The sequence below is a fragment of the Pseudopipra pipra genome, chromosome 3 (assembly GCF_036250125.1).
Source record: "Pseudopipra pipra isolate bDixPip1 chromosome 3, bDixPip1.hap1, whole genome shotgun sequence".
NCBI lineage: Eukaryota > Metazoa > Chordata > Aves > Passeriformes > Pipridae > Pseudopipra > Pseudopipra pipra.
The window spans coordinates 113,842,618-113,903,803 of NC_087551.1; the positions used below are offsets into that span (position 1 = coordinate 113,842,618).

Consider the following 61,186-nt stretch of genomic DNA (forward strand, 5'->3'; position numbering starts at 1 on the left):
GCTGGGCTCTGCCCCGTGGCCTTCACCTTGCTGCATTGCTGGGGGAAAACGAGAGGGGGGACTGGGCTGCAGAGCTCTTTGATTTCTCCTGCCTTCATATTTTGCTTTCTTCCCAGGTGGAAGGACTCTCTGGTCCCACAGGCAGGCAGAGCAGCATGGGTTGGATCCGTTCTTTCAAGCTCTCTTCACCTTCAGAAAAATATGGCCAGACTCAAAATGTCTGTTGGGACTTTGAGAGTAGTCCCTGGCTCATGATAACCCCCAAACTACGCCTGGGACTCACCTGGGTCAGTGCTGGCCAGGCCAAGCCAGACCTGTGCCAGACTAAGCAGGATGGACAGTTTGGAGATGGAACTTTAAAGAGGTTTTTCCATGTTTCAGTGACATACAGAGCAATGTAGCCATCCCCTTTCCCTCCGTCCATCTTTTTGAGCTCCTCCTGCTTCAGAGGGGACATTGGCTGGGCATTTCCCCTGCAATGAATTATCCCAGGATCCCTTCCTTTTGCATCCAAGGGGACAAAGCTGTGAGAAACCCCCTGAGTAAAATACAGCCCATGGCCAGGGCACAGACCTTCCTTAATTGTGTACAAGGAACTGAAGGATGAGAAACTGGAGAGAGACTGGACAAGGGCATGGAGTGACAGGACAAAGGGGAATGGCTTCAAACATGGAGTAGATTAGATATTGGGAAGAAATTCTTCCCTCTGAGGGTGGTGAGGCCCTGGCACAGGTTGCCCAGATAAGCTGTGGCTGCCCCATCCCTGGAAGTGTCCAAGGCCAGGTTGGACGGGGCTTGGAGCAACCTGGGACAGTGGAAGGTGTCCTTTCCCATGGCAGGGGTGTTGGAAGAAGATGATCCTTAAAGTCCCTTCCAACCCAAACCATTCTGTGATTCTATAGAACTGGAGACATGTTCAGCCTGGTGCGTGTTGCTTTTATTCCACCAAACAACTTTACATTTTCAGGTCACACCTTGGGGCTCTGATGTTACAGGTACATGCCAAAGGCTTCACAGTCTCACACTGTCCCACTTTTCTTAGACCAAATACATGAGACAAACCAAGGCAATGATTTAGAAGCACCTATAAGTGCTTCTCTAGCACCACACACACAAAGGTGTGTGGAGCACACACACACACATCAGTGCTCCCACTCCTTCAGTCTTTTCCTACTCCCCAACCCACTGTAGCTGACACTCAGCCACAAGCTGAACCTCTCTCAGCAATTTTTGGCTCTGAGCACACCTCTCCTTCTCAGTCCCAAAGCTCTCACTCCCACTTTGGGAGAAGAGGGCAGGGGGATGCGGGGGAAGGGTGTAAATTGCTCACCGAGGATGCTATCACGTCAAACCCACTGTTTACAAGCTGCTGCCAGGTTATTGAAGATCAGAGAGTCTCTGGGTCTAAACACAGCTACTCCTGGAGTGCAGCATGTCGAGGCTGCTTGATACATGTCCACCCACTGCCCTTGGGGTGACCTTTGGGACCTCGGAGTTATCAGAGGGAAGCGACCATGCGGTGGGGCTGAGGGACCACCTACGGTGCAACGTGAGCTGGGTGGGATCCTGCACAGCTCAAGGGGAGGAGATCTAGAGATACAGCCTACACAGGGGGCTCCTGGCCTGTATAGAACCTGCATGAGCATCTAAACACCTGGAATAAATAATTCCCAGCCCACTGATGTCAGAGGTGATTTTTCCCAGTCTAACATGGTTGACTTCCTCTGTGGTGTTGGCCTGTGGAGTGAGGTGGTTCTGTCCATCAGATGGGAAAACCTGGTGATTTCAGGCAAAATTTGGTTTGTCGGATGTACAAACACAGCCAGGAACATGATCATCTGCTCTGCTAAACTGTTGATCTGCTCCCAGCACCAGCTCAAGCCAGCTCAATTATCATAGACCCAAACAATCCCTGGGCATCAGACTGAAGAGAGCACACACTACGGACAATCCCCAAACATGTTTTGGATCTATCCACCCTCTTCTGGAGGCTGTGAGAGTTTAATAGCGTGGATGTGGCCAGAGCAGACCAACTGGCCTAAGGATTAGGGGAAAGAAGAGGCATTTTTTTTGTTAACCTGTACAGCTTTAACGAGTAGGTGCAAAAGTTTAAGGTACTTGGGAGTCAGCACCAACCAGAACAGCCCTAGCAGTGTTTGTTCTGCCAAAGGAAAGCTTTCAAGGTCCTTGTTTGAAGATGGCAAAGTCTAGTGGAAGGTGTCCCTGTCCATGGCAGGGAGATAGGAATGAGATGATCTTTAAGGTCTCTTCGAACCCAAACCATTCTGTGATTCTGTGATTTAATGAAAGGTGCTTAGATGAAGATGGGAGAGGCAAGGTGTGATAATAATTTCTGATCTCCTGGATGGGACAGGCCAGTTGTTCTGAAGGTTTGGTCTGGATTAGAAAGCAGGAGGAAAGGGTCTCACATTTACCTGTTTAGAGCAGCTGAACAATCCTCTGCTTGCAAGAGCACACGCCCCAGTCAAGGATTACAGCTTTGGGTTGGAGGCTCTTTGTGTTTACAGAATCATTAAGGTTGGAAAAGCCCTCTAAGATCATCAAGTCCAACTGTTAACCCAGCACTGCCGAGGCCACCACCTGTGTCCCCACGTGCCACATCCACACAGCTTTTAAATCCCTCCAGGGATGGGGACCCCACCACTGCCCTGGGCAGCCTGTTCCCTGGATGTCCTCATTCTCAGACACCAATATGGTGATGGCTCCCATTTCAGGTCAAGTGGGTCCACGTGAACAGCCCCACACCCACGTGCACTGAGCATTCCTCAGACTGTGATCTTCCTTATCACATTTATTTTTTTAACATCATAGAATCATACAATAGTTTAGAATGGTTAGAATGGAAGGGGACCTAGAAGATCATCCAGTTCCAACCCCTCTGCCATGGGCAGGGACACCTTCAACTAGACCAGGTTGCTCAGAGCCCCATCCAACCTGGCCTTGAACACATCCAGGGATGGGATAGCCACATTTATATTTTATCCTTCAAAGATTTCGCTGTGAGCTGGTAATTGCACCCAACTTTCCTGTTACTGCCTGTTACCCTTGATGGAGAAGTGATGACCACTACAATGTCTAAATCCAGCTGGAATAATGTTTCATGCACTCATGAAGCCAAAAAAAAGGGCATACTGCTAATACCAGAATGAAAGCTGCAAGACAGGATGAAAGATTGAAATAAAACTGGTGCTCTTCAAAGCTTTGTAAGGGATCTTGTTGTCCTGATTGGTACCCCAGGAAAAGAAAGACATTCTTTCTCCTTGAGACTGAATTTTGGTGCATTTATTACAAAGGGACAAGCTATGTGAGTGTTACACTGGGAATGCTTTCCTGGTCTGTGCACCAAGCTGGGATTGAGGTCCTGATTCCCTTTATCATTTCTGCCCTTCCCCGATGGACCAGACATCACCACCCCTACCCTGAGCAACCTTAACCCAGGGCAGGGGACTGACCAGAGCAGAACTCCCACCACACTGCCATAGCTGCCTTTCTGCTGTCTCCACCCTGTGGCTTCAGCCTGCCCTGGAAAAAAAGGAAGGAAAGATAAGGAGGCCAGAAAGAAGGTTCAGGTGAGGATGAGTTAAATATAGATTTGAAAGGCTGAGGGAAATCTCTTGCTATCGCAGAGACAATTGTGGCCAGTAAAATGTTTGGCTGTGGTACAATTAGGGTGATATCTGGCATTCAGAGGATGGTGGTGGGAATTGGAGGCTCCAGGGAAATGATCCTTCCTTCCTGCTGTGCTGACAGACCTGGAGCTCAGACTTAAGGCAGAGAGGGTGAACTGGCTGCAAATCCTTTGCTTATGACCACGAAGATGGCAAGCCCAGGCTCGCTCACCTCCAAGGGGAGTCAGAGCTGGATCCCCTGACACCACCTCCCAGGATTGTGAGGGCCAAAGCAATTGGTCACCCCTTCCCTCCAGTGCTGCATAAGTTGCTAATTTTAACTGGGAGTGACCTTGAACAGACTGGGGGTGGAGGGGGAAGGGGGAAGAGGGAAGGAAACTCTGGAGAAAGGAGGTCTGGAAGCAGCCTAGGAAAGGACAACTCATGGTAGGTGACAGTCTGTCTCAGGGGTTGGCAAGTATAGATGGCATGGGGAAGGGTGCGGGAAGAGCCCTGGGAGATCAGAACAAGGAAATCAGGGATTTAGAGACTTTCAAAGCCAGGGATGGTGTTGTAACACCTGACTCAAATCACTGAGGGATGGGCAATCATCCAGAAACAGCTCCAGCCCTTCTGCCTGCAGCCCAGCAGGACCGAAAGGAGTGTCTGACACATCCCACAGACCTCTCTGGAGCAGCCACGGGCCCTGAGTGTTTAAGGAAAATGGTCTTCTTAAGCCCTGTTATCCATGGAGGGTTTTTCTGGCTTCTGGCAGAGATGGAATGTTGCACTGAGCAACCTGTGGGGGTGGAGAGGATTTTGTTTGGGCAGATTTGTTGTGGACTCTGTCTCTGCTTCCCAGCAATAACACATCTTCGCCCTCTGCCAGCCTGGCTGTGACACATGATCCCAACCTCTCCTTTGGTTGGGGTGCTCAGGGATGGCCACCCACGCTTTTCAGACCCACCTGGAGCTCCATCAGCCTTAGGAATGCTCTGAGCCAAGACTCCTTGGGGAAGCAGTGCAGGTGGAGTCTCCCTTGGCTGTCAGCACTGGGCTGACCAGCTGCCTGGCCAGGGAGTGAGCCCTTTGGCAAAAAGTGGTCATTGTTCCCTTTGGTGGAGCAGCTCGGAGGCCAGAGCTCAGCCTGGCAGGACACTGATGCCCTTGTTTGCTCTGCAGTATTTGCCAGGGGATATTTGCTCTGCTGTGTGTGGGTGGAGGGAAAACAGAGTAAGGTGAGAGCTCCTCACCACCTCCCTCCCCTGGCAGCCAGGCCTTGATTTTCAGGGGCAGCGTGGCAAGCTCCAGGCACACTGTCCTGCACAGAAGGTGGAGACACTTGGATCCTCAATTTATCACCCTGGGAGAGGTCCTGAGCTCCTGGCACATGGCAGAGGGCATATTGGTGAGCTGTGCCTGCCAGTGCTGATCTGCTCAGGACCAAACAAGAGGCCAGCATGGGATGGCATTGAAAAAACCCAAATCCCAGGATATGAGGCAATGGCTTTAAGATGAAGTGGGATAGATTTAGATTAGATATTAGGAAGAAATTCTTGGCTGTGAAGAAATTTTGGCTGCCTCATCCCTGGAAGTGTTCAAGGGCAGGTTGGACGGGGCTTGGAGCAACCTGGGATAGTGGAAGGTGTCCTTGCTCATTGCAGGGGACTGGAATAAGATGAGCTTTAAGTTCCCTTCTAAACCAAACCATTCCAGGAATCTCTGATTCTGTGACATAACTTTGATACATCCCTGCTTTGCTTTTGCTTTACACCAGCTGACCAAGCCCATCTCGCAGCTCCAGGGCTTAACTGCAGCCTGGTAAAGTAGTTGCAGATCTCTCACAGCTGAGAAACCTCCTTTCCAAAAAAGGTACCAGCTCCCCCATTATCCAGAGATCTGGAAATGTAACCAAGCCCTGAGTCTTGCACACACAGGGCTGCAGTTTGAGCCAGTCAGACAGATCAGGGTGTTGATATAGCACAGGGAGAAAGAAGAGGGTAGAGGAGCCTCACTTGAGAAGCCCAAGGTCTTTATCCCATGGGTAGGGCCATGTGGTCCTTCCTTCTCCCCTCTCTGCTCTTCCATGTCAGCTAATCATAGAATCATAGAATGGTTTGTGTTGGAAGGGACCTTAAGGATCATCTCTCCTTGTCCTGCTCCGACTTCAACTCAGCTTCCTAAAGACATTCAGGAAAGCCTACAGTGTCTGCTATGCTTAACCTTTTATCAGGTACTTCTTTTAATCCTTGTCTGGGCCATTCAGGGGGTTCATACTCTGTCTGAGGCAGGAATTGCTTCACATCTTGTAAAATACCTTTGCAGAGCCCGACATGTTCTTCTTGGTTAGATGCAGGAAGTGAATTTGAGAGCCTGGATCACTTTTATCATGTTTGTCCTGCTCTGACACTCACCTGGGAGCCTCTGGCTGGAGCTCACCCCGGTGAAGAGACACCTCTTAGGCTGCCAGGTTGGTATGGGGCTGAAGGGGCTCTTCCAGAGCTTCCTGGTGGCATTGGAGACATCCTGGTCCCCCAGAGCTTCCTGGGCTGGAGGTCACAGTGAACACCATCCCACTTCACACCTGTTTCTTTTTTTTACTGAAATCCCTGATTCCATGTCCAGAGTGCAGGCTGGAGTGCACCTCCTTTTCTCTCCAACTGCTCTATCCCTGCTGTGGTGGAGCTGTGAAACCCATTTCACAGTGGTTTTGGTGGATACTGTGTAAAACCATGGCTGCTCATGGATCTCTCGTCTCCCTCCATCCCCTGGAGAGGCTCATCTTGGTGGCACAGCCCCAGCCCACTCCTCTAAGCAGGGAGATTTTCCAGTGGCTTCTTCCAGGGCTGGAAGAGCCAGGTGAGTGTCTGCCCCAGGGAACAAGTTGAACACATGTTTGTGCAGCATGAACAAAAAAGGCTGTGGTGTCTGGTGTAGAGGAAGCAGAGCTTACAGTCTCTTGTTATGTTCACCCTGGGCTTGCTCACGTGCTGCCACTGGCCATAAAAATATCCATTTCCTTTCTAAATTGAGCTACAATACTTGACACTTTGGCCTTGGGTGATAACGCAATGTACAAGTGCTCAGCAGACACCCTGCAACTCTTCTTCCTGGTTTGTTCCAGCACAAATAGTCCACAGTTTTCACTTCCATAAAATATTAACAGCCAAGGAGTCAAATAACTTTCATCTGTATTTATTTTCTGCCTATCACCTCATTAACAGAAATCTGCTAGTCCTGCACAGAGTTCCTGGTAGCTGGGAAAGACCAAGCTGGAGTTCAAGACTGTTCCTTCAGGTCCAGTGAAATTATTGAATAAATGGCTTTATTTTTGTGGTTTAAAATGGGTTTTGTATAATTATAGCACATGTAATTTGTCTCTTGGGCACCATGAAGGAACTGGACCAAGCCTGATTAAATTAGTTTTAGGACTCACTAGCACTTTGTTCATGGGGTGCAAGCTGTGAAGATGGAGATCTTTTCCACAGCCTAGTGTTTCCCATCCAGCTCTAGTTTAGTCCTAGAGGGATGCAGGTCTCTCACAGACCCCTAGGCACCAGCCCTATGGAAAAATCCTGGACACCTTAAGGTTTCTCCGCTAGATCTAGGATTTCTGAGGCTGAATTATCTCACTTAGTTCCCTTCTGAGTCTAGGAGTCTTCTTTTCTGTGGGTCTGCAAAGAGGAGAAATAAATAGCATTTAAAGGCAGGCAAAATGCTGTTCATGCCAACACAAGCACCTTATCCCATGGGAATACACTTGGGAAGTGATGTTGGCATCAGGGAGAGGAATTTTGTCTCATTACAGGTGACAGACGGGGACATTCTGGTGCTGAAGATCAAGGCCTTGGACTGATATTTGCTGCCCAGCTGTCCTTACAATTTGTGGGTAATTTTCCTACTCCTTTTCCTCCCAGGTTCTTTTGCAGCAGTGGCATGAACAAGTAATTCTGTGTCCTGTGTTGGGGATGGTCTGGTATTTTTTGCTGGCAGATGGGTCATAGAATCATGGAATGGAAGGAACCTTAAAGATCATCCAGTTCCAACCCCCTGCCATGGGCAGGGACACCTCCCACTATCCCAGGTTGCTCCAAGCCCCTCCCAACCTGGCCTTGAACACCTTCAGGAATGGGGCAGCCCCAGCTTCTCTGGGCAACCTGTGCCAGTGTTTTACCGGACTCATTGTAAAAAATTTCATCCTTTTAACTGTCCTAAATCCACCCTCTTTTAATTTAAAACCATCACACCTTGTCCTATTCCACAGGTCCTGCCAAAAAGTCTGTCCCTACCTTTCTTATAAGTGCCCTTTGATGTTTGTAAGGTCTCCGTGGAGATTTCTCATTTCATCTCTGCTGTTTCTTTTTCGTTGCATCCCTGTTACACTGTTACATCCTCTGCAGCTGGACTCAAAATCTACTTCATGGGGTAGAAAACAGCAGATGAAACAACCTGGGGAGATATTTCTCAACATTGTAACCTGAAGGAGAGTCCACCTGTGTCCCAACTTGGTGCTCACTCCTGTGGTCTTCACACCCCTTCCATGTGCTATATGTGCCTTATTTCTTCATTCTCCACTCCCTAGCCCGGTAAAACTGACTGGAGTCCACCCTGCAGCCTGTTGTGGTAATTCCCTCTGGAGCTGTGGGTCAGAGATGTACCAGAAAGCAGGGAAATGGCATTTGAACCCTCCTGGTGCTGGGTACAGAGAGGGACTGGGGGCTGACGTGATGCTGCACCAGGAGCTTGTGCAGTGAAGGCTCAGACAAGAAGGAGGGGGTTTATTTCTGAGTTTTTTTATTATATATATTTTTGATTCCCAGGAGCCGCTCGGATTTGCTGGGAAGGAGGGACATCTCGTGGCCACACTACGAACGTCTCTCCTGCCTCCGATGGGCTGCACCTCGGGAATCCCTCCCTTCCCACCCCGACTACCACCCCAGCACCACCCCGTGCTTCCAGGGAAGCCCTGCAGCCTCTCCCTTCTGCATGGGATGGAGGCGGGCGCGGGAAGCACAGGTGCTTACTCTCACCTTGATGTCCGCATGAAGAAATGTGAAATGGTGGTATCCACCTTTTTATTAATGACTTGGGAAAGAGTGGGGGCATCACCTGGAGACATTTCTCCAGAGCTCGGAAGCCTGGTGTGGCCCAAGGAGGTGCAGACAGGACACGCTCCCACCCCTGCCCGTGGCACGGAGGGGGTTGTAGTATTGCCAGCAGTGGAATCAGAAATGTGGGGGAGATTCTGCACCTCCCACCCCCACCCCCACCCCGGCCATGGTCCCTTCTTCCCAGGGCTGCAGCTGCAGGGCTGAGGCGCTTTTCTGTATCCAACTGGGCCACGAAGAAATCAGCTGTCCTTCCTGGCAGAGGACATATCTGCAAAGTGGGTACAGACCTCCAGGGCGGATGAGGAAGGAGTTGTGACATCTCTCAGCCTCCTCTTTAGTCTCTGTGACAACCACAGAGCCGGCAGCATCGTGTCCCTCCTCATTCCCTGTCTCCCAGCGCATCGTGGGCGGCACACGGGAGAAAAGGAAAGTACCACAGGGTGGTGTCTTCCCTCCAGCCCCGTTGCCAGGTGCTGGTGGGCGGTGGCTTCACTGCTGAGGCTCTGGCTCGTACTGCTTCTCCGTGGCCGTGTAGAAGTCCTCGAGCACCGACTGCAGGTACTCGAAGGTCGGGCGCTCCTCGGGTTTGCTGCGCCAGCACTTCAGGATGACGCTGTAGAGCTCCGCGGGGCACAGCTCCGGGCAGGGCATGCGGTAGCCGCGCTCCAGGTTGCGGATCACCTCGGGGTTGGTCATCCCTGGAGGGAAACACAGCCCAGCAGGAGTTATTCAGCGTCCTGGGGGTGAAGGTCCGTGCTCCCAGCAGCTCCCAGCCAGGCAGAGCTGGTGGGGCACAAGAGGCTGCAGAACAATCCCTTCTTCAGGGTTGTGATCCCTCCTCCATCCCTCTGTCCCCTCCCTGACTCCCCTCTGTAAGTTTAGCTTAGCACAGGTATAACCGAGGCTTGTGGGACCCTCAGAAAAGGAAACCCAGCACGAAGAGCTCCTCATCATAAGGAAGACATTGAGGGGCTGGAGCATGTCCAGAGAAGGGCAATATTGCTGGGGAAGGGGCTGGAGCACCAGGAGTAGCTGAGGGAGCTGGGGGGGCTCGGCCTGGAGAAAAGGAGGCTCGAGGGGGACCTTCTTGTTCTCTACAACTCCCTGACAGGAAGGTGGAGGCAAGTGGAGTTCGGTCTTCTCTCTCATGTAATAAACAACAGGACAAGATGAAGGAGTCTCAAGTTGCACCAGCTGAGGTTTAAATTGGATATTAGGAAGAATTTCTTCCCTGAAAGGGTTGTCCAGCCCTGGTACAGGCTGCCCAGGGAACTGGCTGAATCGCCATCCCTGGAGGGATTTAAAAGATGCGAGGATGTGGCACTTGGGGACATGGGTTAGTGTTGGGCTGGGCAGTGCTGGGTTAATGGTTAGGCTCAGTTTAGAGTTCTTTTCCCATTTAAACAGTTCTGTGATTCTAAGAGACACTTGTGTGTGTCTGGGCACATTCCAATAAGTACCTCCAAGCCTAAAGCATCACCAGATGCTTGGAAGTCCATGGACACATCCTGTATTCCCTGTGCACTGTACCTGGATAAGGGATCCTGCCATAGGTTATGATCTCTGTCAGGAGGATCCCAAAGGACCACACGTCAGATTTGATGGTGAAAACTCCATAGTTAATGGCCTCTGGTGCCGTCCATTTGATTGGGAATTTTGCACCTGTCCGGAGGAAACAAAGGAAAATAGCACCTGGAGTTTGAGCATCTCCCTCATGTGCCACAGGCACAGCAATCAGCTCCCCAAAACTGATCCCTGGTTTCTGTTGGTTATGATTCTGTGATTCTTCATAGAAGAGGGGCTCCAGCCCTTGAATCATTGGCATGGCCTCCTCTGGACCTGTTCCAACAGCTCCATGTTCTTCTAATGTTGGAAATCCCAGAGCTGGATGGGGTACTCACAGACAATGTCTCTGTCAGCCTTACTAGAGGACAACAACTGTAGGATTTTATTCTGTACAGATTTTCTTTGGCTTTTGCCAAGAAAAGTTGGATCAGATGATCCGTGAGGTTCCTTTCCAACCTGGTATCCTACGATTTTATGAGATCACTCACTGCAAGGGAGCTGTTTTTATCAAAAGTGCATAAATGATACAGCAAATACAAACTCTCCAGTTCTTAAAGCAGCATAGTCCACTGTGGACAGCAATGACCATAAGATTGCTGTTTCAGTTTAGCTAAGATCAAAAAAAAAAAAAAAAAAAAAAAAAAAATCAAACCAGCTTGATAAGTGGGAACTGATGTTGTTAGACTGTAGAGGAAACCACATTTTTATTTATATACATCCTTTCAGGACTGAAAATCCAACTGCAGGGTGTGAAAGAAGTGCTTTGGCTGCTGTACCTCACGCTCTGACTGATGAGGCTCAGAAATGCAATCTATGAAGTGAAAATTGCTCAAAGCAGACAGAGGGGCAGCTGTTATTTCAGAGTAATATTAGCTGGGAAAATGCTAATAGAAGCTGTTTTCCACTGGAAAAGTACCTCCTTTGGTTATTAACATAATTATACTGATTTCATCAAAGCTTCTCTTAAGGATAAAAACTGCCTTAAAAAATTGCAGCAAAGTCACAGTTCCCTTTCATGACATTTTGCAAATTATATTTGGGAGCTTTTACTACTTTGAAATAGTTTTGCACGTTGAAATGGGCATAATTGTTATCATTAAGTGTTTTGGGACAGGAAATTGAAAGAAAAGTTTCCTATCTCACAAAAAAAAAAAAAAATCTATTCAATTTTCTTTCCCCAGAATATTTTCTGGGGAATTTTCACTTCATCCCAACTCTGGAGGAGGAATCTTCCAGCAAGTCCCACTTATGCCAGACTTAATTGCTTTATTTCAATCCCTTCTGCTTGTTTCCCTGATCTCTTTGCAATATGAATAATTTAATCTCATATCTGACCTCAGAGCTCATTGATCTTAGAGGTCTTTTCCAGCTTTAACGATTCCATAATTCTGTCTTTTCTAAGCTGTCTCTCTCTTATAGAAGGGACCTGATCTGGTCTGGGCTTGCTTTGCCTGGGACACCTGGAAACTGCTGCTGGGTCCAGTTTCATGGCTCCAGCTCCCCTCTGCAGGGCAATGACAAAGTTCTCCTCCTATTTCCTTCCCTTTGGACTTGACTCCATCTGAGCATGTGGTCACGTTTCTCCAGGAAGCCAACCTGAGATTCTGCAGGATTCCTCCAAACAGTGCCAAAAGATTTCTTCCCATTTCCCTCTGCAAGCCTCATTTGTTCTTTATTCTCCCCAAGTGCCACTGCCTTGCCGAGGAGCCAATTTTTTACTCTTTCTTTCTCTGTGCCCTGCCTGGGTGCTGACAGCAGCAGCAATGTGGGCTCAGGTCTCACACCATCAGTGCCCAGTGCCTGATCCCAGCCCAGGATCTTGGAATGTCTGCATGGCACGGGGATGGGAGATAAGGGCAATGTGCTGGTGGGGCAATTCTGGGAACAACACCCACCTTCCTGTGCCAGGTATTCGTTCTCAATGATCCTGGCCAGCCCGAAATCAGCGATTTTGCAGCAGAGGGTCTCTGAGACGAGGATGTTGGCGGCTCTCAGGTCGCGGTGGATGAAGTTCATGCGCTCGATGTAGGCCATCCCCTCTGCCACCTGGAGAGGAGGAAGAGTCCATCTTCATCATCACCTCCCCACGAAACTCTTAGCTGCCTTTTACCCACCTTTACAAAGCACAGGGTTGCTCATGTGCTTCCATGTGCATGGACATGAATAAGTGCTCCATGGATGGATGGACGGGCAGGTGGATCAGCAGACAGACAGATACATTAATAAATAGATATTTCCCATGTACATGTGCTTTGTACGTTCCAGCTGTACATTCTCACGTACATTCAGCTTTGCCAGCACAGGCAGGGCCTGAAAGCTTTGAGCAGACAAGTCAAGCAGAACAAAAGCACTACTCTCTGTTTTGCTCCGGAGTTACAGCCGTGGGCTGTGTCTTGTCTGCAGCAAGAGGCAGAAAGCTGAAGTGAAGCTGAAACCACATCACTGGATTCCCAGTTTCTGCCACAAGTCTCTCCTCTCTGGTGGGGATTTTAATCATAAACACTCCAGAATAAATATGTGAATTAAGAAAAGAAAAAGCCTAATAATAGAATCAAAGATTAGTTTGGCTTGGAAGGGACTTTTAAAGATCATCTACTTACAAACCCCTGCCTTGGGCAGGGGTACCTTCCACTACCCCAGGTTGTTCCAAGTCCTGTTCAACCTGGCCTTGAACACTTCCAGGGATCCAGGGGCAGCCACAACTTCTCTGGGCAACCTGTGCCAGGGCCTCACCACCCTCACAGCCAACAATTCCTTCTCAATATCCCATCTAACCCTGTCCTCTCTCAGTGGGAAGCCATTACCTCTTGTCCTGTCTCTCCAGACCCTTGTTCAAAGTCCCTCTCCAGCTCTCCTGGAGCCCCTTTAGACACTGGGGGGGGGCTTTGGGGTCTCCTTGGAGCCTTCTCCAGGTGAACACCCCCAGCTCCCTGCAGCACATTTTTCCCCTCTGATACCTACAGGATGTGTAAGATCAGAAGACACAGATATCCATAGAAATATGACCTGAACAAAGAGTATATGTCCAGAAAAATCCTTTGTCCTGGGCATGTGCTACCCTCTTCAACCATCTCCAAATTATACTTTGGGAGGTTCTTGCTCCCAAGACCATCTTGCAATATTTATCTCCTTGTAGCAGGGTGGTCATCAAGGAATCATAGAATCACAAGGTGGTTTGGATTGGAAGGGACCTTAAAGGTCATCTAGTTCCAACCTCTCTGATGTAGGCAGAGGGACACCTTCCACTAGCCCAGGTTGCTCTAGGTTGCCAGAAGTGTCCAGGTTGCTGGCCTTGGACACTTCCAGGGATGAGGCAGCCACAGCTTCTCTGTGCCAGGGCCTCCCCACCCTCACAGGGAAGAATTTCTTCCTAATATCCAGTCGAGGTGCCTGGTGTGTGATGAGCCTCTATAAATGACAGCAGCAATCTTTGATTGATGAGTGCTGGGAGCTTGAAAAGAGAGATTGATAAGAAAAGAGATTGCAAGTTTGAGTCTGAGTTTTGGGTTGGGCATTTATTGGGGAGTTGGATTCATGCAGTCCCTGCTAGCAATGGTTAGCACATATTAGAGCTTTGATGTGCCTGTGGGTGAGGGCAGAGCAATTTTCCACTCCATTCAGATTCACATCATCATCTCAGCTTACATGTGGTTTCAAACAGGATACTCACATGTACTTTCCAATGCTGCATTTCTAACCTGTGTCAACACCCCTCCAGTGTGAGTGCTGCTTGCTGCAGTGGAAAATGGAAGAATTGATGTAATTTCCTGTCCTGATGTTAATGAGATAGTACCTGGTGATAGGCCTGCTCCAGCCCAGTGTTTTCAAGCTTTTACCCTCAAGACTGACCACAGGATCAAGTTCCTCAGCTCAGAGATTTCTAATGTTAGCTCTGATGGACGTCACTGGGTCAAATATTGCTCCTGAGAGGGTTTGGTGCCTGTTGGGCTGTGATGCCAGTCCAGCACCACAGATAAACACATTGCACAATAGCTCAGAACACTGCCTTTTCCTCCTCCTCCTCCTGAAGATACCCTGTGAATGTTTGAATCCATGCCCTGGGGAGGTAGTGCTGGGGTGGGAGGGGGAAGGAGGAAAGCTGTCCTTCCAATTGATGCCCATTCCTCAGGGATGGGCAAAATCCTTCCTACCCCCGTGCTGGGGGTGACTTCTGTGGGTTATTACATCTTTGGGGTGGGGGGGGGGTTGGTCTGTGTTCAATTCTCCTGGTCCTGGTGTGTGGTGCAGTTTGCCCAGAGAGACAGTGGATGTCCCATCCCTGGAAGTGTCCAAGAACAGGTTGGATGGGGCTTGGAGTAACCTGGGATAGTGGGAGGTGGCCCTGTCCATGGCAGGGGATTGGAATGAGATGAGCTTTCAGCTCCCTTCCAACCCAAACCATTCTGTGATTCTGTGATTCTATAACACTGCTCTGGGTCACCCCTGTACAGACTGTTCTGGCCCCACTGCACTTTCTTCTGACGTAGAAAAGCATCAAACCAATTTCTAGGGAATGCTCCCACTAATCTCAAGGGCTCTGTAATATGAATTTGTGTCATTTTCCTTATCATCAGGAACTTAAAACACACCTCAGGGTGCAATTTTCAAGAGAGGGAATGAAAGAATGAAAAAAGGAGGGAGGGAAGTGAGGAGGTAAAGAGAGAAGGAGGGGAGAAATTAAGAGAAATTAAGACATTAATTTCTTAATTAATTTAAGGGAAGGTGTAGTTGGCCCCATAACCTCCCCCAATCAACAATGATAAAGATGCAGATATGGAAGATTTATCAGTAGTGAAGAAGGAAGGAACAGAAACGTGTTCCTCTCCACCACTTTGAATGGTGCAAAGCAAAAATGATAGAAAGTGGCACTGCTTAAGAGTATTTAAATTTTTGCTGTCATAAAACATTTGCTCAAATATTAAGATCCTCCAGTTTTTAATTAATTAAAAAAAATAACTCTGTATAATGGCTGGAAGCAATCAACCAGCCTTTACACATTGTTTCCTCAGGCTCACTCTGACCCACAGAGTTTCATGATTTTATGGGTAAATCCCAGTCCTTTATTCAGTTGTACTCACCCTGATGCTTCATGTTTTTTTCCCAATACTTCCTAATTAGCCTAACTTTGCTCTGGGTGAGCCAAACTCTGTCAGCTTCTGGCTAGGATCAAAGTGGAGTGATTTTACCATTCTCATCCTTCATATGGTTTCCCTAACTTTGACCTATTTGTGTTTAGAGTCCCTTCTGGACTAAAATGTTACTGTGCAGCTGCAACTATTAAGATTTGCAGCCTGGGGATGTTTTACCCTACGAAGGTAAAGGTTTGTTCTTATAAGGAACAATATTCCCAGATTTGAGGGTCAGAACATCCTTTATGCTTCATCATCAGAAGGGAAAAACTGCTGAAAGCCAGTATGTGTCTACATTAAAAATCTGTTTGTTGCGCTTTCTCTCCTTTTTGTTAAAAGAAAAACAAACTTGTTCCCTGGTCAGCAAGCCAGGAAAGCAAAACAAATAAAAACAGACCAAAACAAACCCAACTCTCCTAAAATCCCCCAAACTCTAGATCTCTAGCACTGCACAAAGCTCCCCGGGGCTGTCCTGAGGACAGCTGAGCTTTGCTGAGCTCACATGCACATCCATACGAGAGGGCTGGAGAGAAATCCTAAGAGGACACACCAGGAGGAGCTGTTTTCCTCCATGAAATCCACACTCTGACAGACTTCAGACTTGGAAGAATTTCACTGAGGCCATAACAAACCTTGAGCCGGTTTCCCAGTGGCTGCTCACTAACCTGAGCAGCTATGTCGATGAGCTTGGGGAGACTCAGCTGGCTTCCTTCTTCCGTCTTCAAGTAATCCAGCAAACACCCTGCAAAAGAGGAAACACTGCTGAAACTCTTCTATAAATCTAATGAATCATGAATAATAAATCTAATTAATAAATCTTAACATTTGTTTTCCCTGGTCCTTCTCAGAATATAGGCAACACATCTGCCTGCATCCTAGAGAAAGTCTGAGGAACCAGAAGGAGTGCCTGCTGGAGCATCTGCCCATTAAAAAAGTCCCCAAACTCAGCTCCATTTCTCCTCTATTTTGCACAGACCTGTTGCAAACTGCTGGGCATTCATCACTCAAATCCTTATAGACAAGAGGGGAAAAAGAAAAGACAATTTCACCACGAGGGGAGTAAAAATCTGACACAAACTTGCAGTAGGAACAGTGGAGATGAGAACTTCAAATGCTTTTCAAATAGAGCATCACCATGACGTGTAGCAGTTTTTTTTCATCACCCAGAAAGTCCCTTTGTGTAGTAGAAACAAACTTTTGGGTTTCTTAGTCCTTCTGCTTACAGGTTTGGTACAAAACCCTCCTCCACAGACCTCAGTGAGGGTTTTTACCATTGGCCATGTACTCTGTCACGATGTAGATGGGCTGCTTGGTGACCACTGCATATAACCGGACCAGCTTGTTGTGCTGCAGCTTCTTCATCAAGTTTGCCTCTGCCAAGAAGGCATCAGGATCCATGCTGCCCTCCTTCATGGTCTTCACAGCCACCTTGATGTTGCTCTTGTAATAGCCTGCAGAAAGAGAATGATGCTTTGAGGAATTCTGGGTTCTCTGTGGGCTCTATCAGGCTAGGCAATAAGGAGAAAAGCTCATGGATCAAGGAGCAGAAAACCACAGCAACAGCTTGGATCTCTCATAAAGAAACACTTGGTAAATCCCAGTGCCAGCAGCTGTGAGAGGAGAAGGGAGACACAACTGTCAATCCATGCAGCTGCATCAGGGATCATCCCTGCCCATGGAATGAGCCCATCCTCACACAGTCCTCCCAGCCCTGCAAGACTCTGGGTGAAACCCCTGGGGCCTCCCACCAGCTGGGTTCTCAAATGATCCAAATGCCATGAAAAAAGCCAGGACTCTGCACTCAGGACATGAACTCACCCTGGTCCTGTCTGCAAATCTCAATTGCCGAGGCAACCAGTAACCACAGAGAGGACAGCAAAGGAAGCTGAGCTCACTCCACTTCCTCTCCCACTGATTAGCAGTGGGCAGGAAGGCATCAGGGATTCAGATCTGGGTTAAAAAGTGGAACAGGGAAGCAGAAAAAGTGGGAAAATATCACCCATCTACTCTGCTGTGTGTAACCTACAGCCGTGCCCAGGGTTCATAGGAAGAATAAGAGCATTTCTCAGGAGATGAGTATGCAGTCACTTCAACACCCATCACGTCTCCAGCTTGTGAAACCCTTGCTCAGCCACTGATCTGTGCAAACACAAGCTGTCCAGTCCTTCCCAGGAATATGGCATCTCCTACTCTGTGTGTCCCCATAAATAAGTGTCCATACTTAAGAATTCCCACTCCCAGAATAGCCTTAGGGAAAGAGAGCTTTCCATCTCCTCTCTTTATATATTTCTTCCCTGAAATTGGAGGAATTATACTCACCCATCCACACTTCTCCAAACTGCCCACTGCCGAGCTTCTTCACAAGCTTCAGAGACTCCCGTGGGATCTCCCACTCGTCCTGTGCCCAGGGTCTCTGGGGAACCAGGGATATGCAGGGAGCTGTGAGGCGCTGGCACAGGCCATCCCCTCTCTCTGTGTGAGGATGAAGCACAGAACAGTTCAATGGGATGGCAGACCTAAACTCCTCCTCCTCCATTTACACATACCAGGAATAATGAGCCCATAGGAAAACCTCCACAGCCACACAGGGCAGTGGTGGAATCACTGTTCCTGAAAGATTTAAAAGCTGTGTAGTTGTGGCACTTGATCTTAGAGGGTTTTTCCAACCTTAATAATTTGATGATTCCATGAAATGTTTCAGCCACAGGGATCAAGGTACCGAAAACGGATCCAATGAAAGGAAAAAGCTCAAAGGGAGCCACAGAGGAGCAAATTGTCCTGCCCAGTTAGGCCAAACCCTGCTTCCCAAGCATCCCTCCTGCATGTCCCAACATCATTCATGTCTTTCCTTTCCTTATGGGAGACACTCCCTGATTTTAGGGCTATGGACAGAGCTCACCCTTACAGTTTCTCGGAATGAAAACCAGGACATGGGTGTCCAAGCTCTGCTTGTAGGAGCACACCTGGTCCATGACAGTGGGTGGAGCAGAAGTGATGTCTCACAAGCTTCCCCTCCTCCCTCTGTCCCCAGTTTCTTCTGGGACACAAATCCATCAGGGAAGGCAGACAACTTACGGCAGTAATGCTGGATGAGCTCTGGCAGGCTGGAGAACGTCATCCTGGGGGAGATGTAATATCCCCCCCCATCATCCAAGGAGCGGATCCGGTAGTGTTTGATGATGTCCCCCTGGGCAGAGTTGCTGTCTCTCACAGACAGGGAATAGGCACCTGGAGAATGAGCAGAAGGAATTGTGAGGACAATCAGCACCTTCATCAGGGACCAGCTCTCTCCTCTTTCCTCAGCTGCAGACACCCCTCCCAGCCCTTGCTGATGCCTTGTCAGGGCTGCAAAGACTTCCCTCTCTCCAAGGCAAGTGGAGAGGATAAAGGTTCATCAGAGCTTGGCTGGTTCTGTCAAGGCTTTGTTTAGTAAGACCTGCCTATACCATAGCCAGCAACCCCATGGAAGCACTGTTGGAATCAATAACGCATCTCCAGACAGAGCAATAAAGATGCTCCCTAGCTCATGATGGTCTTTCCACATCTCCCATCTGAGCTCTGTCAACTCCAGCACCTCACAGAATCATGAAATCACAGAATGCGTTGGGTTGGAAGGGACCTTAAAGACCATCTCATTCCAAGCCCCTGCCAGGGGCAGGGACACCTTCCACTATCCCAGGTTGCTCCAAGCCTCATCCAACCTGGCCTTGGACAATTCTAGGGATGGGGTAGCCACAGCTTCTCTGGGCAACCTGTGCCAGGGTCTCACCACCCTCACAGGCAAAAATTCTTTCCCAATATCCCATCTCACCCTGCCCTCTTTCAGTTTAAAGCCATATAAAGCCATTTTCATCTGCATGAAACAGGTAACTGCAGTCTCACAGGTCTGTAGAAACACAGGACTGACAAGGGGCTGAACCACCCCACCAGCACAACCAGAATTTTGGTGGGAGAAATAAGGCCAAGAAATATGTGTCCCTTCTCAGCCTTATCCAAGGTCCCTGTGTCCCTGTTATCCCTTATAAACTGTGTGCCAAGGTCAGCTGGGAGGTACAGAAAGGGGATTCAGGGGAATTATCTTGTTCAGCCAAGAACTTGTGACTGTGGCTAAACCACGTCCAGAGATTCCCACCTGGAATCATGTGCCTTTTAACCTCAAGGGAGCTGCTCAACAGTCCATCCCTCCAACCCTCTCTACATGAGAATCTAAGCCATGGGGTTGGTTTTTAGTGCACAAAAGCGTCACTAGATGTTGCTACTGAGCAGCACTTCCAGCCCGTGCCAGTGTGATTGGATACAGCCTGAGCAGTGGGTTTTTCCCTGAGTCTGGATCAGATTTCCGGAGTAAATTGCTGCAAGTTGTTACAAGTCTAATACGTCACCCTGGGTTGACAGACTGCCTGTTTTAATGTCTGCAAAGGCAAGGCTATATATATTTAAAAGTAAGGATCTGTCATGCAGGATCCTAAGCAGAAGCAGGGCTGTCCACAGTGACTCTGAAACTCTAATCCTGCATGGGAGGGGAAAGTTTACTAACATAAAACCCTCACTGGCTGCTGTTTCCCCATCCCAGCACCAGCAGTTCCCTGCACTGCGCCTGGAAACCGTCTGCATTTATAAAAAGCAGCAAAAGAAAACCTGCTCTGCGGACATTTGTTCTGTTGCAGTGATTATAAAGGTTTACGAGCAGAGCTTGGGACAGCCTAGAATTTTTCCAGTTGCCAGGAATCATTTTGAGGGGACTCCCTTCCTGCAGAGACCTGACTAAAAGATCTGGCGACATAAAGCTCCAGGAAAAACCTGCTCGTTTAAATGCAGAGCAAGAGAAGCACAAATTGGAAGGTAATTCTGAATATTTTCTTCACCATGTGGGAAGATTCAGAAGAGCAGAAGATTCTTCTTCATCAGGCAGAAGACAGACTGAGAAGCCCTTTAGGTTCTATCAGTCCTGCAGCTGAACAACTGAGGAACAGCCCTGAAATGTCTTCAATGGGGCAATAAAACCTCCAGGGAAGGGCAAAGGAATGGCTCATTTTTGCAGGACACGTCTTAGTCACCAAACTTCACTGCACAGCTCAGGATATTTTCCCAAGGAGTGATTTTTGGTCCCTGGTGGGTGCAGGGAGGTGTTGCTGGGAATTGTGTCTGCACTGCAGAGCAGCACAGGTCCTGCTGGAGTTTGAAAGCCACATTCACATTCCTTAGTACTTGGGCCCAGATCTCCTTTGGCTTCTCTGTGGTATCCATGTGACTCTAACTTCCAAAATAATAAATAATAAACATAATCGATAATAAAAATTAAGGACAAAGGTTGGATTTGATTATTTTTGAGGTCCTTCCCAACCTAAATGATTCTGTGATTCTATGAAGAAGAAAACAATGACAACACATATATCATTACTACTACTACTATTATGATTATTATAATTGTTGTTATTATTATTTCTACAACTATTATTACTATTATTAACTGTTATTTCTGCTGTTGAGGATGATGATGATGTTGTTTTAATTTCAAAGACTTTGGAATACTGTGCAGGCCAGGCTGCAGCCCTTCAGAGCTGGGCTCATATGGCACAAGTCCAAGAGGGTGCTTTGCATGCCTGGGACATGGCTTAGGGTTTATGTGGGATTTTTACAGCACAAGGACTGCTCAGGGAAGGAGCCAAACGTGGTGTGAGCGCAGCTGCACTGAGGACAGACAATCCTGCAGAAGGAAGTCCAGGAATTAACGACTAACATAACTGCCAGTGGGTGCCTGGGGGCCAGGAGTCAGCAGAGAAGAGGAGACCTGATCTTTTTACTACTGTGGCTGCACCCAAAATACTTTCTGTTCTGCAGGACCTCCTTTCCAGACCTCATCGACCCTTTAAACTCTCCTGCATCTTTCAAACACTGACAGGGTCGATCTCTCAGCTTCCTGCTACCAGTGTTAATCCTTACCCTGTCATTAGAGTCAATGCTGTATTTCACCCCAAGTCACAATTCAGTTTGCTGGAGTGAGTGTGGCAGAGCTTCCCTGTCACTCTCCTTGACTGGTTACTGTTCCCTTGGAAGCAGCTGAGCAAAGCGAAGCACTAAGGCTGGAAAGATTTAATTTGCTCTTCCCAGAATCACGGAATGGTTTGGGTTGGAAGGGACCTTAGAGCTCAACTCGTTCCAACCCCTGCCATGGGCAGGGACACCTTCCTCTAGACCAGGTTGCTCAGAGGCCCATGAGTACAACTGTACCTTGCCCTGGGAAGCTCTGGGTGTTAGATCCTCCTGTTCCAAGTCTGGGATCCCCAAACCATCCTGCAAGGGTGCTCAGGTCCTTTCTGTTCACAGCTTTGTATGGAAAGGAGCAGCAAAAAATGTAAAGGGTGAGTTTCAACTTCACATCACACATGGGGCTGATTCACCCAAACATGGGTATTTGGTACCACTTCAGATGCTCTGGTACATCAAGGGTGGTGAGACCCTGGAAAAGGCTGCCCAGAGAATCTGTGGCTGCCCCATCCCTAGAAGTGTTCCAGGCCACGTTCGACAGGGCTTGGAGCAACCTGGTCTAGTGGAAGATGACCCTGCTTGCTGCAGGAGGGTTGGACTAGATGATTTTTAAAGACCCCTTCCAACCCAACCCGTTCCATGATTCTGTGATTCTGTGATCTGCATGGGTTTGGCAGACAAGGTGCAAACCCCACCTCCTTCTGGAGCACCTGGAGGTGGCTCTAAGATGCTCAGGATTTGACAGCCAAGTCAAGGCTACAGTGGGAGCTCAGGCTGTTGTATCTGCATTTTGATGCTGCCTCAGACTGAGTCCCACAACACGTGGCATCTCCTCCTCCTATGGCTCTCATCAGCCTCTTAACTCCTTCACCATGGGAATCCAGGAGCTCAGCTGGATGCAGTGGCTGAGCTCAGCGAGGTCCCTCCTGCCGGGAGCACAGACCCAACATTCCTGCTGGGAGCCAGGAGCTCGTGACTCACCACAGCTGTGGGAATGTGCTCCTGCAGGCTTTGGAATGGTTATTACTTCAAGGGGACATTGGTTTATTTGCAGCAGCTTCAGCAAGGGTGGTGCCCCACCGATGATTTCACAGTTCCCAGATTTTGGAAGTCACTTGGTCTGTTCAGCTGGAGGAGACTGAGGGGAGACCTCACTGCAGTTACAACTTCCTCAGGAGGAGAAGAGGAGAGGCAGGCACTGATCTCTGGTCTGTGGGGACCGGTGACAGGACTCAGGGAATGGACTGGAGTTGTGTCAGGGCAGGGTTAGGTTGGATCTCAGGAAAAGGTTCTTCTCCCAGAGGGCAGCTGGGCACTGACCAGGCTCCCCAGGGCAGTGGTCATAGCACCAAGGCTGCCAGAGTCGAAGAAGTGTTTGAATGATCCTCTCAGGCATAGGGTGTGACTCTTGGGGATGGTCCTGTGCAGAGCTAAGTGTTGGACTCAATGATCCTGTGGATCCCTTCCAACTCAGCATATTCTGTGATTCTGTGATGAGTGGTGTGTTTCCCACACTGTCTCCATCTTCCCCTCTTCCCAGGATGCTGAATGTGCCTTGCAGGGACTCTGCAAAATGTTGACGGAAAGCGAAGCCCCCGGGTTTGCAGAGTTTCTGTGTCTGAAACCACGAGCAAAATGAAACTCTGCTTAGGATGGGCTGGGAATAGGTGCTGATCCTAGGCAGGATGCAAAATCCATCCAGTGTGGCTGAGACAGCCCAGTATGAGACAGTCACCTTCCAGTTTGAGCAGCTCAACCCAGTGCTCAGCACTGAAGGTCAGATTTTGCTGGTGATGTGAAAAGTGAATGAAAATACAAGTCATGGGGAAGGAAAACAGAAGGAACCTGTGAGGCTCAAAGGGCCAAGTTAATTCCATGGCATTGCTCTGGACATCTCTTGGTGGGTCACAGGATATTTTACATTAGGAAACTCGGCTTCATGGCACATTTGAAGATGCAGGGCTTTCTTTTTTCACTTCTCTTTAGAGAGGAGGAAGATGTGGTTAAGAAGGATCAAATGGTGTCATCGTGGCCATTCAGGCAGCCTAAAGCTCAGGGTGCTCAGGTAGAAGCTGAGAGCACAGGATGATTCAGAGGATGAGGTGTTTGAAGGACTAATAGCCATATTTTACACTAAATATCAGAAAGGACACAAGTGAGAGTCACATTTCAGGGCAGAAGGTGATCTCTGAGCATTTGGGACTAATATGGGTCTTCCATGGAGTGGAACCCACCACATCTGCTAATGCAGAATATCACACATCTTCTAGACAGCGGACACAGGGCTTTAAGGATCTGGTTATTTCTCCTTGAATCTCAGGACTGCACCCCCTCTGTCTGAGCCCTGTGTGACCCAGACCCACCCACACCATCCTGTGTGTGCAGCTCATGGCAAGCAGAGATCTGGGCCAATTGTCCTGAGCAAGAGTAGGGAAAGGACTGATCCCATCCACATATGGTGTCTAGAGATGCCACAAAGACCAGGATCATGTGTGAACAGAGCATCTCACTTCTTCCCAAACCTTCGGATACAACACACAAGTGTTTGTTGGGCTTGTGAAGAGCACGTGTTGCTCCCTACCCTTCCTGGGTGAAATGCCAACTTCCCAAATACCCCAGCAAACAAAGGGAGAGTGGGAAGGGGACAAACAGGAGACCAGCACGTGGTGACTAATCCAAGCCTGACCTTTGCAAAGGCACCCACAAAGGGAGCAGGGAAACCAAGATACAGCAGAACAAGTGACTTGCAAATGAAACGCTTAAAAACAAGTCTCTTCAGTGTTTCCTGACCTGAGCCTTCCTTAAAAATTCTGAAAACCACAAATCCTCACGGAAAGCAGCCCTCCTGCTTGGCATCAGCTCAGCAGGGATGTGTGGAGGTGGGCCCAGGCACGGGGCAGAGGGGGACATTCCAAGTAGGATGCCACATTGCTGACACTGCCTGATGGCTTAGGGAGACAGATACAGGAAGATGAGATTGCAGCTGCCACATCCAGACTCTGGCACTATTTAATTCACTGGTAATGATGTATCCATGGTGGAGGGAACAGATCATGCCTTAGAGAAGTCCCATATGAATAGGGAAAAACAGAGACAAAAGGAGGAAGGAGAAGGTACAGTAGGCAAGAACCAGTTGTAAGATGGATGGATGATTGTTCCCACTCTTACTGTTTGATCCTGTAGAAGTATTCAGAAGCGAGTCAAAGAATACAAGGACACATATTACTCTGGGTAGGTGCTCCAACTCTACTGATTGAGTCATGGTTGGACTCGATGGTCTTAGAGGTTTTTCCAGCCTAAACAGTTTTATTTTTCTTAATAGTAAGGGAAGACAAAACCCCACCTTTTTCTACGTGTCAAGGACAGACTCCTGTATCCATTTCACAGCAAAGAAACCAAATCACAGCTAGACTGAAATACTTTCCTGAACTGCTGGATCTGGTTCAGAGCAGAACCATGAGATCATCATGAGCATCGTTTCCCCCAAGCTGTAAACACACAGGCTGGCCCAGAGGAAGCAAGGAAGAAAAAAAGTAGGAAAGAAATAATATGAAATTCCCGTGGGACAACCCAAACTAACTCCCAGGCTCTACAAATTAACAGCACAGAATATGGAAATTGCAATTACATGATTAACTATTATGGTTAGTAACTGTATCCACTGCCCAAGAGAGGTGACTACAATGCTCTGCCCTTTCCATCCTCATTGGATTGTGTCTTCAAAAGTCAGACGTTCATATGGAAGGAAAGTGGATGAATCCACCTTCCCTGCTCTAGTCAATCTCCTTCCAAAAGTTCTGGTTTGTATGTATTTCCCCTGTTATACATTATCAGGAAAAACATATTTTCCCTGGGAAAATGTTCCACCAAAATATTTTTTCCAAAATTCTGCGAGTTGCTGTTGCAAACAGGAGAAACACTTTTTCAAGAGTGTACAGAAGTACTTCCTTTTGCCAAAAAAAATGTAACATTTCCCTGGGAAGAGAAGGAAAAGAAAACCCCTACACACTGTTTAGGAAAATCTTTCTTGCTTATTTGTGTTCCTGCATCTCTGCCATGAACTGTGATGGCAAAAGCCACTCTTCCCACAGCCAAAACCACACACATAAATAACATCCTGAGCAAATCTTTGCCAGATCCAAGAAACTCTGGCACACCTGGACTTTGCAGCTCAGGTGTGGAAGGTTTTCCAAGCCCTGGCAATAACAGGAGTTACCTTTGCTCTGTGGGTCTCACCTTGGCTTGTTTCACTCTCTCGGACAAGGAAAGAGCCAGCTTTGTTACCAGAGGACAGGAGCAGCCTTTCAGCATCTTTTCTGCTCAGAGTTCTAAAATACCACCTGGGAGAGACGAAAGGTAAAATCATCATTGAAAAGGAAAAGCTGGGGGGGGGGGGGGAGATAAAAAAAAGGAATTATTTCCAGTTAGTTCTGTTTTGGTTTTGGTGGGTTTTTGTTTGTATATTTGGTTGGGTTTGGGGCGGAGTTTGTTTATTTGGGTTTATTTGGTTTGGTTTGGTTTGGGGTTTTTTTGCCATTACGTTGTGAAACTGAGGGTTATTTTTATCAGCAACTAGTCTGTTATCTGCTGGAAAGTGCCAGCAATGGACTGGTTTTGGTATATTACCACCAGATTTTGGTCTCCCTGGGCTTGTTTCACAGCCTGGCAATTCAGACAGAGCAGGAAGTAGGTGGGATGTGCAGGATCCCCTATACAGGAGAAGTGCAAGTTTAGATACAAAGAACTTTTATGTCTCAACCACATTTCTGTGTGTTGCTAAATATTTCCTGAATTCAATGATGGTTGGGTCCCTCCAAGAGGAGATTGCAGGCAGGACTGATCACTTATAGCTGAATGCCATAAAAGAGGATAAGTCACAGAAGAAAAATTCTTCTGCTGCATGTATTAGAGACATTATAAACTTTTTTGACTCAAGTCTTCCTTTCCAATCTTCCTTGCAGGGAGGCTGCATCTGAGCTAATGAAACCAACAGCACCAGGCTGTGGGTCTGGGCACTGGCACTGGCACAACTTGGTGTTGTCCCTGACACATCCAAGACCTGGATCAATGTACCCTATCCAGAGAGATTCCCAGTTTACATATGGATACCCTCTTGAAGGCTGAGGAGGTTTAACACTGTGTGTGGGTGGATTGGCCCAGTGGGACCAGAACATGATCCCTGGCACTGCTGATTTACCAGTGCAAACATGTCCTTTATGTTCTCTCCCCCAGGTCCTTGTTTTCCACCATGGGTGTAATTAATGGGGCAGGAGTCTTTGCCCACTTTCCCTATAACGACATCACCCCTTCTCCTCATCCTTTCTTCACACCCATACAGTGCTTAAAACTTCTCCTGGACTTTTGGGCAGCGTTGTTTGGGATGATGAAAGACCTCTTGCCACCCAGCCATGACATCTTCCTGCCAGCAAGTGAAGCCCTTTCCATAGCTTGTTGAGAGACAGGGCGCTGCATCAGGGTTCATAAGCTTTCACACTTACTTTTCCTCTTCCAAACTGTCCACTTGTGCAACGAAGTTGCTGGGGATGTAGCCTTTCCTGCCACTGCTGAGGGACTTTGCCAGCCACCAGTCTCCATCACTGCAAAGTGAGCAGAGGAAAGAGTGTGAGTGCCTGGAGGAAGCTTAAGGACAAGGCTTGAGGCTGTGAGGACATGGATTGTAGGGTTTAGGGCACTGCAAATAGACTAGGGCTCCTTAATCCACTCTACAGTTTCCTCTAGATTCTCTGGGATCACCACGAGGCTGAAGGCTGCTGGTCTCTCAGGGACTTCCAGAGGTGACAGACTCTTCCTACAGAATGACCACTAGCCCAAACCTTTGCTATGGGCCTCAACTGAGAGGAGGGAAGTCTGGGTCACTATGGGTTTATTCTTCTTCTTGCACAGAGGCACTGGGGCCCTTTTTGCTCCTTCCTTCACCTGCCAGACACTTCACTTTGTTCTCCCACTGTTGGCTCAGCCACAGTGACCAAAGGCCGTCCCACATCATGGGCTCTCCATCTCCCTGGCCTTGGATGCCAGCCCACGGTGTCTGGGTGAGAAATGTCACCTCTGGAGGCCACCAGGGATGGAGCAGCCCTACAAGGTCTGGGGGACCCAAGCCCACCTCTGCCCTGTTATGGGGTGGGCCCCTTCTGTATGAGTTTGAGAAGAAATTGAAATGAAACCACACATCTGTCTGGCTCGATTCTGTCCTTTCCTCTGACTACACCCAACCCACATCCTTTGCAAAAAGCACCATCAGCACAAAATATGAAAGAGGACAGGAGCTATTTTTTTTGTTGTTATTTATGCTGCTTCTGTACCTCCAGCATGGAAGGTCCCAGTACTATCCAGACAGGGACATTATGCAATGCCAGAGTGTCTGTGACCCATGGAAGTGTCAACTTGCAGAGACACACCACCTTGAACGTTCACACTCTGGAGCAAAGCTCAGCTCTGATGAGCTGCAAATTGGTGTCTAACCCCAAAGTTCCCCCTCTCCCAGTCTCACCATGCTTATCTTTGAGCTTCCTTCTGGCAGAAGGTCACTTACTTGGAGAGGACTTGCAGTTTCTCCCCCTTGACCAGCTCCAGGTCACGGTCACTCGAGGCAGGAAAATCGTACAGTGCAACCACAACCAAGTTATCTGAAAGAAGGATTAACACCATTGGATCCAGTCTGTTCCCTGCTGGGGGGGTGATATCTTGCTGGGTATATGGTGGGGCATTTCACCCCCCCAAACATGGGGGTCTGTCACTCCCACTGTCCCCCCGATCCAACCTCTGCACCAACCCAGCTTTCCTGCTCGCCACAGTCTCTGCTCAGGCATTAACACCGATCCACCAAAGAGTTCCCTGTGGATGTGTTTTTAAAGCACTCCAGACTCCCCCATTCACAAAACACAGTGTGTCAACAAGAAAAAAGGGTTTGTGTGGAATAAGAAGGGTCATAAATAACCTGTCAGTGTTTGGCCTGAGTTTCACACGACAGTAAATGAAAACTGCTGGAGCAACATTTCCCAGCGTGGCTCTGGAATTTGACTCAAAACAATGAGGCTTTCTTGATTGAAAAAGGTATAAAAGCGTTTCTGTTTCTGTCATTTGAGCCCATTTCTAGGATTTAATTCTCCCTCCAGATGCTCTGGGCTCTACCACTGTCTTACCATCCCTCCTGCACATTATTCCTTGCAGATCATAGAATGAATTAGAGAATCACAGACTGGTTTGGGTTGGAAGGGACTTTAAAGATCATCTCGTTTCAATCCCCCTGCCATGGGCAGGGACACCTTCCACTATCCCAGGTTGTTCCAAGCCCCGTCCAACCTGGCCTTGGACACTTCCAGGGATGTGGCAACCACAGCTTCTCTGGGCAACCTGTGCCAGGGCCTCACCACCCTCACAGGGAAGAATTTCTCCATAATATCTAGTATCTAACCCAAACATACCTTCTTTCAGTTTAAAACTGTTGTTCCTTCTCCTGTTACATCTGCCTCTATAAAAAGTCTCTCTCTCTCCTTTTTATAAGCCCCCTTTAGGCACTGGAAGGTGCTCTGAGGTCTCCCTGGAGCCTTCTCTTCTCCAGGATGAACCACCCACCTCTTTCAGCCTGTCTCAAGAGCGGAGGTGCTCCAGATGTGCCACCACAGTCAGGTCACTCTGCTGCTTTCAGCCCAGCACCTCTGTAGCACCTGCCTGCTCCACCCAGCTGCAATTCCCATGGGGGTGGTGGATGCTCTGGGACCCCCTTCCCTCTGCCTGGCCCCGATGCACTTGAGATGCTCCAGAGCACAAAACCTGTGCTCTGTGTCCCTCATTTTGCTTAAAACCCATCTGGATTGAGGCCTAAATTTTGGCACCTTGTGCATGTGCCAGGATGTTCTGAGCCACCCTGGGGCAGAGCTCTGTGGGGCAGGGCTGAGGGGCTCGGTTTGCATACCCAGGTTGTGCAACTGTTCACGTTGCTGCACTCGCAGCTACTGAAGCAGAAATGAGCAGCTATTTTGGGGAAGAGCAAAGTTTATAAAGATGAGCAGCATGCACAGAGGAACAAAAATGTCAAACCTAAACACCTTGGTGAGAAAGGAAGGGGAAGAAGAAGAAGAAAGAGAAAGAGAAGGGGAAGAGGAAGGAGAAGGAGAAGGGGAAGGAAAAGGAGAAAGAGAAGGACAAGGAGAAGGAGGAAAAGGAGAAGAAAAAGAAGAAAAGACGAAAAAGAAGAACAAGATGGAGAAGAAGAAGAAGGATAAAAGGAAAAAATAGAATAAAAATATAAGGGAAAAGAAAAAGATAAAAGAAAATAAAGAAAAACGATAAAAGAAAAAATAAAGGAGAAGAGAAGAAAAGATAAAGGAGAAGAGAAGAGAAGAGAAGAGAAGAGAGAGAAGAGAAGAGAAGAGAAGAGAAGAGAAGAGAAGAGAAGAGAAGAGAAGAGAAGAGAAGAGAAGAGAAGAGAAGAGAAGAGAAGAGAAGAGAAGAGAAGAGAAGAGAAGAGAAGAGAAGAGAAGAGAAGAGAAGAGAAGAGAAGAGAAGAGAAGAGAAGAGAAGAGAAGAGAAGAGAAGAGAAGAGAAGAGAAAGAGAAAAAGAAAAAGAAAAAGAAAAAGAAAAAGAAAAAGAAAAAGAAAAAGAAAAAGAAAAAGAAAAAGAAAAAGAAAAAGAAAAAGAAAAAGAAAAAGAAAAAGAAAAAGAAAAAGAAAAAGAAAAAGAACAGAGATTGTTTGCTGCAGGAAGGCTTTAGCTTGTACTCAGCCTAATTAATGCACCCAGAGCCATGGCCAGCCTATTATTAGCATTTTTCAAAACAGCCTGTCAAGCCACAGTCTCTGTGTGACCTTTTCAAATAATGCCACCAGCAAGAGAGCCAGACTGGCCCTTTGTCATCACAAGATAACATGTCTCTGGGGCAACTTGGGGTTTGTGCCTGTGCAAGGTTGGCTGCTGCTCTGCAGGAGATTTGTTAGGGAGGAGAGAGGGTCAGTGTGGGGGGAAATGCAGCTTTGTAAACCAAAGCCCTGAACTCTTCCCTTCAGGCTTTCCAGAAGGAACTTGGAGATCCATGAGGGTTTTCAGCAGAGCCTCATTCACTCCTAGTACAGGAAAAGGATGATCAGTCATGAGGGAGAATGCTTTGAAGTCTTAAAATAACTCACACAGTTGGGGGCTTCCCCTTGAGGGATCTTGAATTAGCAATGCACCCAAATTCCTGCTGCCTCCTTGAGAAAATTGTTATCACACAGCTTCTCTGACATGAAAGTTTTTGGGGCATGTGCCTACTGTGAGGTGTCCACAGCAGGCCTGGTGATCCACACACACCATCCTGATCCTCTTGAAAGGAAAACAACACAGTGGGTCACACTTGTGCTTTGAAAAATAGAAGCAAATGTGTAAATATCTTCAAGCACACAGTGGCTGTGTGTTCCAGAAGGTGAAAACGTGGCTGTGAAGCAACTGACATAAGTGCAAATAAGTGAAATTTTAAAAATTAAAAAAAAAAAATTAGAAAAAAAGAAAGAGAGGAAACAAAAAAGCAAATACAGCAAGGACAAAAAGGTTTAATATGCCGAAAAAATACTGTAATCACCTCTTATCTCCTTCTCAAAATAGGATTTGAGAAACACTGAAAGTGAGCCAGAAGAAAAGGTCTCTCTGCCTGAGCCGGCGAGACTTGACATCTCACGATGAAAGCGACCCTTCCTGTCTCTGAGTCGTCACCCCACCGAAAAATAGGGTTGATAGCACTTTCTTGGCCTATTTGATCAAGTCAGGTCCCGAGTGACTCCACGACAGAGAAGCCGTCAGGGCTGCGAGGAGCCCCTGCTTTGCAGACAGTGCTCTCAACCCCCAGACTTTGATTGGGAGCCAAATCCGTCCTGGCTCAGAGCTGCTGCCAGGAGAGTGTGATACCAGCTCAGTTTGCACAGCCTGAGGGCATATTTGGTGGCTTAATAGGAATAATTCAACCAGTCTTCCTGCTGCTTCCCTGTCACGAATGGAAGGTCTTTGCAACCGTATCACGGCCACGGAGCGGGGCTGAGATCCAGGGTCTCCCAGAGGATCATCCATTGGTTTAGAGCCATTCTAGGATGGTCATGGCATAAGTGACAACTCACAGCACACGTGTTAGCCAGCTGGGTGCACTGAGTTGTGAGTTACTGCTGCTAAAAATGGGTCCAGCTTTCTGCTTCAGCACAACATGAGCTGGTTGGAATTGTGGTATCATTAAAGTTGGAAAAGACCTCTAAGATCATCAAGTCCAACTATTCCTTCAGCACTGCCAAGCCCACCACTAAACCATGTCTCCAAGTGCCACATCTACATGGCTTTTAAATCCCCCCCCCGGGATGGGGACTCCAGTGATTAATAACACATTTTTGTGAAGAAATTTTTCCTGATATGCAATTTAAACCTCTCCTGGTGCAAATTGAGGCCATTTCCTCTTGTCCTGTCCCTTGTTCCCTGGGAGCAGAGCCTGACCTCCACCTGGCTCCCCTGTCCTGTCAGGGAGTTGCAGAGAGTGAGAAGGTCCCTCCTGAGCCTCCTTTTCTCCAGGCTGAGCCCCCTCAGCTCCCTCAGCTGCTCCTTATCAGACTTGTGCTCCAGACCACGGTAAAGCTGTGCTAGAAAAGGATGCCTTCAAAACACACACCTGCTGCTGTCACTGAGAGAAACACCATCAGATCCCACCGGAGAAGATGCAGAAAACTATGGGCTGGGACTTTTGCATCTCCCAAATGATCAACAAGCCCAGCTGTGACAGCATGGGAGGTGTTTCCTGGGATATCCAGACCTGCACTGCCAGAGTGCTCTCTGTCAAATGCCTTCCTGCCTTGTGTTTTGTCACAGTGAATGTTTCTGCAGATAATTCCTGCTTTCCTCATAAAATCATATCAGACCTAAACTCGTGGGGTTTTTTTTCATCAGGAAATCTGAACATTTGGGGCAGTTCCCTCTCATGTTTGTTTCTCCTCTTGCTTATGATTGGCAATGCCCATTTTTGATGAGAAGTTTTAACTTCTCATTGAAAAATCAGCCTTTTCCCAATTACACTCAAACCTGTGGTTCTGACAACATTCCTTTCAAACCCAGAACCATATTCAAGGAACAACAGTAGAAACAACTAAAGTTTCTCCGTTAACCTTGAGATGCCTCAAAAGACCTTAATTTCCAGAGCATACCAAGCTCCCACCCCCTGCAAATCAGTCCTGTTAGTATTATGGTTTGCAAAAAGCAAGTGAAGAGGTGGAAGAAGTTGCAGTTCCTCATCAGAAGAAATGACCTTGCAGAGACCAAGTCCTTGTGCAGTCACAGGTTATTGTAATGCCTGAGGACAAGCACCCCAAAATGACCATCTCTCTCCATCAGTAGGGCTTAAATCCAGCTGTGAGCAGGTGGAAGGGCAAGGGCAGGGATAATTCTACCTATTTTTTATGTCTTATCCAAGCAGCAGCTGTAGCCATGGCACTGTGGTGTTTGAGGTCCACCATCATAGGCCAGGACTTTGCTGGACTGGGGGCTTTAGAGGTGCAGAATTGAAGTTTTGACTCCATGGGGACCTAGAACCAGCCTTAAAAACATTGGGATTGCTTAGGGAACCATCTTAAAATGAATGAGAGACTTACATGATGGAAGAACCTCCCCAGGTGAAAAGTGGATCGGTGATGCCACACCCCCCCATTGAATCCAGAGTTATGCACCCCTTGCCTTCCTTTGTGTTGCTTCCACTAAGACAGATAAAGTCAGGAAGAATTAGGCTTTTGTGAAGAATAAATAAATAAATTATCTCCGAGATAGTGGTGTGAAAGCTGGAAAGTGTGAAACAAATTCAACATCAAGATCAGAAAAAAAAACCCCACCATAAAAAAACCACCAAAAAACCCACCCCCAAAACAATCAAAATGCAAGGAAAGTGCAAAAAAAAAAAAAAAAAAGAAAAAGAAAAAGAAAAAGAAAGAAATTTAAAAACCCAAGGAAAAAAGTGGGTTTGATTTTACATTTCATGCCATGCTTCCGTAGTCAATAATTTTGCCACTGGATATAATTCAGCTCTTTGATTTTTTTTTTAAATATATATATATTTATATGGTGGGATTGCCTACATTTTGTGCTTTCTCTATCGATTCACTTGAATTGCTTTCTTTCAGGAGGCTATCTCTGATATCTCAAATATCTGGCATGGTTCCTATCAGCCCATTTTGCCCCACAGGACAGAGTCAGATGTCGCATCATTTCGGGAAACTCAGACACCAGTAGAGAAAAATAGGAAGTTTCCCAGACTATCAGTGTGAATATTCCTCCAGAACCAGAACTGAATCTAAGGAACCAAAATATTTTTGAGAGCTGAAAATGGCTAACACGGTACTTAATCCATTTTTTTAGCATCTTTCCACTTCTGCCTTCTGGCATGAAGCAGAAGTAAAAGCTGCCTCCCTGAAAATAACTTGTGTTGTGCTTCTGACCAGCTTGAGAAGGTTGATAAAAACTGTGAAAGACTGTCAAAGTCTGCTCAGTTTGGGAGGTAGGAGACCATGGACACTTGGAAATGTGACACAAAAATGATTTTGCAAAAGAAAGTGTGCTTTATTCACATGGTGTAGCAGCTTCACCTCCCACAACTTTTATTTCCATAACAAATGCCAAATTTGAAGGCTTTGATGTTGCAGGAGTCCCCGTGTTTGGCCTACGGCAGGGACCCTCCATCATCATCCACAAGACCTAAGAAGACCTACCTCTGTCATTCCACCAATCCCATTTATTCATGACACCCCTTTTTCCTGTCCTCATGCCCTGTCTCCCCTAATCCTACACTTCCATCCACACGAAGAACTTTTAGGTGTTGCTAACATCTTTCTTCCAAGCTTCCTCTTTTTTTTTTTTTCCTCTTCTAATTATCTCTCTCTCTGTGTCCTTAATCTGCAAAACTTCTTTGACAGAAATACACACAAGCTGCTTTTGGGAGGCTGGGCAGAGGTAGCAAAGGGCTCCCTGCTGAAAGACAATAATCTCCAAACACCATCTGTGACCTGCAGGTGGATGAAGCCAACAGACAGTCCCCAAGCAGGGGCTCTGTGTATCCTTATTTTAAACTCTTTCCTTTCTTCTCCTTCTCTTTGTAGTCTCCCTGGGCTCTCTGATGCCTGCTATTTCCTCTGGAATTTCCAGCTGGCTGGATACAGCATCCATGAGTTGTCAGGCTGCAGACAGGACAGCAGACAGGGAAATCTCACACAGCTGAAGTCTCAGATCTCCCTTTTCCCCACCAATCACAGAATCAGAGAATGGTTTGGGTTGGAAGGGGCCTCAGGGATCATCTCGCTCCAACGAAGAATTGGTGCTTTGCCCTCTTAATTTCTTTGATGAGCAGGAAAAAATTGGCAGCTACAGACACTCAGTGATGTAAAGTGAATTTTCAGAAGCACACTGATAAACTCCCTGCTTGGCAATGCTGAAGATACAGAAACCACAGGCCTGTGACGTGACAGCTTGTTCTCAAGACCTGCCATTTGGGGACCACCACCTTGCAAAACCCCACGGGAAGGCACAGAAAACAGAATCTTACCTTGTGCAGAGGCTTGGTTTAGATGAGGGGTTTTGATAAATTGTCTGCCCTTGGGTAGAAATAGGAAAAAAAGAAAAAAAAAGGATATTTATTACTTTGCTGTGTGTTCAGGAAGACCTGCTCTCAGCTTCACAGACAAGTGGGAGTCAGTCAACAGCCCCTGTGTCTGGCTCTGGACATGTCCTGATGGCTTTAGCACGTTTTGCCATGATTTGTTCATGGCTGTCTTAACAGTCAGCTTGAATAACCCTTGGCTTCCCTCTGAATTTAAGCACAGATCTGCCACCCACTCATTTGGACCCTGGTCTATCTAACCCTTGTTCAGTGGTGCCGGATTTGGGATCTGTGGGGGTTGAGACGTGAATGGCCCCGTCGAGAAATGGCAATTGCAATATTATTTGAAGCAGAAAACTGGAGATACTTTTTGCCAAAATTGTCCCAAGGCTCATGGGATATGCTGTGGTCAGGGATATGTTCAAAAAGCAAAGGCAGTGACTGTATTAGCAAATTAATTGTAGAATCATAGAAATCATAGAAGTCATAGAATATTGGATGATCCTTGTGAGTCCCTTCCAACTCAGGATATTCTATTGTTCTATGATTCTACGATTCCTGAGTTGGAAAGGACTCACAAGGATCACAGAGTCCAACTCCTGGTGCTGCACAGGACACCCCAATAATCCCACTCTGTCCCTGAGAACGTTGTCCAGATACTTCTTGAGCTCTGGCAGCCTTGGTGCTGTGACTGCTTCCCTGGGGAGCCTGTTCAGTGACCGATCACTGTCCCTCGAGAAACCTTTTCCCAATATCCAACCTAAACCTGCCCTGACACAGCTTCATGCCATTCCTTTGAGTCTATCACTGGTCACCAGAGAGAAGAGATCAGTGCCTGCCCCTCCACTTTCCCTCGTGGGGCAATTGCAGACTGTGCCATTAAAGAGCAACAAGGTCCTGCAAGTCCTCTGGACACACTTTTAAAATGTTGACATGGTCCCTCGTTTGGCCCAGCTGCGGGAAGTGGCAAACTGGCCATAGATAATTCCAGATCAGCTGGGATGGAACCACCTTGTTTTCAGGGCTAAGAGTTTGAAATTGGCCTCCGCCCAACTTCAAACACCAGTCCTGTGATCAGCCCAAGGTACTGGACCCAGTGACTGTAGTGGGTGTTCCACCACCACCTGGTATTTTTATGCGCGTGCAAAAGGAATTAAATGCAGACACTGAATTAAAAACATCCAGTGTTTTCTGTCCATGCCACCCTTTGACCCATACTTAGGAGCAGTGAGGGGTGGGAGAGCTGCTCATTCACTGCCATTTCCAATTTAACTGAAAGAAAGATGGACTTCCCCTGACATGTGAGAGCTGAGTGCCTGTGGCAAAAAATAATGAGTGGCAGAAGGTGATCGATGATTCTATATTTATACTGATAGCAGCTCCTCTCCAGTGAGCTGGAGAGAAGGAAATTTAGGAAAATAGCACCTTCTTGGTCAATCTGATGTCTGCTGTCGTGAAAACTGGGCAGAACCATGGGAGAACTCAGAAATGAAGCTAAAGGAGTGAAAAACATCTCCACTTGTCATAAAAAGCAACAACAGGCAATTCCTCCCCTCTCACAGGGCCTCAAGACCCGAGGTGGTTTTCAGAGGACAGTTGCACCAGAGTTTCTCTTGTGCTGGCTGCTGGATGCAGAGCTGACAAGGGCAGGGAAGGAGAAAACAAGCTCACACCCTCTGTACAGCACCAGACAGACAAAGCGATTGGCAAAGTTCAAACAAGGATTTTGCCGTTTGAGGTCTCCTAAATCCTGACCCAGTGCCTTGTGTCCATGCAAGCAGAGGCTGTGTGAATTCAAAGGGAGCAGAAGCTGCCCAGCATTTCTGATTCTCAGCTCACCCCAACCCACACTGGCTGTGGACCCTCCCTGGTGAACCTACTGCCCTCAGGATGGTGAAGTTTCCACTGCGGTTTTGCAGCTCTGAATCTTCAGCCTGAATCTGACCCATCTTTGTGCCTTTTGCAAGTCAGCAGCATCAGCTTGGGTTGCAAAGTACTGATCAGGAGATATTTCAAAGTCCCCATACACTGGATTTTAATTCATTTTCTTTTTTAATATACAGAGGCTCCTCAGAACCCTTCCCACCCCTGTCTAAAAGATACAGGAATCACCTGGGAGGACCAGCTCAGAGGACTTGTGTCCAGGCAGTGCCGGGCACATGTTCTGAGAGGCTGTGGCTGCCCCATCCCTGGAATTGTTCAAGGCCAGGTTGGATGGGGCTTGGAGAAACGTGGTCTAGAGGAAGATCTCCCTGCCCATGGCAGGGGGTTGGACTAAATGCCCTTCCATTCCAAACCCTTCCGTGATTCTATGATTCCAAGTATTGCCTGGAGCACTTCAAACACTAACTAAGCTGTGGAGGATCCCAAAAGGACACAAAACTGCAGGCTTACCTTGGGGGGAGCAGGAGGAGGTTTACTCCTGGTTTTTGGGTTGCCTCCAGAAGTGTGTTTCTCATTGGGCATCAGCTGATTTTTGCTCCCGAGCAACCCCATCCTGGAAGGAAGAGCAGAAATTCCTTTTTAATGAGACTGCTCCTGGGAAAAGGTGCAGGCACTGAGGGGCAAAACAATCTTAAATAACAAGCTGGACAAGATGAGAATGCAGGACGATGGGACAGTGGAGAGAGGAGTCTAAAACCATTCTGTCTACAGCATCCTGCTACCTCGGACCTTGTGAATCCATGGTTTCTCTTCCCACGTGACTCTGGTGTTTCACACTTTGCAAATGAGGCTCAGACAGACACTAGAACTCATCAGGAAAATAAAAAAACAAAACAAACAAAAACCCCAGACTTTGGATATATCCCCTCTCCAGTGCAGAGATCCCAGCTGACAAGATACTGGTCCTCACAAGGTGTGGGTCTCCCATAAATCATGGATTATGTTTGCCAAGACCACACGTATACCTCAGACCTCCTGGATACTTCAAGGATCACTAGACACAAATGAATCAAACCCTTTCCATGAATCATCCGCTGGTCCCCATTAGGGTTCCAAACTTGGGCTTGAGAGCTGTTTAACTGTGATCCTATAAATGTAATTTCAGCTCTGGTCAATAACTCAACGATAATAGTGGGTCTGGGTAGCCAAGATGGCCAAACTATGGCAAACTCAGCCTGCTCAGAGCCCTCAAAAATTAAGGGACAGATCAAGTGTTGCTTCCACAAATACACAAGGTATCTACAACATCCAGTGCCAAAAACTGCCCCAGCCCCTGCTTTGAGCCAAAGGCATAGGAAGGTGCGGACTAAATGCTCAAAAAAACCCCAAAACCCCAAACCCAAATACTCATAGCTGAGCAAAGACATATTGACTCCTCTTCTTGACAAATTACCTCAGAGTCTGCCATGAGAGGATCAGGGACTGCAGGTCCAGAGACCTCTCCAAATGTCAACCTGACACTGTGTCATGACAGTCAGACTCCAACAGAGATGTCCAAAAAACTCCCAGCAAACCAGACTTGCAGAAAAAAACATTCCAGCAAAAGAATGTGTTTTTTTGCTTTTTTGTATCCAGTATTTAAAAAACTGGGGCTCTGAAATGAGGCTTCTAAAAGAGATATCCCAACATTTTAAGATGTCATTTTTATTATCACTGATAAAGTGAGCAAAATGGAAGGAATTGGTGGAATATTTCAGGATTGTCTAACACACATTTTTCACCCCCCCATCAAAACTTTTTCAGCATCTCAACTTCTCTGAGCTTTTCTCTGACCTGAGTTTACAGATGGCCCATCCATCTGTCCCCAGGTCTCAGCACTGCTCCAGGCATTGCCAACACAGTCAGAGGGGAAGTTTCACCTACTAAATCAACCACAGCATTTCCTGCAGCAATTTCATTTTAATTTGGCAGCCTCCCTTCCAGGTTGCAACCAGGGTTTGCTTTGCTTAGAAGATCTGGTTGTCATGCAACAGCACATGATTTATTAGGTGAACTTTTCCCTCTCTTCCACTTGTGGAAGGATTTGTGACAGGATTTCTGATTCAGAATGGTGTTATTTGTCGTGAGAGTAGCTGAAATTCCCTTTTTTTACAGAGGGAAGAGCAAGGTATCATTTTAAGTCAAGGCTGGATGATAGATAAGTTTTAGGTATCAGTTGTTAGCAGCCTTGAAAGACAGAAAAATCCACCTACATGTGGGACATAGATCTACAGTCCTTGTTACTGGCTCACTGGAGCATCTCGGGGTCTTTGATATCTGCTCCCAAATTGGAGATACAGATGTGGCAGCTGCCATTTTTTCAGCAGATTTGGGGGACGTGGGATAGAGCAAAAGTCAGCAATATGCTTTGACTGCCAGTCATGTCACCAAGATGATCTTATGAGAGGATTGATGGACCGTATGAAGGATTATGGAGGCATCTTTTGGGGGTTTTGAGTTGCTCTCAATGCATGATGGCAACGAAAGATATTCAAGTGTGCCCTCCTCCCACACACATCCTCCCTCTCCCTTTCCGCTGTCTGTGGTGGGAAATAAAGTTTGTCCTCACATGAGGACAGCAGGTGCTCGCATAATTAACGGAATACATAATTAATAACAATAATGAGATGTTTGCAATTGATTTTGGTGCCTGCAAAAGGAAATAAAATGCTGTTGGATATTGGGCCAACTGGACCAACTGGTCTCCCAAGGTGGGAGGCAGCTTCTGGATGGATCTTCACCCTGGCAGGGAAGCCTGCAGGGTACATCCAACTCAAAAATGGGGAAAATTTGGATGGGTGAGTAAAAGCACTAAGATCCCATCAAATACAGAGCTAAAATCCTGAAGTAGCTCCACAGGTGCTCTGTAACTTGAATTCTGCAAGGCCAAAGGCTGTAAACCTGTACATTTCTAGCTGATTGTGCATACATCATAATCCTTTAGTCACAAACTGTTGGCCAAATCTAAGACTAAGTGGACTAAGCCACATTTGGACTTCTGTGAGCAGTTTAGAAAGCCAGAGGGTCTCACTGAAGCTTGTGGCTCAACAGGAGGGACCACGACCTGATGGCTGTTCTTTGGGTACTGAATTGTCGATATTTAGAAACTGTATTAGCAATAAATATGGTCATAATCACCCACATCATCTCTGTCTCCTACTTCTTCACGCCAGGCCAAGAATCTTCTTTCAGCTGCTTTACTAAGCAGTGATGGCCCTGGTGGAGCAGAGTGGGAACATCAACATCAGCAAGTCCCATCATGGCCTCGGGGCAATCCCAACTCCTCTGACAGGGTTTGAGAGGAGTGGGAGCATGACCTGACCTGTGCAACTCTCCACACTGCTCCTGTGCCTGAGGGGACACTGCAACCCTTCCTGCACCATGCAGAGCCTGGAAACACCTCTCTGCACTCTGACACAAACTCAGCTTTCTCCCCACGCACACGTGTCAAGGACGCACTGTGAGGGGAACAGCACGACCCACCTCCGATGGGAAATGGGACCAGAAAGGCCTCCCACAAAGGTCAATCAGTCCCACCCACACAGAGAAGGCATTAGCACAGCTCTGGGTGCTCACAGTTCCCCCCAAATCCACCAGTCACACTCTTCAAGTCGCTTCCGCAACCTTCGGCAGCCAAAGCAACCCATCCTTCAAAATCTCAAAGCAGAACTGCAGACAAATGTTGTTGGGCACAAAAAGCTGCTGGTGAGCTCCCAGTCCACTGCAGCTGGGGGACTCTTCATTTTTTTAAACACTCATTTTTTTTTTCAAAAAAAACCAGCAGCTGAGTTGAATGCACGTTGTTCCGCGGTGTTTTCGGCTTCTAATGTTTTTTAAAATTAGCTTCGCAAGAAAAAGTTATGAGAAAAGTAACTGATAGTAGTTCTCCCAGCCTTTTTTTTATTCTTTTTTTCCAGTGGCAAAGAGAGCTGGGGAGAAATCAGTGACACAGAAAAGCGTGAAAATTTCCTTTTGTGAATTTATAGTTTTTCGCATCTAAAAATATTGGTTTATATCTAATACAGAGAGTGGGGAAATTTGTTTCCTCAACTTTACTCAAGTTCAAAAAACTCAATATTTATAAAATTGGTTCTTTGTAAAGCAACCAGAAAACAGAGCAGAACAAAAAATTTGAAGGCAACAAAATTTTTTCATATTTCTCTTCATCAGGAACTGTAGTGATAGGACAAGGAATAATGGATTTGAACTGAAAGAGGGGAAATTTAGGTTAGATATTACGGAGAAATTCTTCCCTGTGAGGATGGTGAGGTCCTGGCACAGGTTACCCAGAGAAGCTGTGGCTGCCCCATCCCTGGAAGTGTCCAAGGCCAGGTTGGACAGGGCTTGGAGAAACCTGGGCTAGTGGGAAGTGTCCCTGCCCATGGCAGGGGGTTGGAACAAGATGATCTTTAAGGTCATTTCCAACCCAAACCATTCTGTGATTCCATATGCATGAAAAAATTAAGCAAAAAACAATTTTAGAAGAAAAAGTATAGGATTCTTAGGGTTGTCCTGTGCAGGGCCAGGAGCTGGACTCGATGATCCTTATGGATCCCTTCCAACTCAGAACATCCTATGATTGTATGAGTCCAGCTTAGCTGCTGACAAGTTTTGAGTAAAAATATTTGATGCAGACCTGTTCCTGGAACAGGTCTGAGGAAATCAATGGACACGAGGCCAATGAGCTCTGTGGAGCACCCAGCTCTGAATGCCTGTGGGACAGACATGCAGGTCACGGGAACACTGGATGCTCGGGTAGGACCTCTAAAATCTCCTGTGTGCCCATGTTGTGGGATTAAAGAAGGTGATTTCAGTAACCTTCAGAAGGGCAGTTGAGGTGACATTTTTGCTACAAGGAGATGGATGCAGGTACAAGTGTTCCTGCAGGAATGGGCCAAGGGAGGACTTCTGAAGATAGAACCACAGAATCATAGAATATCCTGAGTTGGAAAAGACCCACAAGGATCATGAGGTCAGCTTCTGGCCCTGCACAGGACAACTCCAACAATCCCACCATGTCCCTGAGAGGATTATCCAAACACTCCTTGAGCTCTGGCAGCCTTGGGGCCATGACCACTGCCCTGGGGAGCCTGTTCAGTGTTTTGAGTGCCCAGGGTGGGCTAAAACAAACAGGACAGTGTTGAGTTGGATCTGCTGGGTGCACAGAGGGTAAGATGGGGGTATCTGGGCTAAGCCAAGCCCTGGAAACATCTGCCCACCTCATCTTTACGGGGAGCAGCCCTGCACCATCTCTGCGGTCGGATGGTTTCCGCTACCAGAGCAAGAGAGCTCAAAAGTTTCTGCTGTGAATGCAGCGCTTTCTGCCCCAGAGATGTGGATGACACCAAAAAACAATCTTGGGATTGCATGGGCGGGTGTGGGGAAAAAACAAGACTGAATCTGGCAGAAAAGCAGAAGTCTTGGCTCCCCATTTGCCTCAACCCCATGAAACTGCCCTGGAAAAATAAGTTAAGACCCAAGCAAGGCAATAGAGTTTCACTGTGAAGGCGGCTCCAAAAAAATCCCCAAGCCCACTGAAATCACAAAATGAGCCCCCTTTCCATCCAGATTCTAGGGTGGGTGCAGCAAAGTGTTTTCATATTTCACCCAGATTACATATTTTACTTAATTTTAAAACTTAAGAATGTTTTTTTTTTTTTTAAGAAAGTACATTTTAAAAGGGTACAGCATTAAAAATCCTAAAAAATTTACTTTGAACATACAGATCTAGACAATTATGAAAGGTTTAAAATGCTGAATTTCTCTTTGCAAGTCCTCCCCCATCCGGAAAGAATTGCTGGAATCAACTCACTTCGGATGCAACAATTTAAGCGTTCCAGATTTGCATTTTTGCATCAGTGAGGAGTGAAAGAGTTCAGTTAAAAAAAAAGATTTCCTCCAGTTCTCGGCACATCATAGATGTATAAAATTCTTTAACAATTTTCCTTAATAAAATAGCTCTTCAATACGTTTCCTGACCTGGCACCCTTGGATTACTTTGCAAGACACAAAACTGGAGAATTACTGAAGATCTTGGTGGATCAGCTGCTTAAATAAGAATGAAGATTTGCTGCAGAAGTTGTTTTTCACTGTGACTGTTTTCTACTTTTGCTGGGTTTCAGTCAAGCTCTTTTTAGCTTATATTTCAAAAAGATTTTCAGCTTTGTTGCTCGGAAGGGGTTTGAAGACAACAGCAATCCAAAGCATTGGGCGATAAACAGCACTGACCATGCACAAAGTCTCGTACAGAGGCAGAAGGTGGAGGCTCTGGCCACCATCCTCTGTGGCACAGTGGCCAAAGTCTTGCTGACATCCTTTCCCCGCAGGGGGGGAGGGCAGCAAGAGCTCCTGTGATGATACAGTTCTGGGTCTCCAGCTAAAATCAGCCGGAACTTCATATCCAAAGGCCGCTGACCAGTAGGACCCAGCTGTAAGGAATAGATTTAGTTATCAGGAAAAATTCTCCCCGGTGGGGGTGGTGAGGCCCTGGCACAGGTTACCCAGAGAAGCTGTGGCTGCCCCATCCCTGGAAGACAGGGCTTGGAGCAATCTGGGATAGTGGGAGGTGTCCCTGTCCATGGCAGGAATGAGGTGATCTTTAAGGTCCCTTCCAACCCAAACATCCTGTGATTCTGTGATTACAGCAATGCAGAAAGTCCCCATGAAGAGCTGCAGAGCCCAGACCAAGAAGCATCGTGGTTCTTTCTGAGAAGTGAAACAGATGTCAAGTTTCCCTGTTGCATCCCTGCTGGGAAACTGGGAACATCCTACTGGCAATGTTCAGATCCCTTCCAGTCCTGGTCTCTGACGGATGAACATACCAAGTTTTATTTGTGCACTGAGGACTCTCTCAAACACTCTGGTGCATGTAAAAGAAGGTCCTTGAGGGAATATGAAGGACAACCTCCAGGCTCTCCACCTAACACTGGTGAGGTGCTGATGTTGGTGCTGTTTTGTCATAAAACCCCTCACACCTGAAGAACCCCAGTGTAGCAGCAGGTGCCTCCTTCTCCTGGCCACATCCTCCTCCTTCCCCACTCCAGTGCATCCCACCTCCTTGTCTTGGACCCTGTCCCAGTCCCAGTCTTGAGCAGTGTGGCCAAACTGGTGTTGGAAATACCTGTTCCCTGCCATCCCAGGGCAGAGGGATGACAAATCCAGGAGCTTTGTGGATGTGATCCACCCCTCAGTGGGGGGGGGGGGCACATTTCAGGAATAAGATTGAAGCCCGTTTGCTTATTTTAGGATCTTTTCCTGCAATCCAAGCCAGTTCTCCATTTCAGTTAAAACTTACATCTGCCCTAAATCTACCATTTTTCCTAGGCCATTATCTTTGGGCAGGTGAGCCTGGTCCAAGCAAATGAGCCAAGCAGTAAATCCATCTGCTTCAGGCCTTCCTGAAAAGCTGGGACTCTTCATGGGAGCAGGCTGTGTGTGAGGCTGGGGTTTGGGAGCACACAGGCTTCCAGGCCCTTGAGTTTGAGCAGACACAAAAAGTTTCTTTAACAGGACAGGAAAAAAAAAAAAACAAACGAGAAGAAGAAGATAATAAAAGCTTCTTTCTCAGTCCAGAAGTAGAAAATAGCTGCCTGCTGCCAGAGTGGTCGTTTGCTAATCAAAACACCTGTCTGGAGGAGAAATGGCTGCTTACATTGAGCACTGCACCCCACTGGAACCTGGCAGATGCTCAGAGGCTGCGGGCCAGGAAGCAGAGCCAGGGATCAGGGTCTTGGAGCAGGGAAAACCAGGAGGGCAGACTGTTAATCCCACCTCCCTTAAACGTGCTTCCCTCATGAGCTCACCTCTGGCATTGCATCAGCCAGGTGGGATTTCTGCTGGGGGTGTCTTTGCAGGATTTCAGGGTGCTGGGATGTACTGGAGCAAGCAAGGAGGAGGAGACAAGGTACATCTTTTGGGTACTTGCAGCTACTCTGGGGTTCTTCAGGTGTGACGGGTTTTATGACAAAACTGCACTGCTCGACAGCAATTTCTGCTGTGGCCACAATTGCCACCCAAATTTCAACTCAAATTTGTCTTCTGCCCAACACAGGTGTGGGCCAGACTTGTGAGTGGGCTGTGGGGGAGTTGGACACACCAGGGAGAAATTCTCTCTGTAGGCCACACCTATCTGACATCCAAATCCTATGGAAGTAGGCACAGGTCATGCTCCCTTGCCCAGAATCCCTGATGCTCTGTTTCCCAGCACTTGGAGGGCACATCCCGGTGATCTGTAGGCGTATGGGGAGGTCCTGGCCCTCCCAGCCTTGAGAGCACGAGGAGATGGATGGAGTGTTCCTCCACACCTCTACGTGTGGCCACCCAAATTTCTGCCCTGGGAAGGGCCCTTCCTGAAGGCTCTGCATCCCAGAAATTTCCTAGCAAGAGGACAGCATTTTGTAGGACCTGTTAGCCGTGTCCCACAAGGAGCAATGAAGCTGGTGCTCAGGAGTTCAATTCCTCAATGTCTCAGAGGGAACGTTGCTCCCTCCCACCACCCTCAGATGAGGCGAAGGGCTGTAGGGAAATATGTACATCTCCAATTCCCCACTTGAACACCTCCTACTGCATTTCAGGAATAGCTATGAAATGGCAGAGCACTTCCCTACTCATCACAGCTGCGTCCAGCTCCGACCAGCCTTCCCCATATATATCCTCTCTTCCCCTCCAAGTCCTGGGGGCAGAGGAGGATGGCAGTGCCAGGGTGTGCACATTTGGCACTTATTTGTCCTCCTCTCCTTTTGCAGTAATCCAAGGGAACAGAATCCCTGCAGACCACCACTAATGCTGGATCTGGGTAGTGCCCCCATCATCTCTTTAACCCACAGATTTCATGGAAGGGAAACAGGACAGGGGTGGAATCACGTGAAGGAGGGATGGGAGAGAGGATGAGGATAGAGAAAAATCTGCTAGACTTCTTCCCACCCTCAGGGAAATGTGGATGGGGGTGGAATGTTCCCTACTTGCCTGCTTCCCACGCTGCTGCTCCTGGGGACACGATCCGAGGACGTACGAGCCACGGGTCGGACCCATGTCAGATGCTCCATGGGGCTGAAGGCCCCGGCCAAATCTCTGTTAGAGGCCTCAGGCTCCCACCACGTCCACACCATCCATGGGACCAACCCCTTGGAATGTTACATCCCCTGGATTGCAGGAGCAGCCTGATTTTGGAAATGCTTTTAATGGGCTTTCTTTTTTTAATCAGGTCTTTGTGTCAGAACTGACTCTTTTCTCCCCCCCCAAGGATTCCTTGCTCTATTTTGAATATAAAAATGATCATCTGGGAGGGGGGTGGGAGTTGCACTTCCCAGACAACCTGGCCAATGAAAACAGCAATGAGGAAGGCGAGAAACCCAAAGAGAATTCAGACACAAAACCCAGACAAAACCCACAGGCCGTTAACAGCTGTCATTAAAAACAGTGACAACGACTGTGAATGGATTGTGCCTCCACTATGCAAACGACCAAATTTTAGGCAACAACCCAAAAAACCCGGCTTTGCAATGATCTTTCCTTTCTGTGATTAAAAAAAGAACTTTTTTGTGATAAAACACATCTTGTTCCAGTGAGCCCTGACCCTCTATGAACCTACTCAACCGTAGCAGCATGGTCTAACGAATGGAGACCTGGCCAGGGACTTGTGGGTGACTCTGAGGAAGTGACTTTCTCATTCTGCCTCAGCCTGTTCAAGAAGGAGACTGAAACCCCTCTATCTTGGGAGACAAATGTTATATAAGAAGCAGGATTTGTTTCTAAAGACTCACGAGGCTTCCCATGGGGGGCTGTACAATGACCTGGCTTCTCTGGGGTGTTTTCAGTATATTTTCTTAAGCTGTTGCAGAGGTGAGGCCCCCAAAAACCACTGTGTGAACCTCTGTGGGTAATTTCACGACATCATTTCTGTGTTCTGTGTGGCAGCAGGAGGGAAGGGACTCTTGGTCTCGTCCAGCTCAGGGCTGGAGTGACCTCACATAGTTTACACTTCAGCTGCCCCCGCTGAGCAGGACAAACACGAGCTGACATCTGCCCAGTGTGATGCACAACCTAAAGGTCACCCACATGCTGGTGATGTTGTTTACGGGAGGAAAAGCTTCACGGAGTAGATCTAAGCTGAGGTCATGGTAGAGGACCTTTACCAGCCATGAGACACAAGGACAAGACGAGGCTGGCTGAGGACACGATGCTGAGTGAGACGGGAGCAGCTGCTCCAGGATGCACACGCCTGATGCTCACGTGGGATGAGAATCAACCTTGGCTCTGGAACTCTGCTCCTGATAAGGGAAGACAACCCCATGGAGAGCTGCAAGGCTGTCTGAGCCACACAGAGAGGTCTCCAAGTCTTCAGGGGTCACACTAATCCCCTTACCCAAAAGGGTCAGCACAGAATCAGAGAATCACAGAATGGTTGAGTTTGTAAGGGACATCTGGAGATCATCTAGTCCAGCCTCCCTGCCAAGGCAGGGCCACCCGGGAGCAGGTGACACAGGAACATATCCAGGTGGGTTTGGAATGTCTCCAGAGAGGGAGGCTTTGCAATTTCCCTGCGCAGCCTGTTACAGTGCTCTGCAACCTCAACATAAACAAGTTCTTCCTCATATTGAGGTGGAATTTCTTGTGTTTTAGTTTATGGCTGTCGCTCCTTATCCTGTCCCTGGGCACCACTAACAAGATTCTGTCACCATCCTCTTGGCACCTGCCAAGTCAGGGTGACTCCAAAGGTAACCAGGACAGACACACAGCTCATCACCCCTCAGCCAGGTGTGCCTGCTGTTTGCATACCAAGGAGAGGCAGAAATGAGGAAGCCCTTGCAGCTCTGGCAAATTTCTCCCTTGCCAGCTTGCACTTTTCCTCTCCAGTTCTCCTCCAGCTAAGGGCAGGGGAGGGAGATGGAGGTGGTCAAAAGGAGAGGACAGTTTCAGGTTAGATGGAGTGCTTTGAGCTTTAGGGCAGGGGCTCATCATTTGGTGGAGAGTGCTCTGAGGCACCTGACCTCTCTTTGCTACATGAACTTCACTTCCTATCCCTATGAAAAGGGAAGTTGCTCTTTTAGAAAGCTGTTCTCATTCACCACTGAGGTGGGAAGGAGGAGCTACCATGAGGTGCAGCAAAGGCTTAGCAGTGAGCTGGTGGCTGCCAAGTCATCTTGGGAGACAGAGCCATAGCGTGGCAACTCCAGACAGAAACTGCTTCTGATTTGAGGCACGTTCCCAATGCTGACAGAGGGGAAACCCAGCAGCTGCAGCTGCTGCAAAGATTCTTCCAGCGATGGAGGTGGTTCAAGCAGCTCAAAAGCAATTAACAAAAATATAAAGGATTGCATATGGTGTGTTCTGCCTATTGCATCCCATATTATAACTAAGATATCCTGCATGTCACCTGGGGCACATCCCTTTGTCTTTGGGCCTCCTTTATTTCATCCAGGCTGGGCATCTCATGGCCACGAGATGAGACACGGAATCAAGAAGCCCAGGCAATTTGCTTGCTCAGACCAGGAATGTCCTTTGAAAGCAGCTGGAGGGAGACCACTGAGAAAGCACATGAAAAAGGGTAATAAAAAGGGAGAAAGTCTCTTATATGCAGCTCTCGGTCACTGCAGACGGGCTCCATCTGCCCCAGCTTGCCCTGAAAGCACAGGCTGTGATCTCACCCAGCCAAGTAGGGTCTGTCTGGAGGTGGTTTCCACCCTGTTTTCACATGTCACTCCCCAGATGTTCTCCAGTAACTTTGCAGGCCTCTACATGAGTGTGCAATCATGGAATCAATGGTTTGGGTTGGAAGGGACACTACATATCATCTCATTCCAACTCCTTGCATGGGCAGGGACACCTTCCACTATCCCAGGTTGCTCTAAGCCCTGTCCAACTTGGCCTTGAACACTTCTAGGGATGGGGCAGCCGCAGCTTCTCTGGGCAACCTGTGCCAGGGCCTCACCACCCTCACAGCCAACAATTTCTTTCCAATATCTAATCTAAACCTATCCTTTTTCATTGTGAAGCCATTCCCCCTTGTCCTGTCCCTCCAGACCCTCGTCCAAAGTCCCTCTCCATCTTTCTTGTGAGTTCCTTTCGGGTGCTGGAAGGCTACAATTAGGTCACCCCAAAGCCTTCTCTTTTCCAGGCTGAAGAGATTCTCCCAGCCTGCCTCCAGAGCAGAGGGGCTCCAGCCCTCAGAGCATCTCTGGGGCCTCCTCTGGACTTGTTCCAGCAGCTCCACGTCCTTGTGCTGTTGTTCCCCAGGGCTGGAGGCAGCTCTGCAGGTGGGGTCTCACCTGAGGGGGCAGAGGGGCAGAATCCCCCCTCCTCTGCTGCCCACACTGTGGGATGAGCCCAGGACATGGGGGGTTTCTGGGCCAGGAGTGCCCATGGATAGGGTATGTCCAACCTCTCACCCACCAGAACCCAAAGTCCTTCTCCCCAGGGCTGCTCCATCTGTTCATCCCCAGCCTGGATCGATCCCAGGGGATGCCCCAATGCACGTGCAGCACCAGCACTTGTTCTTGTTAAACCTGATGACATTCCCACGGGCTCAAACTTGTCCATGTCAGTCCCAAGGCTGGTTTGTCTCCACTACCTCTTACAGCTCCCTATAGGACACTCATGGAGACCAGAGTTCCAGCCGATGTGGTAAATGCCTATGGGCTCTTACGCTTGCCTGGAAGATCTCTAGGATCCACTGCTCTACAGGGGGACCAGAAAATGTGGCAGCCTCCCTCTGGATGACCCACAGGGATAAATCCATAGCCACCCTACACTCATGGCCCACTTGATTTGAAACACCAACAGGAATGAAGGCACCACTCCTCTTTCAACTGGTCCCTGGAGCTGCTTCCCTGTCCTGCTGCTGTGAAAGCTGGGCAGCTCATTTCCTCCAGATATTGTTTTCATGGTCTGGCCATGCTTTTCTCTTCCCCTTTAGGAATGAGTAGTCTCATTTACCATCACAACCTCCCTGTTCCAATTTCTTTAGCCGATTAGAAGCTTATTTAATGCAATGTCCTGTTGCTCCTGGAAGATGCTGATGTGCTACAACCAACCCACAGCCCTCATTTTGAGACTCTCCGAGGAGTTTCTGAACTCTGAGGAAGCATCTCAACTACTAAAATAAGCAATATTGGGGCTTGTTCTCCCACCCTTAAAAATTTGGTTGCTCCAAACCCCTTGTAGGCCCCATCCTACAGGAGGTGGAAAGTGTAGCCTGATTTCACTGCCTGCCTGTTCAGTCTCTGCTTTCCAAGAGACAGGCTGTCCCTTTTCCCCTTTCCCATCCCCGTGTTTAAGATGACACGCAGACACAGGCATCATGTGTAGCCCCAAGCACCAGACTACCCCAAGTGCAGGGTGGTGGTGAGCTCCTTGTTGTTTCATAATTGTTATTTATTGTTAAATCCTGTGGGTATTGCAGGGATATCTCAAGGGACTGGGATGAAAATGCAGCAGAGGTTTTGGTTGATGGCAACTGGGAGATATTCTACCTGTAGAGACCACAAAGAAGTTTTGTGTGGACGCAGTTAGGAAAAGCCTTTTTGGAAGGAGAAAGCGATTTTATTTTTCTTCTGCCTGAATAGGAGAACTACTGAGGAGAAATGCTAACATTTTAAAGCAGGCTCCTTCCTGGTGACCTCATGGAAGGGTGAATTTCCACTGCTCAGTATCAGTACAACCACTTGCAGAAAATAATCCGTGGAGAAGCTCCTCACACATCCCTCTGCCCCAAGGCGTGATTAGCCCTCACAAAACCCTGTTGGAGGAGCACGTGGTCCTTGCCCCCAGAACTCTGCCCATGCTGGACATGATGGTGCTGATTCTTCTCTCCTACCCACACCAGCCCTGCCTGCCAGGTTTCTTCTGCAGCGCTCACAACATGCCTATTCTCGGCTACTTGCAGCAGCCAAGACCTTATCTCAATATTATTTCCTTTTTGATGTTAGTAAAGAAGGGAAATACCCATTTTTTTTAACCCCTTACCCAAAATTGGAAGATGAACTCAGTTTTCAGAATTAAAATAATATTCAAACATCCCTACAGTGCTCAAAGGAGACGGAAACGTGGCAGAACAAGGTCAAACTCTGCAGCCAGGTCTGTTGCAGAAGTTGTTATAATGGGGCTGACCCACTTCACATTTGATCTGGTCTAAATTTATTGCAGCAGAGCCAGAAGAAATCTTATTTTCTAAAGTTTCTCCCTTTTCCAGTGTCCCCTGCACTTAAAGAACCAGGATTTCTTCCCACCTGGCTGAGACCTCTCCTGTACAGAGTCTCACATTCACAATTCTCTTCCATGCACAGCTATTATTCCTTGGCAGCCCACCCGGTGACTTTTACACAGAGCGTTTTTTTCCCACTTTTCCACTAAAATTTCCAGGTGAAAAAAGCATTCCATGGGAAATCATCACCTTTGAAAGGTTTCTGTCACAAAAACACCCCAAATATTGGCGTCTTTCACTGGAAAAATAGAATAATAATCATGCAAGTTTGCTGCATTAATGTCTCAAGCAGCTGTGGTCTTCTCCCCCTGCTTCTAAAATGGTCAAGGCCAAATATATGAGAGACAACCAGGAAAAAATCTTGAGATAAAAGTCAATTTAAAGCTTTTATATGCATGTCTCTACGTGCTTAGTACGACCTTAGTTCCCTCTCTTTCCATCACGTATTGCGGGCAACGTCTTGATTTTTCCATGGGTCAAATTTAACCTCTACTCAAAGTCCACTTCTCAAGCATCGTCCTCCCATAGACACATTTTGAGATGTTCTGCCTCAAATTTCATGGTTCCAAGTCATTCAGATGACTCTGGATGCCATCATGGCTCACATGTTGGTCAAACAACTCTCTGGGTTGAAAGAAGTCCTGCAGCTCATCTGCCCACAATATTTTGTCGAGGTTTTTCTTTCCCACCACAGGTTTCACAATAAAGAGAGACCTTTTATGTACAAGGAAATACCATCATGTAGTAAATTTGGACTCTGGAGACCTGGGCATGGGGGCCAATCATCTCTTTTGCCTCTTGGCCGTAAAGTCACTTTACCAAGGGACAAAGAGTTTCTCAACCAACCTTCATCGACCAAACTCATTGCCTATTCCACCATCACTAAGACAGACTAGCCATCCTGGACACCTGAGCAATTCTTCACTTTTCTCCCCCCATTAGGTAGCAAAAGATTCATTTGCAGACCGTGTGTTTATTATTTCTGCTCTGTTTCCTGACACAGCAGGGGTCCTGCTTGCTGCTTTTTGATCAGTAACACGTATCACAGTGTCCAGAGGAGCAGAAATGACCAGGGAGATTCGGTTAAATTTGGAAAATGATTTCATAAATACGTCAACAAATAAATATATAAAGAGGGGGGAAATGCAGGAGAATCATTTTGAAAAGAACATTTCACCTCAGAAGCCGCGTGTATTTCAGAGGGCGGCAGAAATGTTGGACTGGCCCTGAGACAGTCACTAACCTGGTGGATCTACATTGCTTCTGAGATACCTCCTAACTTGTACATCAAGGCTTTCAGTGATAGAAATTTCCACTGCTCCCCACCAGTCTATCCCAGCCCTACAATTCCCATAGCCTTAAAATGACTTCCTAATGATCAGCACTAATTTCCTTCCCTGAAAGACCTATGACTGTTGCCCATGTGGCTGCCTCATCCCTGAAAGTGTCCAAGGCCAGGTAGGACATGGCTTGGAACAACCTGGAATAGTGGAAGGTGTCCCTGCCCATGGCAGGGGGGTTGGAATGAGATGATCTTTAAGGTCACTTCCAAGCCAAACCATTCCATGATTCCACAGTGGACAACAAGCTCATTCCCTCCCTCTTTGCTGTGGCTCCAGCATATGAAAAAACATTACTTCTTGCAATAATTCCTCATAGCTCACAATTTCCACACCTTTACTCAACCTTGTCCCTCTCCTTCGGGCACATATAGATGGGTTTGGAAGTTTGAATAGGCAAGCCCACAATGTTTTTTGGATTAAAACTGACCAGCATTAACAAAGACAAAATTGCTCCATAAAACCACAGAAACATTGTTCTCCCACTCAGCTGCAATTCTTTCTTGGAAAAAAATCAGAATTGAAAACTTGGTTTTTATTTCAACACAAGGAGCTGCTGTGGTTTGAGTTTGGTTTTTGGGGGCGGGAGAGGATTTTTTTGGCTGTCCAGTGACATGGATTTAGCCTTGATCTGGAAAACAGGCTGACCTGTGAGAAGTAAATGGCCTGTCCAGCATGAAATCCTGGAATCCTGTACGTTGGTCCTTGGCATTTCTTTTTAAGCAATAGCCATGATCCTGTGTAGCCTGTTTCGTAGAGTGATGTCCTTTCTTTAGAGCTCCACAGTGATGTCCAGTGGTGCAACAACATCCACAGGGAGCCTCAGGGCCTCGAGGCTGTAATTCTTTGCCAAGACCTCTGCCAAGGGGGAATTGCATCCTTTTTTTACATCCCCCCAGCTACTTCGAATCTTGCAATGTGGTGTCAACCTAACAAGAAATCTGACTTGCACCACATGAAATGAGGATGTGGATGGAAACTTTGGGGCTGCAAAAGGTTCCAGCAGGATTTAGCCCCAGGGGTCTTGCAAGATTCTTGCCTGTGATGGAACCCCTGCAGTCAATGAGTGACTACAAGGGAACTCACCCACATGGAGTCAAACGCTTGGTTGCCTCAGGAGCCTCATTGACCGTGGAAGGCAGTGAGGAAACTCCCTTTTTAAGATAGAGAGAATGGAAAGAATGAGCAGAGGGAAGGAAGGAAGCCAAATAATGATGAAGTAATAGTGTGCCGAAGAGCCCCTACTCTGCTCAACACAGCTCTGTGACCCCCCTGAAATCCATGGTGGCTGTTTCCACACCGGTCCAAGATGACAAAAAACCTTGGCTGCTCCTGAAAATGGCTTCAAGAATTTTTTTGCTTCTGATGTGCCCATAAAGGTGCCACGTAGAACTAAAGATTGAAAGATCCATGAGGAAGAAAGTCCTAAAGCAGAACTAAAGGAGCTGATAGCCTTGTTTATAAATGAGCCCATGGCCATTTATAAACATGTCCAAATTATGTGGACAAGGGATGCTTATCCTGGGATATTGTGGGCTTATTTAAGAGACGATGGGGAGCACACCATCTTAGGGTATAACAGCATCGCAGGACACCCTGCACTGATTAAGTTACACATGGAAGGGCATTAGAAATAAAGACGAATAAAAATCAGCAGCACTTTTGCAAAATTTTCACTTAAATATGCCTTGGGTCTTTCACCCTTCATCAGAAAATTCAGCCTTTGACTTTGCAACCCTCTAGCTGCAACAATAGCCCTGTTTTGGCAGAACAAAGCAAGGAAGGGCCAGAAGGGTTTTTTTCACTGATTTTTAGGTACCACTATAATGATAATGCTGCAGGAGGGCTGGGAGAAAAAACAAAATGTGGACAAGAAATCACAAGCTCTGCAGCCCTCAAATCTTCTGCTAAAAATTACTTAAACCTTGACAGAACGAGTGACTGAGCATATTAATGAGGGTGCCTTGGCTGCCCTGCAGCTGTCCTTTTTTTATTCCTCATTTCCATCTGGCCTCTCCGTCTCCAGCACGTACCAGAGCAGGGACCATGTGTGTGTGTGCTCTGCATGCAGCAGGAACCCTCACTGCTAACAGTGCACGCACCATGGCCTGATTTTTTCACTGTTTAAAAATCCATAATCAATTAAACATCAGAGCAGCCCTGCAAGAAAGGCAAGGAAAGCCCTCAAATCATGAGTGGGGTGACTAAAGCAGCTTGAAGAGCGTTGCCTTGCCAGGCATCACTGGCCACAGAGCCCGGAGTAAACACCTGAGGAGGTCTGAGATGCAAATATCCCACAACACAGCAACTGCTCTTCCCTCCCACAGCAAGCAAGGAAATTTCTGAGATATCCAGGCTACAGCGTAGAGCTCTGTGGAGTTTTGAGTCTGGCCTAAATTTTTATAAGTAACTGAAGTTATGGACTTAGTGTAGACCATGCATGTGTGGGGATGGGAAGTGACCAGAGGGAGATGCAGTAATTCCACCCTTCCTATAACTCCATTGGAGATCTCTAGCTTGCCAGAAGCTTTCTTTACAGCCAGTGTTAATTTTGCACTAGTTTTATCATCTTCAGTATCTGACAAAGGAGCTGGAGAAAACAAAATATTACTTCCAATGAGACCTTTCAAAGCATCTCTGAGGCAAAAGAAAGCAAAGATTCCTCAAAGATCTCAAATGTGCCAGGAATTAAAACCTCAACCCTTCTCTGCACCGTCTGCAGCACCTACGGCTTCAATTCAAAAAAGGTTGTTGAGTTGAAGCCTGAGCACCCAAACTCCACTTCCCCTAAATTCAGAATTCGGACCCTGATTTCACTTCCTCCCCTCTCTCTCCAAGGAATTTAGCTGGAAGAATCTTGCTGTTTAAAGGGCTTTCATCTACTCCTGTGGTTTTTATAAGAGAAGGAGCTTGATCTACACCCAAGAGAGAACCTGCTGGGTCAGTGTCTGACTTGGAGCATCCGTCCCACCTCAGATGGGGAGATTTCAACACTGCCAGAAGGAAAGACGGACAAACACCCTATCCCAGTCTGCAGCAGCAGTTTGGCCCATTGGACATCCCACCCCAGTCCTTGAAGCCTGAATAAGCACCAGTCCATAGATGGACCAAATCACTAAATGCTCCAAGGGGATGCACCCTATGGAGTGCCGGGCAATAAACGGGCAGCAGGAAGGAAGCAAAACTGCTGGAAAATCATTTGCACTTACCTGACGAGTCCTATGTTGGGATTAAATCATATCCTGCTCAATCTTAACTGTCCATCAGAGTTGAAAAATCCCTTCCAGGGCGCGTGCTTAAGAACATCAGCTCTTCTTGGCGAGTTTTAATCCTCAGAGCACGTAGAAAGAGAAACCCTAATTCTTCTTGGCGTCATCCGTTGACTGCTGTTGGTGGTTTCCTGTCAACAGCAGCTGAATGACAAATTGAACTGGTGTGTTACACTTATAGCAATGAAGGGCTAGTGGTACAACCCCACTGCTCACACAGTGCTAATGTTAGAATGGTGTCTACCTTAGACGAGCTGTTACCCACAAAGGCTCCTCAGGCTATAAAAAATACCATCCTGCTGCAAATCATGCCCCGAATCGCCCTCTTTCAGGGCTGCCCTGAGCTGAAAGTCATCCCCTGGAGCCACAGAGTACAAAGCTGGTCTAAAAATGGGAGGAGAAATGTGGGTCTAGATTTGTCTAAACTGTCCCATTCACAGCTCAGAGCAGCCTGGGCCAATAGAAGGGGTGGGGATATTTATTGCGTGCACGTAACCTTTCAGAGAGCTTATCTCCAGTCAGGTTCTAGTCTGACGAGCTTCCCCTTTTGTAATCATCAGGGTTACGGTGCTGTAACCTCACTCACTTTCCATTTGAGGTTCCACTTCTGCATAAAACCTCACCTAAAGAGATTGGTCATGTTCTTCCTCCTTCCTGCAACAAGTACAAGACAGCTGATGCCATTTAGGGCATGGGGGGAAGAGGGTACAGGAGACAGCTGCCAGCCCATCGTGAGAGCTCTTTATCACTTGTGTGTAAGATGTTGTGAGATCTGCCTTCCCTCTGTTTTGTTCAATTAACCACTTGCTGCACTGCACAAAGTTTGCCTGTGCTGAGCACCAAGTGCCCACCTAGAGCTGTTGTGGGCAGGGACCAGCCCAGATCTCACTGCACGGGGGTGTTTCAGTGTCTTCTATCCCCAAGGGCCTTTGGTCACCATACAATGGCTTGGCTTGAAAGGGAAAGTAAAGCTTATCTTGTTCCAACTCCCTATCATAGGCAGGGACAACTTCCACTAGACCAGGTTGCTCCGAGCTCCATCCAACATGGCCTTGGACACTTCCAGGGATGGGGAAGCCACAGCTTCTCTGGGTAACCTGTGCCAGGGCCTCCCCACCCTCACAGCCAACAATTCCTTCCCAATATCCCATCTAACCCTGCCCTCTGGCAATTTCAAGCCATTCCTCCTTGTCCTGTCCCTCCAGAACCTGATCCGAAGTCCCTCTCCAGCTCTTCTGGAGCCCCTTTAGGCACTGGAAGGGGGTCTGAGGTCTCCCTGGAGCCTCCTCTTCTCCAGGTGACCACCCCCAGCTCTCCCAGCCTGTCTCCAGAGCACAGGGGCTCCAGTCCTTGAAGCATCTCCATAGCCTCCTCTGGAATTGCTCCAGCAGCTCCACAACCTTCTTATTTTTACCATGCAATACTGTGAAGCTCCCTTGTTCTTATTTCCACCCTCATCAGCAGGGTTTCAGACCCATCAGCTCATCTGAAGGCCAGGAAGCTGATGTGTGTCACCTGCTGATCCTGCTGGATTCTGGATAGAGCCTCTGCCACGCTGAGACAAGGAGAAAGACCAGCCAAAGCTCCACCAAGCAGGACAACAGGGATCCTGCCTGGGACTGGCTGAGCAATGGACTGTTTATCAACTCTTTTTTGAGCTGAGGGATGAAGACCTTGTGTAAGGGAAGGTTGACTCTGCAGTCTTGGTCCTGTAGTTTCAAGCAGCATCATTGACTGACATTACAACCTCCTGCTGACAGATCTCTGCAAGGAGGGGAGTTGTCTGGAGACAATTTCCAAAGTCTGGATCCCTCTGGAATAGTGGACATCAGGAGTGTTGCAAACATTTCATGGCTCATTCACAAGGCTGAACAAACAGCAAAGTAGAGGAACCTAACAAGAAACATTTCAATTGTTGTGCTCATTTTAATGCCCCAAAAGGATCAGTTTGATTCAGAAACATAAAAAAAAATCCAATAGCTGGGATGAAAACAAAAGTAAAAAACAAAAGTAAAAAACAAAAGTAAAAAACAAAAGTAAAATACAATTATTCATCCTTTTTTTTTTGTCCTGAGTTGAGATTTTTTGCCATATTCAGTTTGTCAAGCCAACAATTGTTGAAGTGAAACTGTTTTTTCTGACAGTCAGTTACAAATCCAGAAAATTTTACCCAGATCTTGTCATGGGAGTGAGCAGAAAGTGCCCCTGGCACTGAGCAGGGTGACAAGGAGAGAAGCTGCAGCTGACTCTTCATCATTTATTCACCCCAACTTAAAACAGGTATCTGGGATAAGATTCCCTTACTTTTCCCTTCCTCATGAAGCAAGGAAGTAAGTTGACAATGATCACAGAATTTTCAAGCTGAATTTTAAGGAGATGATGTTCACCCAAGTCCATTCCAATCTTGTAGTTTTTGGTGTGAAGCCTTACTGGGTATCCAGTAAGACTGGATGGGGAATTTTTGGTTCCCTAGCATTTCTGGAAAATAATTTACAACAAATATTTTGGGTAAAAGGGGAACTGAAGTCCTTTTTACTTTTTTTCCAAGCAAAGTAGAGAGGTGGAAAAAACCATATATTGGTCCTGAGATTTTAAATGCTTTTTACTTCAGCGGGTTGCTGGAAAGAATTGGATTAGCAGGTTTATCAAAGGAAAGTCATCACAAATAAACTACTAAAAACCTTTGGAAAAGGTCTTGATTTTTTTTTGTGAATGATTTATAGTTCTTCAGGGCCTGGGGATTTTTTTTTAGTTGAGGGAGGAATAACTCACTAACTCAATATACACATTAAGTTAGGTCTGGAGTCACCAAATTGATTTATTTTACAAAAAAACAAATTGGCTGAAAATTCCCACCATGACTTTAGCAGGATTTCAGGCTCAGTTGTCCTTTGCTTTTGTCTTTGATGTTGACTCACCTGGGAGAAACAGATACAGAAAATATCACAGACACCCCCAGGCAGCACTCAATGCAACAAACATCATGATGTTCCATGATGGTGAAACTTATGAAATCTGATTTCCTGTTGATGTTTTGGTGTCTAAGAGGCTTTTTCTGTAGTGGACTCAGCCACGTCGCTGCTCAGCCACCTCTTTGCATCTTTGAGACATCTCCTCCTTTACCAAACTCAGCTAAAATTCCAGACAGTTCAGGAGTTACTTGGTGGGAGGGGTTGATGGATAAACCAACAACACAATTGGTTTGGAAATTCACAGGAAAAAAAAATGGCAGCCTTTGAAAAAAACTGGGACAGACACCTAATGGCTCACCGGGATGGTCAAGGTTAAGAACTATTTCAAGTAGCAGTGAAATATTTATTCTTGAAGCATTTTACATATCACTGTCTTTCCCTCGAATCCTTATATCCCTGCTCTACTTCCATCTACCTGCAGGATATATGGTCTGAAATTCAGCTTCCCTGTTTTATGCTGAAACAACTCCAGAACTCTCTGCCATGTTACTCCTCATTCCCAGGTACCCAATTCCTCCTTGTGTCATATCCCAGTAATTGGCAATTAATCTGCATCACACTCCAAGCAGAATCTGAAGGCAGGGGTGGACAACCCTTTCCGTGGGAAAGGCAATTCCTCAGTGCCAGCAGGAGCATCATTTCAGCAGGGTCAGGGGTGGATGCTCAGCGTCACAGAAGCAGAGCAGGACCAAATGCATGAGTGCAGGGGCTTGTCCTTGCACTGGGACATTTCCTGTGTGTTGCTCAGAAATCTTGCACCATTCCAGCTGGGAAAAGACATCTTTTAAAGCAGCTGACCCAAACTAAATGACTGAGCAAGACTAGTGGAAGGTAGTGGAAGGAGCAAGACTAGTGGAAGGTGTCCCTGCCCATGGCAGGGGTTTGGAATGAGGTGATCCTTAAGATCCCTTCCAACCCGAACCATTGCATGATTCTGTGAAGACTGAAAAGGCCCCTCATTCCCAGGTCCCTCGGTGATCCATGGAGATGAGCAGGCAGGTGGAGACCACAACCCTCTGCAGCTCTTCTGTGCACACACAGGGTGTTCCCTTGGGGACACCAGGGCACAGCATTACCTGTAGACCTGCTGCCCTCTGTGGGTGCCTCTGCCACACTTCCAGGTTGTCTGGCTCCCAGGTAATCCTCCAACCATGCCAGAGGACTTTCCTGGTACAAGACCCAGCGGAGGGAGTGGAAGCTGCACCTGGCTGGGATAGGATGGTGATAGCTGGGAACACCACAGCCTCCTCTTCCCATCCCAACCTTGGCAGGCTGAGCCCCAGGGAATCATAGAATGGTTTGGGTTGGAAGAAGACCTTGAAGATCATCCCGTTCCAAGCCCCTGCCAGGGGCAGGGACACCTTCCACTATCCCAGGTTGCTCCAAGCCCTGTCCAACCTGCCCTTGAACATCTCCAGGGATGGGGCAGCCACAATTTCTATGGGCAACCTGCACCAGGGCCTCACTACCCTCACAGAGAGGAATTTTTTCCTAATATCTAATCTAAGCCTACTCTCTTTCAATTTGAACCCACTCCCCCTTCTCCTGTCACTCCAGGCCCTTTTAAACAGTTTTACCCCATCTTTCCTGTGAGCTCCCTTCAGGTACTGGAAGGCTTTGCTTTGAGGACTTTTCTTCAGGGGACTTTGCTTTAGGGAAAATGCATTTATTTGGGGACCAACTGAGAAGAAACCATCAATGCTCCTGCAAGATTCTACCAGCACATGGGATTTAGGGAGCTATAGGGCACCTTACAGCATTTGTGGTGGTCAGATCGGCACAGGGATTCCCAAGAAAGTCTGGATGCCCCATCCCTGGAAGTGTTCAAGGGCAGGTTGGACAGGGATTAAGCAACCTGGTCTAGTGGAAGGTGTCCCTGCTCATGGCAGGGGAGTTGGAACTGGATGAGATTTACAGTCCCTCCCAACCCAAGCCATTCTAGAATTCTATGAATTACCACTACAAAAAGCAATTCCCAGCTTGGGCTTTGCAAAACCAAATCTCAGCTTGGATCCCTGAGTTCCCAAAGATTCAGCAGTCCTCTGGAAAAGGTGCTATGACCAGGGAGGTAGCTCTGGGAAGTGGCAGCTTCTGGAGCTCTGAGTACAACTGAAAGGCCTCTCTATATCTGAGGAAAAGAAAACAATTCTGAGCCATAGATCTGCACAGTGCTGGTGTTGCACAGGTTCATTTCGACTCATCACACCTAATCTCAGGTGCCCACTGCAGGTGGCTGGGGTTAGAGCCTCGTCAGTGGAAGCATCACTGCTCTTCAGCAGCTCCCCACCAGAGGTTTTTTGGATGAATACAACTTAACCAAGATAAATTCAGGTCAGAAAACATTCAAAGCCCACAGAGAGACTTCAGAGGGACCTGGCTGCAGCCTTTCACTGATGTCTTATGGCAGCTCGTTTGAAATCCATTACACAGCTAAATTAAAAATAAACATTTA

General features: G+C 47.4%; 1 protein-coding gene across 2 annotated transcripts; it reads right to left on the reverse strand.

Moving 5' to 3' along the window:
* Positions 1 to 8,423: 8,423 nt before the first annotated feature.
* BLK (BLK proto-oncogene, Src family tyrosine kinase) lies at positions 8,424 to 46,455 on the reverse strand. 2 transcript variants are annotated; one of them, XM_064650811.1, is made up of 13 exons: positions 45,918 to 46,455; positions 37,425 to 37,527; positions 34,977 to 35,025; positions 27,977 to 28,070; positions 26,922 to 27,020; positions 25,660 to 25,763; positions 18,511 to 18,663; positions 17,755 to 17,907; positions 16,707 to 16,886; positions 16,101 to 16,177; positions 12,202 to 12,352; positions 10,271 to 10,402; positions 8,424 to 9,438 (listed from the first exon to the last, which is right to left on the reverse strand). In XM_064650811.1, the coding sequence occupies exons 1-13, from the start codon at positions 46,058 to 46,060 to the stop codon at positions 9,230 to 9,232; spliced, it is 1,647 nt and encodes a 548-aa protein (XP_064506881.1). In that variant the 5' UTR covers positions 46,061 to 46,455; the 3' UTR covers positions 8,424 to 9,229. The 2 variants fall into 2 exon arrangements, with proteins under 2 accessions (XP_064506881.1, XP_064506880.1); XM_064650810.1 differs by lacking the exon at positions 45,918 to 46,455 and having other exon boundaries at positions 37,425 to 37,526.
* Positions 46,456 to 61,186: the final 14,731 nt, after the last annotated feature.

What these genes read in the sequence shown, in the direction of transcription:
- BLK (XM_064650811.1), bottom strand. Translation starts at nt 46,060, where the DNA reads ATGGTGTGGACGTGGTGGGAGCCTGAGGCCTCTAACAGAGATTTGGCC. An exon ending in AGCAGCAGCGTGGGAAGCAG is followed by an intron (nt 37,528 to 45,917) that starts GCAAGTAGGGAA and finishes TCTTCCTTCCAG; the next exon opens with GATGGGGTTGCTCGGGAGCA. An exon ending in AGAGAGTGAAACAAGCCAAG is followed by an intron (nt 18,664 to 25,659) that starts GTGAGACCCACA and finishes CTCATTCTCCAG; the next exon opens with GTGCCTATTCCCTGTCTGTG.